Source organism: Coregonus clupeaformis, chromosome 8, assembly GCF_020615455.1.
Source record: "Coregonus clupeaformis isolate EN_2021a chromosome 8, ASM2061545v1, whole genome shotgun sequence".
Classification (NCBI taxonomy): domain Eukaryota; kingdom Metazoa; phylum Chordata; class Actinopteri; order Salmoniformes; family Salmonidae; genus Coregonus; species Coregonus clupeaformis.
Window position 1 is genome coordinate 41,291,807 of NC_059199.1, and position 72,089 is coordinate 41,363,895.

Below are 72,089 nucleotides of genomic sequence, written 5' to 3' on the forward strand. Positions count from 1 at the left end.
AACCCCTTTTTCTCCCGGCACTTAAATCTTCTGGCGTCTCTTCATTATGTTCTTCAGACATCTTCACATTTCCAAATGACTTGCCCATGACAACGTCACAACTACAATGTCTCATTCGAGTCACCACCAACTCCACAACCTCATTGTCTTGTCCATTTGCCAACCATTATGCCCACATCATAAAAAAATGTTGCATTTGAACATATCTTTCTCCAGTCTCACTCAATGGTCGACTCCTTTCCCACTCCTTCGAGATAATGACATGAGAAAATCCTTTGATATCTTCGATTGTTTGTTGTAGACCAGTTGCATGCAGAAGTGGTATTTTACAAAAACGTCTTCAACGCCTCTGATATTCATCTTCAGCCTGTTCATAGTTTGTTAATTTTATTTATTTAGGTTCACACCATGCTAGTCCAAATTATCCCTGCTATGCATCAAGACACCATCTGTATTTACCTCACTGGAAGACAAACATAACAGTTTAATTGATTACATTTCTACTCCAATAAATCCAAACAATCATTGACCATGTGACAAATTATTATGTTTCACAATTATTCCTAATACCAATTGCTCTAATATACTTCCCCATTTCTATTAGATAAACCCTTTAAATACATATAACTGAATGGAATGACAGTCGATTCCTGAAAATCTGGAAGATCTTGAAATTCTTGGAGGTCTATAGCTCTGTGCCTCCACTGAGGTAATCAGCCATAATCCACAGCTCATCAGTATCATTACTCTGACATCGTCTTCCATCACCTGATAATTGTCATCAACAGCATCCTCATCTCCCTCATCTCTAGATCGTCAGTTTCCTCGTAGCAATCTGTTGCAGTGGTTGACATGATACCTGTTCAATCTCCCCTCTATCCATACCTCCGTTGGTGTAGACTGTGTGACGATGCATGAACCTTCTTCCTTCACTAGTTCTATGATCATGCAGAGTCCAGATAATTTTTACTAGGATTAAATGTCAGGAATTGTGAAAAACTGAGTTGAAATGTATTTGGCTAAGGTGTATGTAAACTTCCGACTTCAACTGTAGATACAGGTACTGCCTAAATAAAGGAAACCCCAACATAAAGTGTCTTAATACGGCGTTGGTCCACCACGAACCAGAACAGCTTCAATGCACCTTGGCATAGATTCTACACGTGTCTGAAACTCTATCGGAGGGATGCAACACCATTCTTCCATGAGAAATTCCATAATTTGGTGTTTTGTTGGTGGTGGTGGAAAACGCTGTCTCAGGCGCCGCTCCAGAATTTTCCATAAGTGTTCAATTGGGTTGAGATCTGGTGGCTGAGACGGCCATGGCATATGGTTTACATCGTTTTCATGCTCAACAAACCATTCAATGACCACTTGTGCCCTATTGATGGGGGCATTGTCATCCTATGGGGGCATAGCCATGGTAGCCAAAATAATATCCAACATTTGTATACAGTATGATGGGATGTTAATTGCTTAATTAACTCAGGAACCACACCTGTGTGGAAACAACTGCTTTCAATATACTTTGTATCCCTCATTTACTCAAATGTTTATATTATTTTGGCAGTTACCTGTATATCTGTAAGAGATCAAGTCATAGCATATTGCTATTTGTGTTAGATTATCATGCTTTTTAAATATACAGTGGGGGAAAAAAGTATTTAGTCAGCCACCAATTGTGCAAGTTCTCCCACTTAAAAAGATGAGAGAGGCCTATAATTTTCATCATAGGTACACGTCAACTATGACAGACAAATTGAGGAAAAAAAATCCAGAAAATCACATTGTAGGATTTTTAATGAATTTATTTGCAAATTATGGTGGAAAATAAGTATTTGGTCACCTAGAAACAAGCAAGATTTCTGGCTCTCACAGACCTGTAACTTCTTCTTTAAGAGGCTCCTCTGTCCTCCACTCGTTACCTGTATTAATGGCACCTGTTTGAACTTGTTATCAGTATAAAATACACCTGTCCACAACCTCAAACAGTCACACTCCAAACTCCACTATGGCCAAGACCAAAGAGCTGTCAAAGGACACCAGAAACAAAATTGTAGACCTGCACCAGGCTGGGAAGACTGAATCTGCAATAGGTAAGCAGCTTGGTTTGAAGAAATCAACTGTGGGAGCAATTATTAGGAAATGGAAGACATACAAGACCACTGATAATCTCCCTCGATCTGGGGCTCCACGCAAGATCTCACCCCGTGGTGTCAAAATGATCACAAGAACGGTGAGCAAAAATCCCAGAACCACACGGGGGGACCTAGTGAATGACCTGCAGAGAGCTGGGACCAAAGTAACAAAGCCTACCATCAGTAACACACTACGCCGCCAGGGACTCAAGTCCTGCAGTGCAAGACGTGTCCCCCTGCTTAAGCCAGTACATGTCCAGGCCCGTCTGAAGTTTGCTAGAGTGCATTTGGATGATCCAGAAGAGGATTGGGAGAATGTCATATGGTCAGATGAAACCAAAATATAACTTTTTGGTAAAAACTCAACTCGTCGTGTTTGGAGGACAAAGAATGCTGAGTTGCATCCAAATAACACCATACCTACTGTGAAGCATGGGGGTGGAAACATCATGCTTTGGGGCTGTTTTTCTGCAAAGGGACCAGGACGACTGATCCGTGTAAAGGAAAGAATGAATGGGGCCATGTATCGTGAGATTTTGAGTGAAAACCTCCTTCCATCAGCAAGGGCATTGAAGATGAAACGTGGCTGGGTCTTTCAGCATGACAATGATCCCAAACACACCGCCCGGGCAACGAAGGAGTGGCTTCGTGAAGAAGCATTTCAAGGTCCTGGAGTGGCCTAGCCAGTCTCCAGATCTCAACCCCATAGAAAATCTTTGGAGGGAGTTGAAAGTCCGTGTTGCCCAGCGACAGCCCCAAAACATCACTGCTCTAGAGGAGATCTGCATGGAGGAATGGGCCAAAATACCAGCAACAGTGTGTGAAAACCTTGTGAAGACTTACAGAAAACGTTTGACCTGTGTCATTGCCAACAAAGGGTATATAACAAAGTATTGACAAAACTTTTATTGACCAAATACTTATTTTCCACCCAAATTTGCAAATAAATTCATTAAAAATCCTACAATGTAGGTGAGATCTCACGGGGTGAGATCTTGCGTGGAGCCCCAGATCGAGGGAGATTATCAGTGGTCTTGTATGTCTTCCATTTCCTAATAATTGCTCCCACAGTTGATTTCTTCAAACCAAGCTGCTTACCTATTGCAGATTCAGTCTTCCCAGCCTGGTGCAGGTCTACAATTTTGTTTCTGGTGTCCTTTGACAGCTCTTTGGTCTTGGCCATAGTGGAGTTTGGAGTGTGACTGTTTGAGGTTGTGGACAGGTGTCTTTTATACTGATAACAAGTTCAAACAGGTGCCATTAATACAGGTAACGAGTGGAGGACAGAGGAGCCTCTTAAAGAAGAAGTTACAGGTCTGTGAGAGCCAGAAATCTTGCTTGTTTCTAGGTGACCAAATACTTATTTTCCACCATAATTTGCAAATAAATTCATTAAAAATCCTACAATGTGATTTTCTGGATTTTTTTTCCTCAATTTGTCTGTCATAGTTGACGTGTACCTATGATGAAAATTATAGGCCTCTCTCATCTTTTTAAGTGGGAGAACTTGCACAATTGGTGGCTGACTAAATACTTTTTTTCCCCACTGTATATCAATATGTTGCATTTAGTCATTTCACAATTCTACATAGTTGCAATGCTGCCACAAAACTATGCATTCTGTGTTTTTAATCAAATATACTGTATATTTATGAACCATCCATTGTCTCTAAATGGCTTTAAATATGATCTCATTAAATATTAACTAAACATAGCCATCACCCAAAACAACAATGGACAAAAACTTTCCAGATGAATTTCTGTAAATTTAATGTAACAATGTATTGCTATTAGAGATGTGTTTCAAAACACAAGTCTGTTGTTGGACACAAGTTGGGACGTCTTTCAGAATGACCACAGAAAACAGTCCGAATGTAGTATTTGGGTTACAGCACAGGAGGGCTTTGGCGCTTTGTGACACTGGAGGAGAGGACTGTGGGATAGCAATGTTTTGTGCCACATCAACAGATTTTAAAAAACACAACACCTTACATACAGATCAGGGTAGATGGTGAGTGGTAAAAACAGGATGTAGTCTGTTCAATATAGAAAACAACACAAAGCAAAGATCACAGGAGACAAGAAATTTCACTAAGCTAAAAAGTATCATCATAGCAACGAAAGACAGTGAATCCTACGGTAATAAAATAAAAACTCAAAGAAAGAAACACAGTGAAACACAGACAATGTACTATTGAATATCAGGATCAAAGCACAATGTAAAGTGTAAAGTTATTTTCCTTTCATTCTCTTTGTAGGATGTGAGGGATAGATATTCAGACAAGATCATTTTTGCTGAGGTCACAATTCTAAAGAGGTAAATACAAGCAGATCAGGGGGTAGCCTACTACAGTACACTGTAGGATATTTGGAGGGGGGGTCTACGACAATCACACAAGGAAGGTCCACAGGATTCGGTCTGAGACACTAGTTGTCATGGCAATGACATGCACCGTAAACAGGTTTCCTTGGCAACACTGTTCAGAGTTCTGGAATATTCCATAGTGTCTCATCTTCATTCTTGACCTGTGTTGATATAGCAATAATAAATACTCTTTCTAGAGCAGTCCACGGAGAAGAAGAAAAAAAAACAGAATTCGTTCTCGGGGGAACAACTACAAAAAAACAAACAACAAATAAATAAAAAAATATGGCCAAAATGTTTATTTTTTCATGTTTTTGAATTCCAAGTTGGTATGAATAGAAATATATTTCGTAAAAAGTTACAAAATACTAAAATATATAAGAACTCTTTCCCTTTGAGTTTCTAGTAGAAAAGAGTTGCATTGTTTGCAGGAAGTAGGGAGAGAGGAGGCGGTTGGTTTAGTTGGTTGGCTTCCCCCACGTCAAAGTACCTCAGATGACAAACCCCCTTTCTCCTGTCCTTTCCCCCGCCTCGGTGGTGGAGCACACACACACACACAGTCAAGTTGATCCAGTCAGACAGTGTCCGGTTGGGGTTCAGTAGACCCAGTTGATGGGGACCCACTGTGGTTCGGAGCAGAGTTTGTCGACAGCAGCCTGTAGCATCTCGAAGGCGCGGTCCAGGTTGTCGTTGGTGATGGTGAGGTCGAAGTAGTGGTTGTAGGCCCTCTGGATACGAGCACTCTCATCAACAGTCTTCCTCAGATCCACATCCTGACAGGGACAGAGACAGAGGGTGAGTGTGTGCCTTTGTCTCTATGTGTGAACCTTACTGTGATGCAGTATGGGTAACAAGTACACTATGTGAGTGTTGTGTGTTCTAGCGAGAGAATGTTCCAGAAAAACCTGCATTACGACCTAAAATCACTTTACAATGGAAGGATACCAGAAAGCAACATGTGAAAATACTCTAGGAATAAGTGGCTCAGTGTCTATGCCCAGGAAAAGGTCCTGACCGTGAGTTGTTTGGTGGTGATTCCGGCGTCCACCGTAGCTTTGTGCATGGCCTTGAGCGTCTCAAACTCTGGTGCTGCGATGAACACCACATACGGCATGAACTCTGCTGTCTTTAGTACCTTCAGAGCCTACAGTCCAGACAGAGAGAGGGTCAGTGAACCAGCTAAAGGTGACAAAGACAGGCAGACAGACATCCACAGACAGACAGACAGACATCCACAGACAGACATCCACAGACTGACAGACAGACATCCACAGGCAGGCAGGCTGGCAGGCAGACATCCACACAGACAGACAGGCAGACATCCACAGACAGACAGGCAGACAGACACATATCATGTACAGTATCTCATACTAGGATTCTGTCTGTAGTTGAAAGGTGTTGTTTTACAGTAAAACTATGTTGCACTTTTTAAATGCACTACAAAGTTTGATTTGATTGTGACCTGTGGGTTGACGTCCAGGATGCAGGTGCGGCCCGTGTCCACCACCTCATGGATGGAGTCCATCTTGGTTCCGTAGAGGTTCCCGTCGTACTCCCCGTGCTCCAGGTAACGGCCCGCCTTCACGTCCGCCTCCATCTCCGTCCGCGTCACGAACTGGTATGAGTTACCGTCCAGCTCATCGTCACGGGGACGACGGGAGGTGACTGAGGGAGGAGCAGTGGGTGGAGGAGAGGAGCGACAAGAACAGAGAGAGAGTTAGAGAGAAGAGAAGAGAGAGGGAGGAGAGATAAGAGAAGAGAGAGGGAGGAGAGATAAGAGAAGAGAGAGAATGCACATGAATGAGAGAAGAGCAGAGTGGAGAATTGGGGGAAGCTCACAAGTCAGTCTGACTTAAAGCATTCAAATGAAACGTTCTATTGGGTTTCTGTCTGTTCTGACAGAGAGTACTGAGCGTACAGTGGTCCATTAGGTTCTGGAGGGGGTTCTAGCATAGAAATAGAATTAGAACAGTATGGGTTCCAGACTCACAGGGGATGGTGGTTCCGAAGCGTGTTGGGTTGAGGACCACCAGTCGGTTCTTGAGGCTACGGCGGCCCACTCCCTGGGCTCCAATCAGAACCAGGGTCTTCCTCTGGAACGGGGGCATCTTGGCCACCTCCTCATAGATCTGCAGCTCATACCTGTCAAACTCTGCCCTCAGCCAATCACAGAGAGGAACACAGAAGAGTTAGCAAATCAGACAGGAGAATGTAGAGTTGTCAGTCAATGAGGGAAGGGAATGTGGACATAAACCGCTGATCAGTAAATGGGGAACTACACAGTCAGGAAGTAAAAGAGTGAGCCCCAGCACAAACAACCAATGACAAGAATGAGCTATGACAGATTTAGCCAATGAGAGACAGGTATGAATGCTTACCTGCGTTCCTGGCTGTTAGGTACATCATTTTCTTCTTTTTCTTTCCAGTTATCGTACCGCACAGGATCCCTGTTGACACACACCAATACAAACATCAATGCACACATAAATACACATCAATACACACCTAAAAACATACATATACACATAAACACACATCAATACACACATCAATAAAGACATAAACACACATCAATACACACCTAAACACACATCAATACACACATTAACACACACATCAGTACACACATAAACACATAATACAAGTGCAAGCAAGTCTTCCCTATCTGACTTTGAATCTGAAGGCCACAAGGGGGCATGCTCAACCCATTCTAAGGTAACAATCTATTAAATCATTATCTCATGACCTCATTGGCTGGCCTCAGCCTGGCAGGCAAGGCTACCTAACAGTGTAAAGACAAACTAAACTATTTCAAGTAAGTACTCTCCACTGTCATGGATGCATTATGGAAAAGGTCCTCTCAAAGTTGCTCAGAGCATGAGCCAGTCAGCTCGGTTCAAATCAAATTGTATTTATCACATGCGGCGAATACAACAGGTGTAGACTTTATCGTGAAATGTTTATTTACGAGCCCTTTCCCAACAATGCAGAATTAAAAATTACAAAAAATGTGCAACACATTTTTAAATAGACAGTAACACAATACAATAACAATAAAGAGACTATATACAAGGAGTACGGGTACCTAGTACGAGGTGGTATAGTACATGTAGGTAGGGGTAAAAGTAAAAGTGACTGAGCAATCAGGATAGATAATAAACAGAGTAGCAGCAGTGTATGGTGAAGAGTGTGAAAGAGTGTGAAAGTGTGTCTATGTGTGTGTGTGTGTGGCGTCAATATGCATGTGTGTGTGTGTGTGAACGTATGTAGTGTGTGTGTGTGTGTGTGTGTGTGTGTGTGTGTGTGTGTATGTGTTGGAGTATCAGTGTAAGTATGTGTGAGTGTGTGGGTAGAGTCCAGTGAGTGTTAATAGAGAGTTGGTACAAGATAGTCAGTGCAAATAAAAAGGGGGTCAATGCAAATAGTCAGGGTGGCCATTTGATTAACTGTTCAGCAGTCTTATGGCTTGGGGGTAGAAGCTATTCAGGAGCCTTTTGGTCCCAGACTTGGTGCTCTGTTCAGGAGCCTTTTGGTCCCAGACTTGGTGCTCCGGTACAGCTTGCCAAGTGGTAGCAGACAGAACAGTCTATGACTTGGTTGGCTGAAGTCTTTTGTCAGTTTAGAAAATCTTGCAGAGAATGGAGTGAAGAGGCAAAGTAAAGCCTACCTGAGCCGTCAAAGTCTCGTGGGACGAAGGCTTTCCTCTTCTCCTCCAGAAACTGACTGGGGATCAGTCCAGTGGCTCCACCAACCACATGACATGCCTAGCACAGGACAGAGCACATCAGACGACAGAATCACTGTCTCACTCAACCAATAGAAATCCGTATACAACCAGTAGAAATCAGTATACAATCAGTAGAAACTAGTAAAACCAGGGAGCCGCTGGTTCGAAAACCCGAGCCGAAAAGTCTGTCCATGTGCTCTTGAGCAAGGCACTTAACCCTTATTTGCTCCAGGGATGCTGTACTATTACTATGACTGACCATGTAAAACAACACATTTCACTGCACCTGTCCAGTGTATGTGACAATAAAACATCTTATTTACTATTTATAGAAACCAATACAAAACCAACCAGTAGAGACCAGTACAAACCATTAGAGTACAGTGAACAACCAGTAGACAACATTAAAAACCAGTGCATAAAAACAGTTTCTTGATGTTGTTGAGGATGTAGTCTGTAGGTGGATGTGTAAAAGCTGTGGAGGAGAATGTCCTCTAGAAACACGTCATCATCATCATCATCATCATCATCACCTGCCACCAGTTGGGGTCCTCTCTGTTGACGATCTGAAGGAGGTCCCCCCTCTTGAAGCCAATCCCCGCCTCTCGACACGGGATCAGATGGTCATTGGCTGGATCGTAGTCAAAGTGTGGCTGTACGTACACCTGAGAAAAGAGAGGTTTGATGGTAATCAATGGTGCTTCTACAACCAAACTAAAACTATATCAAGTCAATCTGTCTCTCTCTATTTACAACAGCTAGGTAGATAATGTTGGTGTAATGATTTGCGTTTTGAAGAAGTGTTAGAGATTAGACTGAAGTTTTGGTTTAAAACAGCATTAAAGGGCAACTGAAAGCAAAAACCAACTTCTCAGGTTGAAAACGGCCAATGTGGCATAGATATTAGTCAGAAACATTTATTTCAGTGCCAAAATTTACAAAAAAATGTAAGATCATTGGGGTCAGTACATTCCAAAGTCAGTATATTCCAAAACTGAGTTTTGTGAGATCTGTGTAACTGAGGTAGTCAAGACTTAGCCCACTGGGCACAGACGTCAATTCAACGTCTATTCCATGTTTGTTCAACGTCATTTCATTGAAATGACGTGGAAACAACGTTGATTCAACCAGTGTGTACCCAGTGAGAGCCTACATGAGGGTTGGGTTTGGATTACAATCATGCCCACTTGCCCACTAACTTGGGATTGTAACGCCTAGGGACAATGGTCATGCACTGAGAAACAGCTGCGCTGATTGCGCTCTATCCAATCGGAGCACCTCAGACTCGGACTTGTTAACGTAAGACAACACGTCGCCAATGTTGTGTTGAAAGAACACTTGGACCCTAAGCCCTTTATGGCGTGGCCACTTGTTGATGTGTTTGATAGTGATCACTAGAGTCTGCCACTGTTTTGGACAAATTGAGACGATGCACACTTGCATCCCAACTGCCAATTGGGAAATTCTTGTGTCCTGCCACGACCTGTTTTGTAACATGATTCACTATGAAACAGAAAGACGCACACCCTGGTAATAAATAGTGAGAAAGTTGTAAAACAAAACGGCACCGAAGCACACGTCACCACTCGCCAGTGACTTGATAAGCTGATTTAGCTAACGTGGCCTGCTGGCTCAATGTGCCTGCTAGCTAACTTCATTGACAAACACATAGATGGAACTTAGCTAGCTAGTGATTTTGGGCATTGATAAACAGTGTGTAGCTTGTGCATGATTTACAATAGTTTGACAGTTTGCTGATGATGAAGTTGTATACACGTTTTCAGAAAACAGTCGTGAGTGTAGCCAGCAGAAGCTGACTCGATACTGTCTGCAGTGCATACAGACAATTTTCATGCACATGTTTTTACTTGAGAAATACTGCACCAAACTAGTTAGATGTAAAATTGCATGACTAAGGCCTCCTTGGCAAAAATGTTAACATTTATTAGATTTCTTGATTTATTTTAGATTAATTCTGACTATTTTAAGGAAGTGGTAGTGGCTTTGTAGTTGCTATGACTTAAGAGGGACAAACAACAATAACTGCCAGGATATGATATAAAGATCAAACCACACCCACATCAAACCACACCCACATCAAACCACACCAAACCACACCCACACATCAAACCACACCCACACATCAAACCACACCCACACATCAAACCACACCCACAAGACGCAAATCTGGTTTTTCTTAATGAGCCGCAGAAAAGTCCAGGTAAAAATCGGTGAGTTCTGCCCCCTTTAAGTGCATGTATACACTGCCTTCGGAAAGCATTCAGACCCCTTCCCTTTTTCAACATTTTGTTACGTTACTGCCTTATTCTAAAATGGATTAAATAAAAACAAATCCTCATCAATCTACACACAATAACCCATAATGACAAAGCGAAAACAGGTTTTTAGAATTTTTTGCAAATGTATTAAAAATTTATAAACAGAAATACCTTAAGTATTCAGACCCTTTGCTATGACACTCGAAATTGAGCCCAGGTGCATCCTGTTTCCATTGATCATCCTTGAGATGTTTCTACAACTTGATTGGAGTCCACCTGTGGTAAATTCAATTGATTGGATATGATTTGGAAAGTCCCACAGTTGCCAGTGCATGTCACAGCAAAAACCAAGCCATGAGGTCGAAGGAATTGTTCATAGAGCTCCGAGACAGGATTGTGTCGAGGACCAGATCTGGGGAAAGGTACCAAAAGACTTCTGCAGCATTGAAGGTCCCCAAGAACACAGTGGCCTCCATCATTCTTAAATGGAAGAAGTTTGGAACCACCAAGACTCTTCTTAGAGCTGGCCGCCCAGCCAAACTGAGCAATCGGGGGAGAAGGGCCTTGGTCAGGGAGGTGACCAAGAACCCGATGGTCACTCTGACAGAGCTCCAGAGTTCCACTGTGGAGATGGGAGAACCTTCCAGAAGGACAACAATCTCTGCAGCACTCCACCAATCAGGCCTTTATGGTAGAGTGGCCAGACGGAAGCCACTCCTCAGTAAAAGGCACATGACAGTCCGCTTAGAGTTTGCCAAAAGGCACCCAAAGGACTCTCAGACCACAAGAAACAAGATTCTTTGGTCTGATGAAACCAAGATAGAACTCTTTGGCCTGAATGCCAAGCGTCATGTCTGGAGGAAACCAGGCACCATCCCTACGGTGAAGCATGGTGGTGGCAGCATCATGCTGTGGGGATGTTTTCAGCGGCAGGGACTGGGAGACTAGTCAGGATCTTGGGAAAGATGAACGGAGCAAAGTACGGAGAGATCCTTGATGAAAACCTGCTCCAGAGCACTCAGGACCTCAGACTGGGGCGAAGGTTCACCTTTCAACAGGACAGCGACCCTAAGGACAAAGCCAAGACAACACAGGAGTGGCTTCGTGTAGCTCAGTTGGTAGAGCATGGCGCTTGCAGCACCAGGGTTGTGGGTTCGATTCCCACGGGGGGCCAGTATGAAAAAAAATGTATGCTCTCACTAACTGTAAAGTCACTCTGGATAAGAGCGTCTGCTAAATGACTAAAATGTAAATGTAAAATGCTTCGAGACAAGTCTCTGAATGTCCTTGAGTGGCCCAGCCAGAGCCCGGACTTGAACCTGATCGAACATCTCTGGAGAGACCTGAAAATAGCTGTGCAGTGACGCTCCCCATCCAACCTAACAGAGCTTGAGAGGATCTGCAGAGAAGAATGGGAGAATATCCCCAAATACAGGAGTGCCAAGCTTGTAGCGTCATACCCAAGAAGACTAGAGGCTGTAATCGCTGTCAAAGGTGCTTCAACTGAGTAAAGGGTCTGTATACTTATGTAAATGTCATATTTACGTTTTTTTTTAAAATATATATACAGTATATATAAAAATAAATCTAAAAACCTGTTTATGCTTTGTCATTATGGGGTATTGTATGCAGATTGATGAGGGGAAAAAACTATTGAATCCATCTTAGAATAAGGCTGTAACATAACAAAATGTGGAAAAGGTCAAGGGGTCTGAATTCTTTCCCAATGCACTGTATATTGTACACACATGCACTGGAATGTATTGGGGTGAAGGTCATGCTGTTCACACACACACACTATATGGGATATATCTAGTGCAGGACAGACCACAGATGTTCACACCAACAGTGGTATTTGCCAGGAGAGGTACATGGTCTGAGCACTGTCTCAGCTTACACTGCCAGACGGAAACACTGAAACAAGATCCGGACTGGATGTGTGTGTGACATTTGAAATGGTGCGTGAGGGTGTACAGTGTGGGTGTGTGTCTGTTCAGCATGAGCAGCATGTGTGTGTGCACTAGATGTAGAGCATGGGTCAGGGAAATCTTAGATGTGAGTGTGTGTACAGTGCATATGTGTATGTGAGCAAGCATGCCAGAGTGCAGTAACTGTGCGTTTGTGTATGTATGTGTGTGTCTGTGTATGTGTGCGTGTCTACGTGCCCGTGTCTGTGAGAGTGTGTGTGTGCGTGTCTGTGAGTCCCTGGCCCAGATGTCATGTAGAGAGTTATAAACAGGGCTCCCAGCCAGGGTTTAGATTCCAAAGCAGGGCATTCTGGGACTGCCCCAGGACTAACTTCACCACCAGCCAACATCTGCAGATGTTACACAACCAGCCAAGTAGGAGCAGTCTGGGGGGAGAGAGAGAGAGAGAGAGATTCTACAACCACCTAAAAGGAAGCGATTCCCAAACCTTCCATAACAAAGCCATCACCTACAGACAGATGAACTTGGAGAAGAGTCCCCTAAGCAAGCTGGTCCTGGGGCTCTGTTCACAAACACAAACAGACCCCACAGAGCCCCAGGACAGCAACACAATTAGACCCAACCAAATCATGAGAAAACAAAAAGATAATTACTTGACACATTGGAAAGAATTAACAAAAAAACAGAGCAAACTAGAATGCTATTTGGCCCTAAACAGACAGTACACAGTGGCAGAATACCTGACCACTGTGACTGACTCAAATTTAAGGAAAGCTTTGACTATGTACAGATTCAGTGAGCATAGCCTTGCTATTGAGAAAGGCCACAATAAGCAGACCTGGCTCTCAAGAGAAGACAGGTTACAGTGGGGGAAAAAAGTATTTAGTCAGCCACCAATTGTGCAAGTTCTCCCACTTAAAAAGATGAGAGAGGCCTGTAATTTTCATCATAGGTACACGTCAACTATGACAGACAAAATGAGGAAAAAAAATCCAGAAAATCACATTGTAGGATTTTTAATGAATTTATTTGCAAATTATGGTGGAAAATAAGTATTTGGTCACCTACAAACAAGCAAGATTTCTGGCTCTCACAGACCTGTAACTTCTTCTTTAAGAGGCTCCTCTGTCCTCCACTCGTTACCTGTATTAATGGCACCTGTTTGAACTTGTTATCAGTATAAAAGACACCTGTCCACAACCTCAAACAGTCACACTCCAAACTCCACTATGGCCAAGACCAAAGAGCTGTCAAAGGACACCAGAAACAAAATTGTAGACCTGCACCAGGCTGGGAAGACTGAATCTGCAATAGGTAAGCAGCTTGGTTTGAAGAAATCAACTGTGGGAGCAATTATTAGGAAATGGAAGACATACAAGACCACTGATAATCTCCCTCGATCTGGGGCTCCACGCAAGATCTCACCCTGTGGGGTCAAAATGATCACAAGAACGGTGAGCAAAAATCCCAGAACCACACGGGGGGACCTAGTGAATGACCTGCAGAGAGCTGGGACCAAAGTAACAAAGCCTACCATCAGTAACACACTACGCTGCCAGGGACTCAAATCCTGCAGTACCAGACGTGTCCCCCTGCTTAAGCCAGTACATGTCCAGGCCCGTCTGAAGTTTGCTAGAGTGCATTTGGATGATCCAGAAGAGGATTGGGAGAATGTCAGATGAAACCAAAATAGAACTTTTGGTAAAAACTCAACTCGTCGTGTTTGGAGGACAAAGAATGCTGAGTTGCATCCAAAGAACACCATACCTACTGTGAAGCATGGGGGTGGAAACATCATGCTTTGGGGCTGTTTTTCTGCAAAGGGACCAGGACTGACTGATCCGTGTAAAGGAAAGAATGAATGGGGCCATGTATCATGAGATTTTGAGTGAAAACCTCCTTCCATCAGCAAGGGCATTGAAGATGAAACGTGGCTGGCTCTTTCAGCATGACAATGATCCCAAACACACCGCCCGGGCAACGAAGGAGTGGCTTCGTAAGAAGCATTTCAAGGTCCTGGAGTGGCCTAGCCAGTCTCCAGATCTCAACCCCATAGAAAATCTTTGGCGGGAGTTGAAAGTCCGTATTGCCCAGCGACAGCCCCAAAACATCACTGCTCTAGAGGAGATCTGCATGGAGGAATGGGTCAAAATACCAGCAACAGTGTGTGAAAACCTTGTGAAGACTTACAGAAAACGTTTGACCTGTGTCATTGCCAACAAAGGGTATATAACAAAGTATTGAGAAACTTTTGTTATTGACCAAATACTTATTTTCCACCATAATTTGCAAATAAATTCATTAAAAATCCTACAATGTGATTTTCGGGATTTTTTTCCCTCATTTTCTCTGTCATAGTTGACGTGTACCTATGATGAAAATTACAGGCCTCTCTCATATTTTTAAGTGGGAGAATTTGCACAATTGGTGGCTGACTAAATACTTTTTTTCCCCACTGTATGTGCACACTGCCCACAAAATTAGGTGGAAACTGAGCTGCACTTACTAACCTCCTGCCAAATGTATGACCATATTAGAGACATATTTCCCTCAGATTACACAGACACACAAAGAATTCGAAAACAAACCCAATTTTGATAAACTCCCATATCTATTGGGTGAAATACCACAGTGTGCCATCGCAGCAACAAGATTTGTGACCTGTTGCCACAAGAAAAGGGCAACCAGTGAAAAACAAATACCATTGTAAATACAACCTATATTTATGTTGACTTATTTTCCATAATATTACATTTGAAATGTCTTTATTCTTTTGGAACTTTTGAGTGTAATGTTTACTGTTAATTTGTATTGTTTATTTCACTTTTGTTTATTATCTACTTCACTTGCTTTGGCAATGTTAACATATGTTTCCCATGCCAATAAAGCCCTTAAATTGAATTGAAATTGAATTGAAAGAGAGAGAGAGCATAAATGCTTGATGTGAGAGAGGGCACACGTTTGCATCCATGTGTTTGTTCCTTGTGTGTGTGTGTGTGTGTGTGTGTGTGTACCTGTGGTGGGGCAGGTGCATCTCTATAACTAGGCAGTATCTTCAGAGTGATTCCTCCACTGCAGTCCTTCAGCATCTCCTGCAGCTCAGTGGGGTTGTTCCCTACGTCCCGCCCATTCACTTCCTTTATGATGTCACCCACGTGCAGCAGACCCTGACTGTCAATCATCCCTCCGTGGAGGATCCTAGCGATGACCAGCTCCTCCTTCTCCACTCTGAACGTCACTCCCTGAGAGAAGGAAGGAACGGTAGGTCAATGAAATTATATTACAGAGATGCAGAAACACACACACACACACGCTCGCACACACACGCACAAACAACCTAATATGTGCACACTGTCTCCCTCCGTGCCCCTCGTCTCCCTCCGTCTCTCTCCATCCCCTTCCATCTCCCACCATCTCCCTTTCTCTCTCACCAGTGGTTCTCCAGCCTTCTTGCGGATGCCGATCATGCGTACAGCGTCAGCCTGCATCAGAGCACTGTTCACCAGCGCCTCATTGGACAGCTCTGCTGGGGGCACGGCCTCATAGCACTTAGAGGCTACCATGTCATGGGCCTCCAGGAGGGACTAAGAGGGGAAGAGAGAGAGAGGGATGGATAGATAGAGGGGGAGAGAGAGTGGGATGGAGGGGGAGAGAGAGAGAGAGAGAGAGAGGGAGCGAGAGAGAGCAATTAGGATTTGGCTAAAAATACTTGAATCAGTTATAGAACCCATTGCCCTTTATGGTTGTGAGGTCTGGGGTCCGCTCACCAACCAATAATTCACAAAATGGGACAAACACCAAATTGAGACTGCATGCAGAATTCTGCAAAAATATCCTCTGTGTACAACGAAAAACACAAAATAATGCATGCAGAGAAGAATTAGGCCAATACCCGCTAATTATCAAAATCCAGAAAAGAGCCGTTAAATTCTATAACCACTTAAAAGAAAGCGATTCCCAAGCCTTCCATAACAAAGCCATCACCTACAGAGAGATGAACTTGGAGAAGAGTCCCCTAAGTAAGCTGGTCCTGGGGCTCTGTTCACAAACACAAACAGACCCCACAGAGCCCCAGGACAACAACAACACAATTAGACCCAACCAAATCGTGCTTGTGGCAATATGGTCTCCCGAGTGGCGCAGTGGTCTAAGGCTGTGCCACTAGAGATCCTGGTTCGAATCCAGGCTCTGTCGTAGCTGGCCGTGACCGGGAGACCCATGGGGCGGCGCACAATTGGCCCAGCGTCGTCCAGGGTAGGGGAGGGAATGGCCAGCAGGGATGTAGCTCAGTTGGTAGAGCATGGCGTTTGCAACGCCAGGGTTGTGGGTTCGATTCCCACGGGGGGCCAGTATGAAAAATAAAAAAATAAAAACATGTATGCACTCACTAACTGTAAGTCGCTCTGGATAAGAGCGTCTGCTAAATGACTAAAATGTAAATGAGAAAACAAAAAGAGAATTACTTGACACATTGGAAAGAACAAACAATAAAACAGAGCAAATTAGAATGCTATTTGGCCCTAAACAGAGAGTACACAGTGGAAGAATACCTGACCACTGTGACTGACTCAAATTTAAGGAAAGCTTTGACTATGTACAGATTCAGTGAGCATAGCCTTGCTATTGAGAAAGGCCACAATAAGCAGACCTGGCTCTCAAGAGAAGACATAAAATGAGGTGGAAACTGAGCTGCACTTCCTAACCTCCTGCCAAATGTATGACCATATTAGGAGACACATATTTCCCTCAGATTACAGCGATCCACAAAGAATTCGAAAACAAACCCAATTTTGATAAATTCCCTTATCCACTGGGTGAAAAACCACAGTGTGCCATCACAGCTGCAAGATTTGTGACCTGTTGCCACAAGAAAAGGGCAACCAGTGAAGAACAAACACCATTGTAAATACAACCCATATTTATTTATTTTCCCATTTGTACTTTAACTATTTGCACATTGTTACAACACTGTATATATACATAATGACATTTGAAATGTCTTTATTCTTTTGGAGCTTCTGAGTGTAATGTTTACTGTTAATATTTATTGTTTATTTCACTTTTGTTTACTATCTACTTCACTTGCTTTGGCAATGTTAACATACGTTTCCCATGTCAATAAAGCCCTTAAATTGAATTGAATTGAGAGAGATGGGGAGAGAGAGAGAGAGAGAGAGAGAGAGAGAGAGAGAGAGAGATTGGGAGAGAGAGATGGGGAGAGAGAGAGAGAGAGAGAGAAAGAGAAAGGGAATGAGCAGGAGAAGGTTATAAATTGAGGTTATAAATTGTGTTCGTTGTCTTAAGCTGTGAATTGGAAGTTGTGTTTTACATCATGCACACCAGTCCTTTTCTGAAGTAAAAAAAAAAAAAAGATTAGGCTACACCAAAATAATGTCCCACATACAATTACAAGGATGGAAACATTTATCTTAAACCCCAAACCCTCCCTCACTCCTTCCCAGTTCTCTCTTCCCTCCTTGGAGAAGGTGGCAGTAGGTGGGTGTGCATGCGTGCGAGCGTGTGTGTATGTAAGGCCTGACACAGGGGAGAAAAACAGCCTAGTTTAAACAGATGAAAAAGCAGAAGAAAAAATGATGTAATTTGACACATTCTGCTAAATGAAGAGAGAGAGATGTATTGATGTGAAAGTCATGTTGTTAAGTGACGGCTGAGTAAGGGAGGACAGAACATCATAACTCCAAACATAGCCTACACCGTAAAACTGTCATACACAATCTCTCTCTCCCTCATATCAAGGTCTTATCGCTGAGCTGACAGCATGCATGCTTCTGATTGGAGCAGAGATATTCCCTTCTCAAAGATATAATCCTATTGGTTCACACTCTGAAAAGCCCTCTAAGTCCTCTGATAGGTCGATGGATAGAGGTCAGTATTCTAGGGGAGGGATTTGATCCTAAACCATCTCCCCTTTCATGACAGGAGTTGAGATGCATGTACATGTACCAATATAGAACCATCAACATTGAATAACACCATAACATTTTCTGCTCATCTTTTGCCCAATCCTAAATCCTAAATTGTTCCGATAGGAGAACCCTTTGAAGAACCCTTTATGGTTCCAGGTAGAACCCTATTGGGTTCTAGGTAAAACCCTTTCCCGAAAGGGTTCTACATGAATCCCAAAATAGTTATCCTACAGGGACAGTCGAATAACCTTTTTGGAACCCTTTTTTCTAAGAGTGTAGCCAATGCTTTCAGATTCACAAGAAGAACCAAGAAATAAAGGCTAGCATTAGCATCAACTATAACCTTTAACGTTAGTGACTGGGTTCCTCACCTGGAAGTGGGGCTCCTGGAGGATTCGGGAGAGTTCCGCTGCGCTGTCGTCGCGGACGCTGAGGGCGGTGATGTCACCCAGGATGTCTGTGACCAGCTCCACGTTGTTGTCCTGCACCGCCTCCAGCCTCACGTCCTCCAATCGCTCGTGGGCCTGCGGGGGGTCAGAGATTAAAGGTTATACAGGTCATATAGACATGGGAGGAAGTGGTTCACTGGTAGATAGATAGTGGTGTTCTAACCATTGTTGTGGTTGGTTGGGTCCCCTTGCCATTGAGTGAACTTGTGTTAGATTGCCTTGTGGTGCACGTGTCAGTAAGTTGTGTTGTTGAGTGAGGGTTCTGTGGTGGTATTCTGATGAGGAAGTCCCCCCCTCCACTTGGACAGCTGACTATTTTGGGGCAGGAGTTCACTCCAGTGGTCAGAGTATCTGTCACCAGGGGGGTCAGTCTGGTGACGGAGAGAGACCTCCAGGGGCACCCCACACAGGCAGCCCTGTGACCCCATCCCCCTCCCCAGGCTGTGACAGTCACCAACAGGCCCGTGGCTGCCTGGGATTGGGAGAGCAGCTGGAACTCATCTTCCTGACATCATCCTGTCTAGCAGTGAATAACCCACCTCACCAATGTGAATATGAATATGTCAGATCAGTGCACTGTATATGGGTTAGAGCACGTGTCAAACTCATTCCACGGAGGGCCGAGTGTCTGTGGGTTTTCGCTCCTCCCTTCTACTTGATTGATGAATTAAGGTCACTAATTAGTAAAGAAATCCCCTCACCTGGTTGTCTAGGTCTTAATTGAAAAAAAAAAAAAAAATCTGCAGACACTAGGCCTTCCGTGGAATGAGTTTGACACCCCTGGGTTAGAGTGTGTGTGTGTGTGTGTGTGTGTGTGTGTGTGTGTGTGTGCAGTGTATGTGTGACTTGTGTCATTGTGACCATCAGGGCAACCATCAGTGTTGTGTTACGTATTAGCATGGTGATAGATTAGTACCTTAGCGGGGAGCCAGCCTTTGGTCAGTGTGTGAGTCAGTCTCTGTGTGTTCTCCCCTATGTGTGTATGCTACCTTGACGAGTGACCGTACAATGGGACTCTCCATGATGCCCCTGAGGAAGATGAGGTCGATGTCTTTGGCCCCCGTGGAGGTGGGCAGCTCCCCCAGGTTGTCCAACACCTGCTGCATCGCTGTGGGGGGAGAGGAGAGGGAGAGAGAGAGGGAGGACATAGGGAAGGTGGGGGGAGAGAGGGAGGGAGGGAGGGAGGGAGGGAGGGAGGGAGGGAGGGAGGGAGGGAGGGAGGGAGGGAGGGAGAGAGTGAGGGATGGGGAGAGAGGGAGGGATGGGGGAGAGAGTGAGGGATGGGGGAGAGAGGGAGGGATGGGGGAGAGAGGGGAGAGAGAGAGGGAGATGTGTTAGTTATACAGAGAGAGGGGGAAGATAGTGAGTCACAAACATACTGTAGATGCAAGACACACGCAAAAAAAGAGTTAGTTGAAAAGAAGAAAGAGCCAGTGAAAGTGTAGGCCTTAGTGACCCCTGTACCCTCTCATACTGCTTTTGCACAGTCCAGCCAAAACAAACAACCACATTCAAATTTTACTTAGAATTCCCATGCCAATAAAATACAGTAGAAGTTTGTGCAACCTGCGGCCATGCCTGTAGTTCATTCACTCTCTCTCAATGTAGTTCAATAGACCAGTCCTTTTCACTGCAGTTGATAGGTCACAGCAATAAAAACTGTCCAATTCAAATCCAAACTGTAATCCCTTCAGACAAAGACTGCATCAAAAACTACACAAGCCTACAAATCACTTCCTCTGTTGTTTTTTTTGGTAGTTTGGTTTTCTCGCTGAAGCTTGTCCATCGGCCCCTGTAAATGTTCCTCAATGGAAAATAATGTTCTTCAATGGAAAAAAACGTCAATCCAGAAGTCCACTAGACAGACAATAGTGGTTTGATATGATTATATCTTCTTTCCAATTATCTCAATTAATTCAATTTCAGTCTGGTCCAGAGATGAAGACTCCTCTGACCCTGTGTGTCCTCTCTTGTCCTGACAAGGAGAGAGGTGTGGACTAGGCAGGTATCACGGAGCTAAGACCTTAAACCTAGGGTCTCAAAGCCCCTGTAAGCCCCTGTAATACACTTACAGCCCTGTGGAGGTGTGTGTGTACGTGTGTGCGTGTTTGTGTGCATGCATTTGTGTGTGTGTGTGCGCGCGTGCGTGTTTGTGTGTGCCTGAGATTAAATATGTAAAGCCATGAAGACAATGAAGTCCTCTGCAAGAATCTAGTTCTCTTCACAGTTTCTCCTCCACTCTCTCTCTCTTTCTGCTGGTCTCTCTCTGGTTTCCCACGCTACGGTCATGTAGTATAATATAATAATATAATATACAGTGCATTCGGAAAGTATGTAGACCCCTTCCCTTTTTCCACATTTTGTTACGTTGCAGCCTTATTCTAAAATGGATTGAATAAAAAAAATTCCTCAATCAACACACAATACCCCCAAAACATTTTTGCAAATGTATTTAAAATAAAAAACAGAAATACCTTATTTACATAAGTATTCAGACCCTTTGCTATGAGACTCAAAATTGAGCTCAAGTGCATCCTGTTTCCAATTATCCTCCTTGAGATGTTTCTACAACTTGATTGGAGTCCACCTGTGGTAAATTCAATTGATTGGACATGATTTGGAAAGGCACACACCTGTCTTTATAAGTTCCCACAGTTGACAGTGCATGTCAGAGCAAAAACCAAGCCATGAGGTCGAAGGTATTGTCCGTAGATTTTCAAGACAGGATTGTGTCGAGGCACAGATCTGGGGAAGGGTACCAAAATACTTCTGCAGCATTGAAGGTCCCCAAGAACACAGTGGCCTCCATCATTCTTAAATGGAAAAAGTTTGGAACCACCAAGACCCTTCCTAGAGCTGGCCGCCTGGCCAAACTGAGCAATTGGGGAAGAAGGGCCTTGGTCAGGGAGGTGACCAAGAACCCAATGGTCACTCTTATAGAGCTCCAGAGTTCCTATGTGGAGATGGGAGAACCTTCCAGAAGGACAACCATCTCTGCAGCACTCCACCAATCAGGCCTTTATGGTAGAGTGGCCAGACGGAAGCACATGACAGCCCGCTTGCAGTTTGCCAAAAGGCACCTAAAGGACTCTCAGACCATGAGAAACAATATTCTCTGGTCTGATGAAACCAAGATTGAACTCTTTGGACTGAATGCCAAGCGTCACATCTGGAGGAAACCTGGCACCATCCCTACGGTGAAGCATGGTGGTGGCAGCATCATGCTGTGGGGATGTTTTTCAGCGGCAGGGACTGGGAGACTAGTCAGGATCGAGGGAAAGATGAATGGAGCAAAATACAGAGAGATCCTTGATGAAAACCTGCCCCAGAGTGCTCAGGACCTCAGACTGGGGTGAAGGTTCACCTTCCAACAGGACAACGACCCTAAGCACACAGCCAAGACAACGCAGGAGTGGCTTTGGGACAAGTCTCTGAATGTCCTGTAGTGGCCCAGCCTGAACCCGATCTAACATCCCTGGAGAGACCTGAAAATAGCTGTGCAGCAACGCTCCCCATCCAGCCTGACAGAGCTTGAGAGGATCTGCAGAGAAGAATGGGAGAAACTCCCCAAATACAGGTGTTCCAAGCTTGTAGCGTCATATCCAAGAAGACTCGTAGCTGTAATCGCTGCCATAGGTGCTTCAACAAAGTACTGAGTAAAGGGTCTGAATACTTATGTAAATGTGATATTTCCGGGGGGTTTTTATTTCTATAAATTTGTAAAAATGTCTAAAAACTTGTTTTCGCATTGTCATTATGGGGTATTGTGTGTAGATTGATGAGGGGGGAAAACTATTTAATCCATTTTAGAATACGGCTGTAACGTAACAAAATGTGGAAAAAGTCAAGGGGTCTGAAAACTTTCTGAATGCACTGTATCTATCATAATATAGTAATATCCAGGCTTTATATAAATGGATCTCTGCCTAAATCTCATAGTAATTCATGAGGATGATAGAAATATCTCATACACACACACACACGCACACACACACACACACACACACACACATACCTTTTCGTTACATCATGCATATGAAAAAGAGTGTGCACTCATTCACACACACACACACACACACCTTGGTGAGAGAGGGTCATAAGCCTATGTGTTCAACGGGAGGTGTGTGCCACAGAAACAGCTGACTAAGAAAGTGCCAAGACTCACAGCTAAACTATATCTAGCTGGCAACAACATTTTCCCACAGTATCAATATCTGCAACTGAGAATCTCACCTCCGGATGTGTCGGCCCCCTCTGTGGGCTCAGCAGCCGCCCCCTCCCCGGCCGCCCCCTCTCCTGTCTCGCCTTGCTCTCCCGTCCCACCTGCATCCGGAGGGGACTCCACCTCTACCTCCACCCCGTTGGGACAGGCGTCCTCCATAGCCATGACCGCTCTTCGACCGCTCCTCGACCACAGCTATGCTAACCTAACCACAAGTGAACCACCACCACTAAGTGATAGTTGGTCTAAAGCTCCTCTGCCCTTAACATTCAGTCTACTACACAATGAACAACAGTCTCTAACCTCAAAGAGAGGAAGAGAGGGAGAGAAAGATGCAGAGGAGATGAAAGACAGAGAAAGAGAGAAAGACAGAGAAACAATAGAAGGGGGATTAAACTAAAAGCAATTAAACAGAGATATGAAATGAAAGACAGAGATAAGAGATGAAAGACAGAGATACTAGATGAAAGAGAGATAAGAGATGAAATAAATAGAAGTATATGAAATAATGAGGAGAGAGACACTAAGGACAGAGAGAGAGATGGAGACAGATAGCTGGTTCACACATACGTGGACACAGATTCAGTCGTTCTCAATCCCCTCCCTCAACACTCCCTTTAATACCTCACCCCCACCACACACACCCTCCTAGCCCCCCCTTACACCTAATCCCACAATCCTCTCCTGCTGTTGAGGGTTTGTTTGAGTTCACATGCAATCATGAAATCTTTTCCAGACTCTTTCGGTTGCCCTTCGAGACTCCTCTCCCTTTCTACAGGTGACTGATACTGACACAAACTGATCTTAGATCTGTGTCTAGGTGACATCTTCATTCCATCTACATTCTACACCATTAGATGGTCCTCCTGTAAGCCCCTCCCCTTCGCTCTCAATGCCCCTCCCCCTCTTAAACAGCTGTAGTTTAAGAGGATATGATCTGCAGTCCCTAATCCCTCCCTCCCTCTTCCCAGTAAGCCCCACCCCCTCCCTAGTCCCAGTCAGCCCCACCCCCCTCCCTCTTCCCAGTAAACCCCACCCCCATCCACAGCAAATCTGAGCGGGATTTTAATCCTACTGCAAAAACACAGGATTACAGAATCTACTCTGGATTCTCTCTCCCTCCCTCTCTCAGTTCTCAAAGTGCGGTACTCTCTATCACTGCGGTAGATCTCCAAAATACATAGTATCTGGTATATGCACTCATTTCTATTTATTTATTTTATTTATTAAGAATTAAGAACAAATTCTTATTTACAATGATGGCCTGCCAAGAGGCAGAAGGCCTCCTGTGGGGACGGGGGCTGGGATAAAAAATAAAATGTAGGATAAAACACACATCACGACAAGAGAGACACCACAACACTACATAAAGAGAGACCTAAGACAACAACACAACATGGCAGCAACACAACATGACAACATAGCATGGTAGCAACACAACATGACAACAACACGGTAGCAACACAACATGGCAGCAGCACAACATGACAGCAGCACAACATTGTAGAAAAATTCCACTGTTAGAAATTGAAAAATTTTCATGGTGTATGATGTAGCTGTATCTTTCCCCCCCAAAATAAAAAAATTAACACATCTGTAAACATACAGCCCCGAAGAAGAAGATCAGGTGAGCAGTCCAGCTGACGCAAAGCATTATGGGATGAATAAGTGTCGTGAAAAGCAGTTGACTGGAAAAAGTGGTGAATTAAACTGAAGGCTCCAGGGTTTGGATGTTTGGTGAGCATTTGCCATGGGTTAGCAATACGGAACAGAGATGTGTTAACATCAGAAAGTGTGCTCACAAATAGTGTTATATCAATATTATATTAGCAGTATACAGGTGTCTGCACTGCCATAGAGTGTTTTACTTATTTAACCTTTATTTAACTAGGCAAGTCAGTTAAGAACAAATTCTTATTTACAATGACGGCCTACACCGGTCAAACCCTCCCCTAACCCGGACGATGCTGGGCCAATTGTGCGCCACCCTAAGGGACTCCCGATCACGGCCGGTTGCGATACAGCCCAGGATCGAACCCGGGTCTGTAGTGACGCCTCTAACACTGCAATACAGTGCCTTAGACCGCTGCGCCACTCGGTCCCCCAAACACACACCCTCCTGTGTACCAGTGTAAATAGCAGATACAGCGGATCTCTTCCTCTGACTGTAATCATGGTTGTGACTGGGTTGTCAGGGTGGAACTGTAGAGACAATGATATAGTCAGATAGTGGTGGTAGCCAGGGGCAACACTGCATTCAGATAGTGGTAGTAGCCAGAGGAAATACAAGGCTACAGTCAGATAGTGGTAGTAGCCAGGGGCAACACAAGGCTACAGTCAGATAGTGGTCGTAGCCAGGGGCAACACAAGGCTACAGTCAGATAGTGGTAGTAGCCAGGGGAAACACAAGGCTAGTCAGATAGTGGTACTAGCCAGGGGCTACACAAGGCTAAATTCAGATAGTGGTAGTAGCCAGGGGCACCACAACGCTACAGTCAGATAGTGGTAGTAGCCAGGGGCAACACAAGGCTAGTCAGATAGTGGTAGTAGCCAGGGGCAACACAAGGCTAAATTCAGATAGTGGTAGTAGCCAGGGGCTACACAAGGATACAGTCAGATAGTGGTCGTAGCTAGGGGCAACACAAGGCTAGTCAGATAGTGGTAGTAGCCAGGGGCAACACAAGGCTAAATTCAGATAGTGGTAGTAGCCAGGGGCTACACAAGGATACAGTCAGATAGTGGTCGTAGCTAGGGGCAACACAAGGCTAGTCAGATAGTGGTACTAGCCAGGGGCTACACAAGGCTAAATTCAGATAGTGGTAGTAGCCAGGGGCTACACAAGGATACAGTCAGATAGTGGTCGTAGCTAGGGGCAACACAAGGCTAGTCAGATAGTGGTAGTAGCCAGGGGCAACACAAGGCTAGTCAGATAGTGGTAGTAGCCAGGGGCAACACAAGGCTAGTCAGATAGTGGTAGTAGCCAGGGGCAACACCACTCTGCTCTGATAACATCAGTCTAGACCAGGGAGAGAGAGTAGCTCCAAGGACCAGCCTTAAGACTGGCTTAACACTCCTGGCACATTCAGTACATTACATCCACACAAACGCTTGTTTATATACAAACAGACATCCTCTATAGTTATCTCTCTCACACACACAAACACACAGATGCTTTTAAACATGGAAAATGCATTCAAATAAACATGCATTTAAAACACACCCACACAATCCCATAACCTAAACACGGACACATATAATACACTCTCACAGAAAGTAAAGGATCTATAATGACACCTGTAGGATAAAGGACAAGTGGTGATCTTACCGGTGCCTGACGGTTAACCCCAACCCTCCCTGTCCTTCTACAGTCTACTCATCCCTCAACTCTGGAAACCTATAGGAGAGAGAGTGAAGGGAAAGAGAGAGAGAGGGAGAAGAGGGAAAGAGAGTAAGGGGGAAAGAGAGAGCGAGAGGAAAGAGAGAGAGAGCAAGAGAGAGGAAAGAGAAAGAGAGAGAGAAAGAGATAGAGAGAGAGTGAAAGAAAGAAACAAGAACACGCTCATTAGACAATGCTTATGACCAGGGTTGGACTGGGAGGTACACCGTATTTTACGATATACTTGTATTGATGCAAGGACCGGTTTGGGTTCATACTTAACCTTCTATAACGGTATTTGAATGTTTAGTTTGTTAAATGTGATATGCCGTGTGTAACGTCCATTTTTATAGGTTTCCTTCGCTACTTCAGTCAGCTCTCTCTCTCCATGCCGTTTTCCACACAGACCTAGCCCCGCCCCTGTCACCCAAGGAGCGCATTTGTTGTTCCTCGAGCACGAAACACTTGCGTTCTGTCTCTGCATGGTCAATGCAGCACATGCAACAGTGTTGATGACAACGATGCTGTTTTCACTTTGCTTGTTAATATAAATCGGCTAGCGTTCTATAATTACAGTATTAGTTTGTGTTTCTTACGTCTGCAAACAGCTAGTTTATCTTTTCTTAGTAAGTTGGGCCTAAATTTTGCTAGCCACTAATCGCTCATGCTAATCGCTAGCTAATAAATGTACTAGCAAACATAACTAGCTATACAGCCTGATAATACCAGTGATTGTGTAGAGTAGACCTACCGTACCAGTCAAAAGTTTGGACACACCTACTCATTCAAGGGTTTTTCTTTATTTGAAGTACACTGCTCAAAAAAATTAAGGGAACACTTAAACAACACAATGTAACTCCAAGTCAATCACACTTCTGTGAAATCAAACTGTCCACTAGTGTGGTTTTCCACTTTAATTTTGAGGGTGACTCCAAATCCAGACCTCCATGGGGTGATACATTTGATTTCCATTGATCATTTTTGTGTGATTTTGTTGTCAGCACATTCAACTATGTAAAGAAAAAAGTATTTAATAAGATTATTTCATTCATTCAGATCTAGGATGTGTTGTTTAAGTGTTCCCTTTATTTTTTTTGAGCAGTGTATTTTCTACATTGTAGAATAATAGTGAAGACATTAAAACTATGAAATAACACATATGGAATCATGTTGTAACCAAAAAAGTGTTAAACAAATCAAAATATATTTTAGATGTAAATGACATCGCAGAAGTCAAGGATCGGTAGGATAGTCAGTTTTACGAGGGCATGTTTAGCAGCATGAGTGAAGGAGGCTTTGTTGCGAAATAGGAAGCCGATTCTAGATTTAACTTTGGATTGGAGATGCTTAATGCGAGTCTGGAAGGAGAGTTTACAGTCTAACCAGACACCTAGGTATTTGTAGTTGTCCACATATTCTAAATCAGACCCGCCGAGAGTAGTGATTCTAGTCGGGCGGGCGGGTGCAAGCAGATTGAAGAGCATGCATTTAGTTTTACTAGCATTTAAGAGCAGTTTGAGGCCACGGAAGGAGTGTTGTATGGCATTGAAGCTCGTTTGGAGGTTTGTTAACACTGTGTCCAATGAAGGGCCAGATGTGTACAAAATGGTGTCGTCTGCGTAGAGGTGGATCTGAGAGTCACCAGCAGCAAGAGCGACATCATTTTTTTTGGGGGGGGGGGGGTAGATCAGCTTAATATTGCAGATAGATTGTAACTTCCATCAATGTAATTGTCTGCATCACTTCCAATCCCCCATGTTTTATATATATATATATATATATACTCCCCTTTATTACATTGCCCCCGCCATCCTTTCCCTACTTGGGGTAAATTAGTGAACAACAATGCTTAGGCCTCTACTTCAGGCTTATACTTACTATCTACATTTTATGGACACAGTCAATTTTACAATAATTATATTTTGTTTGTTTGTTTTTTCTCCTGAACTTCTTCTACTCACAACCTCTCCGATCATTTTCATGATGTCCATCCGGTTTGCTTCTATATGCCATATCTTTATAACTGTGCTCTTTCCCAAAAGCTCCCAACATACAACCAATATACTTATTATGGACACAGTATGCTTACATTATTAGTTATCTTGTTATTATTTGTTGTTAGTTGTTATTAGTCCCATCCTTCAACTCCATTCAACACCTCCCAATAAAAAAAAATATCATTGATATTGATATACACAGAGAATAGAGTCAGCCCGAGAATTGAACCCTGTGGCACCCCCATAGAGACTGCCAGAGGTCCAGACAACAGGCCCTCCGATTTGACACATTGAAATCTATCTGAGAAGTAGTTGGTGAACCAGGTTGAGGCAGTCATTTGAGAAAGGCTATTTAGTCTGCCAATAATTCTTCAAAGTAGCCACCCTATGCCTTGATGACAGCTTTGCGCACTCTTGGCATTCTGTCAACCAGCTTCATGATGTCTTCACTATTGTTCTACAATGTAGAAAAAAGTCGAAATAAAGAAAAACCCTGGAATGAGTAGGTGTGTCCAAACTTTTGACTGGTACTGTACATCTGCATGTTTTTTGTGCAACAGTATCTTCTAAATCAAAGAGGAATACGTGAAGCAAGAATATGTTAGATACATGAAGAAGCTAAGAGAAAACATTCAATGTAGCCAAAGATTTCCTCTAGGAAACACTGACACAATAACTCCTCCCTGGGATTTTTATTTGTTGTCATGTCAAACACTGTATTCAAAGTGCCCACTATTATATTCTAACTATTGAATTTGAATAATCGTTCTATTTCCATGATTCCAACAGTTCACCCAAGTGTTTTGCTCTAAATCACAAGCCAAATCGCAATTGCAACAGTTGGTAAAAAATAAGGCCTAGATTGTTTGCCCATATTGTGCAGCCCTACGTGGCAGTTTGGAAATGATCTCAAATGAGTGCAGGAAATTCAGAAATGAATGACAATTATTTTTGGTTGAAGTTTAATTGAACAGTATAAAACAATCCGAATGGAGAAAGACCAATTGAAATCACTTAGAATGTATGTGTTGCCACCCTAGGGTTACGCACTACTCATAAAGCAAATTTTGACCTTTTATTATTCAAAAACATAAAATATCCCCCAGCCCTAGAACAGGGGTTTACACAATCTGTATCTGACACCCACTCTCGCTCCCTCTCTCTCTATTCTCTCTCTGATGAGTCATCTCATTCTTGTCCAGAGGAGACCAGACTAGGACAGGGATCCCAGGCACTGATGGGGGCAATTGTTCCTCCAACATGACTCTGATGGCCATTGTGTCCACAGCCACTTAAGGACATTGCTTACATCATCAGCCTGAATGTCATTCAGTCAAAATGTAAATGTCCTCTATTATATGAGAATGACAGGCAGGGTTATGCGTTCAGTCTAACCTTGAGTAATTTCTCTCTATTTCTCTTCTTCCATTCCTGCTCTCCTGCATCCTCCCTTCCCTCTAACCTCCTCCCTCCATCCCAGGTCCATTGAGAGAGTGGTAAACAGTAGCTTATTAATAAACACTACAGGTCAGCAGCATTAAGCCCGATCCCTCCATCCCACGCAGGCAGCTCTGAATAACTCTGATGAGATGAAATGGGTTAGCAGAGGAAGCCATCAAACAATGAAAATAATCACCCACTGCTTAGGTCTTAGCCATGGCAGCAGGTCTTGAGATTAGGGTTGCAAAATTCCGATAACTTTCCAACAATTCCCAGGTTTTCCATAGAAATCTGGGTTGGAGGATTCCGGATTTTCTGCTTATTTCATCCCGATTCCAGGAATCTTCCAACCGGGACTTTGGGAAAGTTACTGGAATTTTCCAACCCTATCTGAGATGACCAAGGAGGTCAAACCCTACTGATGACTTTTGACCTTCAGCTCCAATCTGGACCACTGTGTCACAATATGGTCACACAAGTACGGCCACCATAGAATTACAGACAGTAAAGTTTGCGCCCCAAATGGCACGCTATTCCCTATATAGTCTACTACTTTCGTACAAAAAGTAGTGCACTATATAGGAAAAAAGTAGCGCACTATATAGGGAAAAGGTGCCATTTGGGACACATATTAACAGCCTCGTTATCTGACTGGCAATGCAAGCAGATCACAGGATATTACAATCCTACTTCCTGTGCAACGGTTTTAACGACCAGCACTTTTATTTCACCACCCTCCATCATATCAGCCTTCTCTCCATTGAATCCGCTCAATCGTGGCCCATCCGTCACGTTAGTGCTAATTGGCCCATTACAGCAGAGAGAAAGCGCAAGAGCGCAAGAGCGAGGCTTACTGGCCGGTTTCATTACGCAATGCAGATTACAATAAGGCCCTGCACGCTGATTGGGAGTGAAAGATATCCCCTGGAAGAATGTTAATGGCAGCAAAGGCACTTGGGCAATTCTTCCTCCTCATCGAATCATCCGCACCACTGGGCCCCTCCAGGGTCTGTCTCTCTACGGCCAAGGTAAAGGAGGACAGGAAAGCAGGGAGAGAGAAAACACTTAAAGAAGTGGACAAGAGAGGAGGGGGAGAGGAAGGAGAGAGAGGAGGGAGAGAGAGGAAGGAGAGAGACGAAGGAGAGAGACGAAGGAGAGAGAGGGAAGGAGAGAGAGGAAGGAGAGAGGGGAAGGAGAGAGAGGAGGGAGAGAGAGGAAGGAGAGAGACGAAGGAGAGAGACGAAGGAGAGAGAGGGAAGGAGAGAGAGGAAGGAGAGAGGGGAAGGAGAGAGAGGAAGGAGAGAGTGTGAAGTGGAAGGGAAAGAGAGAGAATATGAAGAGGGAGAGTACACTCTTAAAGAAGAAGAGAGACAAATGTTGGTCTTAAAAGAGGAGAGGAATGGGCCCAGAGTAAGCTCTTAGAGGAGGAGACGAGATGAGGAGAGAGCACACTAAGGTCTAACGAGAGGAGAGGAAAGGAGCGAACTCTAGTTTTTGAGAGGATAGGGCTGAGACAGCAGACACTCAGGAGAGAAAGAAGCTGTTCAGTACTTGAAGGAGCTTGATGGAGACGAGAGAGTGGGTGCACTCCTGAGAAGTAGAGAATAAGAGAGAGGGCTTCTGGGACTTAAAATACAAGAGGATGAGATGAAAGGGAGAGTGTACACATAGCCTACATACTGTAAGTCCAAAAGGAGAGAAGAGCAAGGAGAGAGTCAGCTGCATACACAAACATACAAAATCATTCCTTTTGAGCACAGAAAGCAGCATCAGGGAGTGGTCACCAGCACACAAAGATGGCTGGTCAGGGACGGGTGTGAACCAACAATGAACCAGAGCCCTCCCCTTGCCCCTGCTTGCCATGCAGCCAGATGACAGACAGCTCGTGATGGAGGGATTATGAAGGATCAGAGTGTCTGTTTTTGTGTAAAACGCCACAGCAGATCATCTCTGTGTTATGCATGCAGGAGTGTGTGTCCACACGGCATTAAAAGCACAGAGAATCGTTAAAAAATAGCACATTTTGTGACCTCTGGTGACCCCTATGAGAGGACAAATACTAGACATTATAGATCTAAATCCTATAAATGTTACAAATGGATCTCCATTGAAGTTTCTTGATTCTCAGTTTCTGTGAATGCTCTATTAATTTAAGTCTATGCTACATCCTCAAAGGTCATCAAATGAAACACACATCCGCACACACACACAATCAACATCTTAAGGCAACATCCATTCATGTACACTCAAACAAACAACTGAGGGTAAGCCTTTTCTCTCTGTCTATCTCCCCATCACAAGGAAGCAGAGAGGACCCAGTAATAGCCGTCACTCTGGGTTTCTCTCAGTCAATTGAGAATCACAAAGGAGGCCAGTAACCCGGATTGCCTTGGAGCCACAATGTACTCCCGAGCAGGGCTGGCTGCTAGGACTCCTGGGGTAGCGCGGAGCAATTAGTGAGCTTTGCTGCAACATCGCTACTATAGCCTGTACACTCAGAGGCTGTGTTATTCAATTCTAGCAGAGCTTGCTCGGGATTGTGGGGTATGCCATGTGTGTCGGATGGTGTGTGTGTGTGTTGTGGGGAGAGGAGGATATGGGTGAGGGGCTGCTACTTTAGCCAATCTCTATTGACTTCTCTACAACCATCCCAACCCTAAACCCACCACCCCTTTCGTCAAGCCCCCCCACACACACACACACACACACACCGAGCACCTGCTACCACAAGCCTCAGGTCAGACTGTGTGCCTCTAGATAAGAGGATTACACTGCCAGAAACAAGATGGCCATCTTAACATATTAATAAAAATACATATAAAATCATATTTATTTTAACAACAACAATAATCACATTTATCCCATCATCATTACTTTAATTTCTGTCATTTAGCAGACGCTCTTATCCAGAGCGACTTTTAAATCATACTTAACTACTATGTCAAATATAATTTAACCAAAATCAATGCACTGTCATTTGATGCTGATCGTTTGTTTTGGACACATAATTACATCCTGACCACAGCTTATCACAACCCCCAGCACACACACACACACACAGCTCATCACATCCCCCAGCCCTTAACGAGCAGCATCTCATGACATACAGTAACTCATCGTGTCACATGACCCTCTGTCTTCCTCCAGTCTCTCTCTAAGGACTCCTACCAACTGCTGTCTTAACAGTTACCAGAGAAGGGGAAAGGAGAAATGAATGAAAGAGAAAAAAGCCAAGACAAATCTAATTGTATTTGTCACATGCGCCGAATACAACAGGTGTATACAACCTTACAGTGAAATGCTTACTTACAAGCCCTTAACCAACAATGCAGTTTTATGAAAAATAAGTGTTATGTAAAAAATATAAATAATTAAAGAGCAGCAAGATATGCAGAAAGAGAGCGAGACGAAAAGGGGGGATGGGTGGAGAGGTGAAAGAGTAGGAAAGAGCAGGTCAGGGGGAGTGTGTGTATATATATATATATATATATATATCCTCTCAGGCCTGATTTAAATGAAGAAAACCAGGTTGTAATGTCTGCTATATTCTAACAGAGATTGGACATGTCATAACATCCACTTATTCAGAAGATACAATTACCAAGTCCAGCTCCAGACTGTACCTCTATGGGTGTGAGACAAACACGAGTGTGTGCATCCCAAATGCCACCCTATTCCTCCATAGCGTTCTGGTCAAACGTTGTGCAGTATATAGGAAATAGGGTGCCATTTGGGACGTGGCCCTGTGACAGCCATGAGTGTGAGGCATAGGTCATGTTGGTCTCTCTGGCTCTGCTTGGGTGATTCATTCTGGGAAAGGCAGGAGACTGCTGCTTCCACCCTTTAATCTATGCAGCAGTGCAGTAAGCAAATAACAAACTCAAAAAAATCAAGAACGTACACCGGCCAGTACAAAGCCAAATATTCTGCCTACGCACATGGAATAAGGGTTGTCACATTAAAGATGGACTGATTCCAACCGTCATTCCTTCCTTGACTAGCTTTCCACCAAACCAGTTGTTATAGGCTATATCACCCAAGGAAGGAAAGAAAGATGCATTCATTTGAACAGTGCCATAAGCCTACATTAAAGGTGGTACACTTAGGATTCATTTGTATTTTTGCATTGTAATTTCAGAAAATGTCCATAATACACGGAGTGTACAAAACATTAAGAACACCAGCTCTTTCCATGACAGACTGACCAGGTGAATCCAGGTGAAAGCTATGATCCCTTATTGATTTCACTTGTCAAATTTTATTTGTCACACCTTACAGTGAAATGCTTACTTACAAGCCCTTAACCAACAATGCAGTTTTAAGAAAGAATACCTAAGAAAAATAAGAAATAAAAGTAACAAATAATTAAAGAGCAGCAGTAAAATAACAATAGCAGCAACATTATGTACAAAATAAGTTACAAACAATGCGAAAAAACTAACAAAATAGCACAGTTGGTTAAGAGCCCATAAAACGGCGATTGTTTTCCACTAGATAACACAGCCACAAAGTAATAACATTTTGATAACAGATGCCGCTCCAGCAGAAGAAATCAATAGGCGAATATCACAGCCAATCACAACACTGGCGGGTAAGTAATACTGTGAAACACTATCATTCCACTATTAGCGCCAGTTATATTATGGACATGTTCTGAAATTACAATGCAAAAAATATTTACAGGCAAAAGGTTCATTCACATAAACCTTTTATAATGACTGAGATTATCACATTCAGATGGTCAGGATTAAGAGGTCATCTAAATAGTGACATTAGATTGGATTCTACACTCCTCAGACAAATCTGAAGGCAAAATCAATAGCATGCGTCTGCTGCCCTCTGCCTTCGGACCAGACGCTGCCACAGCTATACCGACCCGATCTACGTCCATTCACCAGCTCAGCACAAATAAACAAAGTCCGGTTGTTGTTCAACAAACAAACAATGGTGGTTTCACTCATTCCCTGGCACGGGGAGTGTAGCCTATCAAATTGTGGCGGGGCCGTGGAACATTGTACGCCACGCTCCTTTTCTCAATACAGCCCCTTTTCTCTGCTGGTGCGGTGCAGGCTTTTGTGATAGTGGGGATTCCTGCTGCCTGCCACTTCCTCGCGCGCGCGCACATCTTATCAGCGGCGCGAGTAACACCCTTACTGCGCATAGAATTAGACCGATATCCAGGAAATAATGAATGGGCCAACGAGTGGTCCACACACGTGCCAAATTATCGGTCCGGTTTTGCTGTCAATTGTTAGCAAATTACAGTGAACTCATCACACACATGCGGCCATTTTTGTTACCCATCCAATGCATTGTAGTCTGCACTTTTGGAGAGTATTATCATCATAGTTTAGGCCTATAGCCTTTCCCATAGTCAAGATAGAGAAAATGCATCCGATTCGTGAATACGCACTCAACGTATGAACAAGGCAATCACATTGGACAAGCGGTAAGCCATTCCAAATAAAGGTCCCACAGTCACACACACATCACGGGCAGCACACAGGGCTTGACTTCTTCCTTACGTGCTAAGTCCATCTTTGAAACCAAAAAGTCCCCTTTTCCTTTGACATATAGTTTCTCTCCAGAATTAACTTGAATCGCCCATTCTGACTTACCGGTAATCGTGTGCGTAAATTAGCGGTGTCTGTCCCAGTTAGAAATTCAAACCCCCCTCAGCTGTCGTGGTCCCACTGCTAACTATCCGTGTATACATGATGCCAATCAAACCAATAGACCGCGCCCCTACTGATGACGTGTTTCAGAAATTGACGAATCATAGCCGAGATCCATCGGGAGGTCCATCCCCAACATCCAACGATGGACACAGTGTAACAATTCATAATGCGAATGATAATGGAATTGAATGTTGCATTGTGATTTTTTTAATTCTCCAACTCTTTATTCATGGGAATATAGAGCCGTTGATGGTATTGATATAATAGCCTTGCCTAAGTTTTATTGTACATGTGTGAAAAAGGCTATGTAAGGGGCTACAATGTTATGGGGTAGGCTACTGTGGACCATTACAGTAGAATTTGGCGTGCTTAGTTAATGGAATTAAATTGGGTGGGAATTATAAATTTGGGTGGGATTAACTGGGAATTTGAGGACAGGATTAGGAATTTGCTTTCTATGCACCATTTGAGACTAGCTGTACTAATAGCCTGCAGTGTTGAATGGTTGTGGTCCTCTGTAGCTCAGCTGGTAGAGCACGGCGCTTGTAACGCCAAGGTAGTGGGTTCGATCCCCGGGACCACCCATACACAAAAAAAAAATGTATGCACGCATGACTGTAAGTCGCTTTGGATAAAAGCGTCTGCTAAATGGCATATTATTATTGAATGAACATGGTGTGCCAAATATGACAGGCTATAGAATAACATAAGGACCTATTTCCTATTAGATGGTAATCTGCACTTAAACTGAGATTTCAAAACAGGTAGGCTAGTATTAGGTCAGTATTCACCATAATAAAAGCATATTAATCAGAAATGTTCAGTCATCAAAATTCACAACCTTTGGAATGACGTTTTCTCTGCTCTCTCCTCTATCTCCCTTACCTTGTCCTATTTTATGTCTAGACCCCTCCAATAGCAGTATACTCATTCTACTCATTCACATTCTACACTTGTTGGTATGACAATTATTCGATGTATGAAAAATGTATGCACTCACTAACTGTAAGTCGCTCTGGATAAGAGCGTCTGCTAAAATGACTAAAATGTAGAAAAATAAATGTAAAACGTTGACTTGATGTTGGGTAATATGACAAAGTGTTACCAAGGTTATTCCATTCCAATGGACAGTTCATTACCAATGTCCCACATTATAGTATAATATTTTGTATACCTTTATGCATTAACACCTATGTAAAAGAAGCTTTACGCTTTCTACAGGGAGACTAGCTGCCCAGTAGCTCCTCTGACTTCAGGCCAGGTAACGCCATATCGTGTTCAATGCACTAAAACATATCAACCACAAGAGTGCGCCCTTAGCCACCAAATTGCCATTGCCCTGAAAAGAGTTGAGTACAATCTGGCTTCTAATACCTCTCCGGGGATTGCAAAAATGTGTTTGTTGTGAGTGAGTGTCTGCATGTACATGTATTTAAAGACGTACAATCTCTTCAGTAGAATGTACAAAGCCAGAAGGAACCTTCATTTATTATCTTGGCTTAAGACTCATTTCAAATAAGTTTACAACTACAGCAAATAAGTAGATCCGTTATATAATGAATATTTAATAGCACGGTTTTTACCATACAATCAATAATTCTCTCCACTGATTTAGAATAACAATGCACAGATAATGGCTTTCATAAGACCCTGAACAGTTATCTGGCACAGGAGTAGCCTCTGGATGGAGGATGGGGAGAGAGGGGGATGCATACATCATGAAATCCATGGGGCATGGTGGCTAGTTGGGTTTGTTAGGATGGGGCGTCGGCCATGGTGAGGCGGCCATGTTGTTGAGGTCAATTGCTCGTCGCCACGGCGATGAGCCGGGGTGCTGGGCGGGGACAGAGACAAGGTTACCACAACGATGGTTCATCATATCTGGGAAGAGACAACATATATAAAGTATCAAATAACAATTATGTACAAACTATCACCATACTTTCTTCTATTGAGACCAGGGGAACAGGGTCCATATTCATAAAGCCTCTCAGAGTAGGAGTGCTGATCTAGGATAAGTTTCACCTTTTAGATCATAATGAATAAGATTACATAGACAGAGGGAACCTGCACTTCTACTCTGAGACACTTTATCAATATGTGTCCTGGTCCAGTCACACACAAACACATACACACGCACATACACACGCACATACACACGCACATACACACACACATACACATCACACACACACACACACACACACACACACACACACACACACACACACACACACACACACACACACACACACACACACACACACACACACACACACACACACACACACACACACACACACACACACACACACACACACACACACACACACACACACACACACACACACACACACACACACACACACACACACACACACACACACAGTGAAGGTACCTGGACTGTGGGAGCGTGTCTGTGCTCTCCTTCAGCAGCAATTCTGAGATCAGTGTATCCAGTGTGTCAGGGCTGGACCTCTTCCCATACCTGGGAGAGACACAGAGAGAGAGAGAGAGGGGTTAGTTAATAGAGTGTGAGTGAACGCAGGGTGAATGGCTTAATCTGTAAAGAGGTGTGTGGGATGTTGCTAATCAAGAATCAGGGGAGTGCTGCTGTTGAAATAAAGATGTTCTTTCATACAGACAATACACAGAGCAATTAGTGACAAGTTTATGTGACTCATCTTTGTTATTTTAGTCACCTGAATGATTGGATTAGTTTGGTATTTGGACTAGAGTCAGTAATAACACAAATATTAGGCTACAAACCAAAGTGTAATTTTAGCTACTAGTAGCTGAGTTCATAGTGTCCCACTCCATATAGTAGGTAGTTAGTTAATTAGTTAGTTAGTTAGTTAGGCTAGTATTTGAAAGGTTTAGCCTATGGTATAGCAATCTATAGTCTGATATTATTCATTCGATTAGCCTACTTTCACAATTTTTATTGTTGTTTCTTTTAAGTGCTCATTTGCACAGCATTTTGGGCTGTCCCCTATTTATTTGTATGAAAGGTGCTAACATATACGTTTATTATTAGCCTACTACAGTATCATATCATGATGTCATTATGAATCAATACCCTGTGGCTCACTCATCAAATATTTCAATTGGATAATCACAAATCCAAACTTCAGCCCTTTAATTAAAGCAGCAATTTCTCACACCCGGATCTTAGCACTCACCTCTGCCTTGTGATGAGGTTGATGTAATGTCTGAGAGCGGAGTAATACTTGGCCAGTTCCTCCGTGGGCGCATCTTCGCCGGGGTTTTCTGGTTTGACCGGGTAGCCTTCCGCAAGCGTCCCGATGCAGATGAAGGTCCAGACGAGGAGCGTCACTGCGCCCAGCCAGGTACCCAAGTTAGGATGCATCTTTAACGTTTAGGAATCAAGAGAGAAAAATATCAGGGTCTGAATTGCTTAGGCTACGCAGTCTTATCAAAGTTTACCTGGGAAAAACTTTTAGAAGTTGCATATGTTCAAGACAATAATTAGGTCTGTTCCGTACTACAACCCCACCACCACCGGTTGTCTACATTAACTGGAGGATGCCTCATATTTATCTATTTTTGTTGTTTAAAATTGAATCGATATCTATTTATTAACTTCCTCAGATTAATGGTTTAAAAATGTCAGTTTCAGTAAAGGCAATTACATTAGTTGATAGGCTACAAGCTGTATAGAAAAACCCTATAAAATCGGTAGTTACATTAGACAAAAAGGTTAAGAAATCAATAGCTAATCTTGTTTAAATTATGTCTATAGATTTAATAGAGGTAGGCTATTTACATTGACTTGAGGGTTTAAATGATGGTTTGGATAGAAGTTGTCCTCAGGCGTCTTTCTGCTCCTGTATGTTCTGCATAGGGCACCCACTCTGGGGCGCGATATTTATAATGCCGCGCGCAAGACTGGGTGGGGAGGGGGCATCACAAGATGCGCTCCATTGAGCGCAATAGTCTCCAAATCACTATTCTGGAAATGTGCGCGGACAGACGCGTCACCATAAGCTGTCATCGACAATTATAAACTATATTAATTAATGCGTTAAAAAAAGGATTGCTTTTTTGAAAATGTCAATAGTGGTGGAAATTAATTTAGTTTTTTCCCCCGCTCAAACGAATAAACTCTGGAGTGGAATAAACTGGGCTGAAAAGACATGGCGCAGATCCAAGACCCATTTATGACGTTGTAAAAACCTCAATTACATTACAGTCATTTAGCAGACGCTCTTATCCAGAGCGACTTACAGTTAGCGAGTGCAACATTACTTTTTTCATACTGGCTCCCTGTGGGAATCGAACCCACAACTCTGGCATTGCAAACGCCATGCTCTACCAACTGAGCTACATCCCTGCCGGCCATTCCCTCCCCAACCCTGGACGACGCTGGGCCAATTGTGCGCCGCCCCATGGGTCTCCCGGTCGCGGCCGGCTACGACAGAGCCTGGATTCGAACCAGGATCTCTAGTGGCACAGCTAGCACTGCGATGCAGTGCCTTAGACCACTGCGCCACTCGGGAGACCATATTGCCACAAGCACGCACGCACGCACACACCCACACACACACACTTAAACACACGCACACACACACACTGCACACACACCCACACCCACACACGGGGGTAAGAAAGTTTAACCTCATTTACTGCATTTCTATACAATTTTAAAACTCGAAAATACTATTTGGAGCTTCATTCACCTCAGTCCATCTACAAACACATACCCTATTAGCTCTACAATCACATTAACTCAGCACCAGGATTAAAAACTATAATTTAATACCTGTTAGCAGAAAACATATTTTATTAACAAAAAGTAAACAAATGAGTTTGCCTGACAGATTTTTTGTTGTTGTTGCAGTTTTAAAACTAATTACCTGCAATTCTACACGTTTTGCAATGACTTATGCCATGTTAATATGATAGCTGAGTGAGAGTGACTAACAAAATCAATGGGGCCCCCTGGAGGTCAGGGCCCCTGGAGGTCAGGGCCCCTGGAGGTCAGGGCATCTCTTTATTTTCCTCCTCACTCTTATGTTTTACTGTCAATCAAAATACATATTTTTTCAGTCACCCACACCCCCCAAAAAGAAATGTAATAGGAATTGATTAGATCTCATTAGCTTCCTTTGTTTCTCTCCTAGATGTTTTCTGAATGTGTTTTCATGCTACTCTAACACCATCCTTAGGCCCCTCAACTGAAATGTAGGGAAAATATAAAGTATCTCCAATGAACAGAAAGATCAATTATTGTATACAAATAACACAAATAATAAAGATAAATTGAATCTGGTCATGCTTCTTGCTCCACTTATCCTTGATAGCCTGAGCATCATCCCTATCCTACACCCTCCAACGCCTCACACGTCATGACAGCACAAAACACATCCTCCTGATTCTAACTTTAGGATGGGCAGCAATTCAGAGCACCGAATCCCAAACCATTTGATAGAAAAGCTACCATTGAGTCTGAGACAGATTTTAAAGGAATTCTGAGTGGATATTGAATGACGCTCTCAAATCATAGATAAACTTCTATTGAATGCTATTTAAAGTGTTATTATAGTAAGAGGTTTGTGCAGATAGCGCGTCAGCTGGGTGGATGCTTGGATGACGTGCCAAGCTATCACATCACTCTTGAGTTAAGGTCTTTTGTTGTAACTGTGAGCGTTCTAAAGAGCGTTCTCTTTTCTCTCTGTCTGATGTGGAGGAATATGAAGGGTAAAGAAGCTGCTACTCAGTCAAGATCACATGGTGTGTGTGTGTGCGTTTGCGTGTGTGTGACCTGTATAACTGCTGTGACAGTACATCCCATAGCTGTATGTATTGGTCCAGGGTTGGTTTTTATTTATTTATTTATTTATTTCACCTTTATTTAACCAGGTAAGCCAGTTGAGAACAAGTTCTCATTTACAACTGCGACCTGGCCAAGATAAAGCAAAGCAGTGCGATAAAAACAACAACACAGAGTTACATATGGGGTAAAACAAAACATAAAGTCACAAATACCACAGAAAATATTTATACAGTGTGTGCAAATGTCGCAAGTTATGGAGGTAAGGCAATAAATAGGCTATAGTGCAAAATAATTACAATTGGTATTAACACTGAAATGATAGATGTGCAAGAGATGATGTGCAAATAGAGATACTGCGGTGCAAATGTGCAAAATAAATAACAATATGGGGATGAGGTAGTTGAGAGGGCTAATTTCAGAAGGGCTGTGTACAGGTGCAGTGATCGGTAAGGTGCTCTGACAACTGATGCTTAAAGTTAGTGAGGGAGATAAGAGTCTCCAGCTTCAGAGATTTTTGCAGTTCGTTCCAGTCATTGGCAGCAGAGAACTGGAAGGAATGGCGGCCAAAGGAGGTGTTGGCTTTGGGGATGACCAGTGAGATATACCTGCTGGAGCGCAGACTACAGGTGGGTGTCGCTATGGTGACCAGTGAGCTAAGATAAGACGGGGATTTGCCTAGCAGTGATTTATAGATGACCTGGAGCCAGTGGGTTTGGCGACGAATATGTAGTGAGGGCCAGCCAACAAGAGCGTACAGGTCACAATGGTGGGTAGTATATGGGGCTTTGGTGACAAAACGGATGGCACTGTGATAGACTACATCCAATTTGCTGAGTAGGGTGTTGGAGGCTATTTTGTAAATGACATCGCCGAAGTCAAGGATCGGTAGGATAGTCAGTTTTACGAGGGCATGTTTGGCAGCATGAGTGAAGGAGGCTTTGTTGCGAAATAGGAAGCCGATTCTAGATTTAACTTTGGATTGGAGATGCTTAATGTGAGTCTAGAAGGAGAGTTTACAGTCTAACCAGGCACCTAGGTATTTGTAGTTGTCCACATACTCTAGGTCAGACCCATCGAGAGTAGTGATTCTAGTCAGGTGGGCGGGTGCCAGCAGCGTTCGATTGAAGAGCATGCATTTTGTTTTACTAGTGTTTAAGAGCAGTTGGAGGCTACGGAAGGAGTGTTGTATGGCATTGAAGCTCGTTTGGAGGTTTGTTAACACAGTGTCCAATGAAGGGCCAGATGTGTACAAAATGGTGTCGTCTGCGTAGAGGTGGATCTGAGAGTCACCAGCAGCAAGAGCGACATCATTGATATACACAGAGAAAAGAATCGGCCCAAAAATTGAACCCTGTGGCACCCCCATAGAGACTGCCATAGGTCCAGACAACAGGCCCTCCGATTTGACACATTGAACTCTATCTGAGAAGTAGTTGGTGAACCAGGCGAGGCAGTCATTTAAGAAACCAAGGCTATTTAGTCTGCCAATAAGAATGCGATGGTTGACAGAGTCGAAAGCCTTGGCCAGGTCGATGAAGACGGCTGCACAGTACTGTCTATTATCGATCACGGTTATAATATCGTTTAGGACCTTGAGCGTGGCTGAGGTGCACCCATGACCAGCTCGGAAACCGGATTGCATAGCGGAGAAGGTACGGTGGGATTCGAAATGGTCGGTGATCTGTCTGTTAACTTGGCTTTCAAAAACGTTCGAAAGGCAGGGCAGGATGGATATAGGTCTGTAACAGTTTGGATCTAGAGTGTCATCCCCTTTGAAGAGGGGGATGACCGCGGCAGCTTTCCAATCTCTGGGGATCTCAGACGTTACGAAAGAGAGGTTGAACAGGCTAGTAATAGGGGTTGCGACAATTTCGGCGGCTATTTTTAGAAAGAAAGGGTCTAGATTGTCTAGCCCAGATGATGTGTAGGGGTCCAGATTTTGCAGCTCTTGCAGAACATCAGCTGTCTGAATTTGTGTGAAGGAGAAGCAGGGGGGGGCATGGGCAAGTTGCAGCGGAGGGTGCAGAGCTGGTGGCCGGGGTAGTGGTAGCCAGGTGGAAAGCATGGCCAGCCGTAGCAAAATGCTTGTTGAAATTCTCGATTATTGTAGATTTATCGGTGGTGATAGTGTTTCCTAGCCTCAGTGCAGTGGGCAGCTGGGAGGAGGTGCTCTTATTCTCCATGGACTTTACAGTGTCCCAAAACTTTTTGGAGTTAGTGCTACAAGATGCACATTTCTGTTTGAAAAAGCTAGCCTTTGCTTTCCTAACTGCTTGTATATATTGGTTCCTAACTTCCCTGAAAAGTTGCATATCGCGGGGGCTATTCGATGCTAATGCAGTATGCCACATGATGTTTTTGTGCTGGTCAAGGGCAGTCAAGTCTGAGGAGAACCAGGGTTGAGAGTGAAACATTATTAAATGTCAGACATATTATTACAAACATTATATGTCTCTCATATCAGATTTACAGACGCTATGTTTCTCAGACACAGCAGGGGTCATAGGCTACGCTACACAATGATGAGGGGAATTCTCGAAGAATCTCACGACCAGGAAGATGTGATGCTTGTGTTGATTTCTGTTGAAGAAGCCCCCTTGGTGCTGGAACAAGACATCTGTCCCAATGAATAAATATACCACATGATTCGTCCACTAGTGTTTTACTTTCCTCCTCCTTATTCAAAGTAGGTGGCAAAGTCAGAACAATACATTTCACCCCATTTCCCCCATGTTTTGTCTTATACCCTGATGGGTCATTGGCCAAAGTTGTAAACAACATGTTCCAAAATAAATTAGGCTGAGCCAGGCCAGTGGGCATTACACTACATGGTTATAGGCTGAGCCAGGCCAGTGGGCATTACACTACATGGTTATAGGCTGAGCCAGGCCAGTGGGCATTACACTACATGGTTATAGGCTGAGCCAGGCCAGTGGGCATTAGGCCATATATGAGAGACTGACAGAAGAAAGTGGGAGAGAGAGAGGAGGAGAGAGAGAGGAGAGAGAGTGGGTGGGAGGTGACAGAGTGGGTGGGAGCAGAGATAGGAGGAGAAAGAGAGGAGGAGAGAGAGTGGGTGGGAGGAGACAGAGTGGGTGGGAGCAGAGAGAGGAGGAGAGAGAGAGGAGGAGAGAGAGTGGGTGGGAGGAGACAGAGTGGGTGGGAGCAAAGAGAGGAGGAGAGAGAGTGGGTGGGAGGAGAGAGACAGACAGACAGACAGACCCACATACATAAAGACAGACACACAGACATACAGACATGAAGACAGATAGACAATTCAACCCAACAATTGTCAGAGAAAATAAAGAGTGTATCCTTGGGGAAAAGGTTAACTTATGTCACTTTTTTTTTTATGTCCCTGAATGCAAGAGATAACTTTATGTTTTTGTAGTGCACACATTTTATAGTTTCTTATGTTTACTTGCTTCTTCTTCTTCTTCTTCTTCTTCTTTCCTTAATGTATTCTCTATCACTTCAAGATGTATTGTAGATGTCAGAATAATACTTTACAGATAAAACAGTGTTTCTTTGTTGATCATTTGCTGTTTGCATTCACCTGAGTGGAGTCGTATTGAGGCCAGCAGAAAATTTAGTGTCGGTCCCTTACTATCTCTTCTCTCTTTGTGTCTCATGCTCTGGCTGATTACACTGCCTGCTTACACTGCCTGCTTACACTGTCTGCTTACACTGCCTGCTTACACTGCCTGCTTACACTGCCTGCTTACAATGTCTGCTTACACTGCCTGCTTACACTGTCTGCTTACACTGTCTGCTTACACTGCCTGCTTACACTGTCTGCTTACACTGCCTGCTTACACTGCCTGCTTACACTGCCTGCTTACACTGCCTGCTTACACTGCCTGCTTACACTGTCTGCTTACACTGTCTGCTTACACTGTCTGCTTACACTGTCTGCTTACACTGTCTGCTTACACTGCCTGCTTACACTGCCTGCTTACACTGCCTGCTTACACTGCCTGCTTATACTCCATGTGTGTGATAGGGAGGAAGAGAAAACAGTATCCTCTTACTCCTACTATTACCACCCCCTATATGTCAATGATTACTACCAGGAAAAACCCAATGATAATGTAACATACTTACTGCACCCAATGTTACAACTTCAGATAGACATTTCATTTAGATTTTAGTCATTTAGCAGACGCTCTTATCCAGAGCGACTTACAGGAGCAATTAGGGTTAAGTGCCTTGCTCCTGATTTTTCACCTAGTTGGTTGGGGATTCAAACCAGGCGACCTTTCGGTTACTGTCCAAACACTTTAACTGCTAGGCTACCTGTAACCCCTATTAAAGATACTATCCTTATTTTCCCTTGAATTAATTCAAAAGGTAAATAGCTTTTGAGGCCAATTATTTAGGGAAAATAATGTTTTTGAGATTACAATGCTCTAGCTATTTGAAGTTGAGGCAATAATCTTGCAGGAAATTAATGTATTTTGTAATTCTCTTCCAATTGTGCTGTTTTTACAGTGATAATTATGAGAAACGTTTGTTCTGCTCTCAAAAATACTACGGTCAGATATAGAAGCAGAGTGCAAGCACACACACACACAAACACACACACACACAACACACAGACACAACACACACACACACACACACACGCACACACAAGCGCGCATGCACGCACGCGCGCTAAAGAGCGCGTGCGTGCATGCGCACTTGTGTGTGTGCGTGTGTTGTGTGTGTGTGTGTGTGTGGTGTGTGTGTGTTGTGTCTGTGTGTTGTGTGTGTGTGTGTTTGTGTGTGTGTGTGTGTTTGTGTGTGTGTGTGCTTGCACTCTGCTTCTATATCTGACCTTAGTATTTTTGAGAGCAGAACAATTTCATTAGATGTGGATGAGGACCTTACAAATAAAAGGTACCATTATGACAACCTTTAAAACAGACAAGAACATTTTGACTGACAGATCAAAACAAAGATGGAGGATGCTGACTATGATGTGATACCTGTGACCACATAGGTCAGGGGTCACACATTAGCTGTCAGTACCACTGATACTGAGAGATCTAATGAAAGTTGTCACTTCAACCATTGAACATCATTCAACCATTGAGGACCAATAAAACGTTAACCTTTTACTGCAGTGGGCTAAATCAGGGTAACACAGTGTTTTTTGGTAGTCTTAAACAAATCTACTTTGAAACAAAAGTATACACCTCACACACATGGTTATGGGCTTTAAAAAAAGAAGACATCTATACCATGTCAGGTATAGAGTTGAAATGTATTCAATATTGAGTTTGCTTCCCAATATTACACTTTATGTACATCACAGAAGACTGAAATACAACAAAACCGTTTGACATAGAAACACCAGATTTTTGGCGGCTTTTTTGAAATCTTGTTTATTAATTATGAAATTACCCCATGAGGCCACTAGGTCTTTTGACTTCAGGAAAGGGCTGCGATGTAACTGAGCCCTATACCTGCCAGTGAGACACACAGGGAATACTGATGTCATGAGGGGTTCGGAGGTTGATGTATAGGGGGATGGTGTGTGTGCGTGCCAGAGTGCGTGCATACCTACACGTATCTATGTTGTATGTGTGTGAATATTCCCACCTGTATGTCTCTTTGGAAATTAATGTGTAGACACATAGGTCTAGACTCTAGACAGTACATGCCAACCACTTGGTCCAATAATGAGAGTCACATTATGCCTAAACAGCGTTTATTTGAAGGTTAATGCATCTTTTTACAGAGTTATTCAGGGTGAATCAAAGAATTAAAAAGCACTTTGTTATATAATAATAATAATAATATGCCATTTAGCAGACGCTTTTATCCAAAGCGACTTACAGTCATGCGTGCATACATTTTTGTGTATGGGTGGTCACAGGGATCGAACCCACTACCTTGGCGTTACAAGTGCCGTGCTCTACCAGCTGAGCTACAGAGGACCACTTATGCGTCAGTCCCAAGGGGCTTGAAGGAAGTGATTGGTTAGTGGAGGTTTAACTACTACACAGAAGTTCCAGTGGTGTCCAAACACTCCGTTGTGTGAGAATGGAAGGCTAGTGTTCGAGTCCAAACATTTTCCATTTCATTGCCTTGCTCAAGGGCATATCAACAGATTCTTCACCCAGTCAGCTTGGGAATTCGAAACAGCGAGCATTCAGTTACTGGCCCAACGCTCTTAACCACTAGACTACCTGCCGCCCCGTTCTTCACTGTCTCCACACATATACTTTTATAGGTACTCCACTCCATCAACTTTACTTGTTTCTTTCTGTCTACCAGCCACTCATGTCTATCCTTTCTACACCCTCCTCTCCCGTATCCCTCAATCCCTGCCTGCTGTCCCAGCTACACCTCTGTAGAAGCGGGCAACAAAGATCGGGTCCTTCTCTTCTAGAATGTGCAGGAAACTGTTCCTCTCCTTCTCACTCCATGACTCAAACCATTGGGTCCAGAGGCGCAGTTGGCACTCAAAGATAATTGGTGGGCTATCCTTAACCTGTAATTTTTTAAAACATTTTTTTACATTTTAGTCATTTAGCAGACGCTCTTATCCAGAGCGACTTCCAATTAGTGAGTGCATACATTTTTCATACTGGCCCCCCGTGGGAATGTATTGAGAGTGGCAGGGGCTCTCTGCCTGCTGCTGAGTTCAGAGAGGTACAAGATAGGTTCTCCAAGCTGGGAGGCACTGAACCCTGTGGTACTGACAGAAAGTCTGCCTGGCAGGGTGAAGACGAGCTGGACCGTGTGCAGAGTCAACCCTGTCCAGCAGTGTTAGCTGTGTCCAGTGTGAAGCTACTGATGTTGGGATAGTGTGTGTTGCTGGACAGGGCTGCTGGTTTGAGCCTTGACTGACATGGAAGAACCAAGGCATCTTGCACTGTGTTTTACAAGTCACATTGATCTTATTTTCAGCATGTTGCAACATAAGGCGTGAGGTTGAATTGAATTTCTGCACCTCTGCCCTTAAACAAAAGTCACACAGACAGACAGACGCACACACACACACACACACACACACACTGAGGCTGACTGTCACGACTTCCGCCGAGGCTGCCCCCCCTCCTGGTTCGGGCAGGCTTCGGCGTTCGTCGTCACCGGAGTACTAGCTACTGCCGATCCCATTCTCATCACTCCACTTGTCATGTCTTGTCAATCACAATCCTGGTGCTCATTCCCCTAATTAGTATGTGTATAAGTGTTCCCTCTGTTCCCCTTGTCTTTGTGAGTGATTGTTTGTTGTGAGAGCGTGTAGCTCGGTTGAGCTACTATTCACTGTGTTTATGCCAAGGTGGATGTTTTCCCTTGTAATAGTTTCGTTTGACGCTTGGGGCGTTTGATTTATGTAAACGGAATAAACTCTGGACTTCGGTATTTTACCTCCTGCGCCTGACTCCTTCATTCACACCTCGTCACAGAATCACTCACCTGGTACTCACGCATCACCCCAGGTAACGAACACCCAAACGTGTTCAGAGCCCTTTGCGGCGCACTGTACTTTATCTATCTCCTTTCCCGATCACTTGGTAGGTTCCCAGTGTAAGGCTGGTAGGTTCCCAGTGTAAGGCTGGTAGGTTCCCAGTGTAAGGCTGGTAGGTTCCCAGTGTAAGGCGCTAGTCGATTCAGGCGCAGCTGGGAATTCTATGGACAGGGCATTTGCACGCCGTCAAGGCATTTCATTGGTTCCCCTAACCATTCCACTCCCCATCAGAGCACTTGATAGTCGACCATTATGGTTCGGGTTGGTTAAGGAAGTTACAGTACCAGTCACCATGATTACGCAGGAGACGCATGTTGAGCAGATCACCTTTATGATTATTGAGTCTCCTGCTTCCCCTATAGTCTTGGGTATCCCGTGGTTATCCCTTCACAACCCCAATTTCTCATGGCCGCAGAGGGTTCTTACGGGGTGGTCGCGTGAGTGTCCGGGTAGGTGTCTAGGTGTTTCCGTTGGTGCGACCACGGTGGAAAGTCCAGACGGTACCCCCACCGTGCGCATTCCCCCCGAATACCATGATATGGCGCTCGCGTTTCCAAAGACGCAAGCGACTAAATTACCACCTCATTGGGAGGGGGATTGCGCGATAAACCTTCGGGTAGACGCTGTACCTCCCAGGAGTCATGTGTATCCCCTGTCGCAGGCTGAAACGGAGGCTATGGAAACATACGTCACGAGTCCCTGCGCCAGGGGTATATACGTCCCTCCACTTCACCTGCCTCCTCGAGTTTCTTCTTTGTGAAGAAAAAAGATGGCGGTTTGCGCCCGTGCATTGATTATCGACCACTGAATAATGTGACGGTACGATTTAGTTATCCTCTTCCCCTCATTCCTTCAGTGATTGAGTCAATGCACGGGGCCCACTTTTTCACCAAATTAGACCTCAGGAGTGCCTACAACCTGGTGCGTATTCGGGATGGGGATGAGTGGAAAACAGCATTCAGCACAACCTCGGGACATTATGAATACCTGGTGATGCCCTACGGTTTGATGAATGCTCCATCCGTTTCCAGTCCTTTGTGAATGAGGTGTTTCGGGACATGCTTGGTCGCAGTGTGGTGGTCTACATCGATTACATTCTGGTGTATTCCGCTACGCGCGCTGAGCATGTGTCCCTGGTTCGCAAGGTACTGGTCCAACTGCTGGAAAATGATCTTTATGCCAAGGCAGAGAAGTGTGAGTTTTTCCAGCAGTCAATCTCCTTCCTCGGATATCGCATTACCACCACAGGTGTGGAGATGGAGGGAGACCGCATTGCAGCCGTGCGTAATTGGCCGACTCCAACCATGGTAAAGGAGGTGCAGCGCTTCCTTGGCTTTGCCAACTAATATCGAAGGTTTATTCAGGGCTTTGGCAAGGTCGCAGCTCCCATTACCTCCTTATTGAAGGATGGGCCGTCCCAGCTCCGCTGGTCTGCTGAGGCTGATTTGGCCTTCAGTAGATTGCGGGGTCTGTTCACCCCAATCCATCACTACCGTTCGTAGTGGAGGTGGATGCGTCCGAGGTAGGGATAGGAGCTGTCTTATCCCAACACTCGGGCACGCCACCAGGAGTCTGAGGTACGGGAGGTTCCTCCACCTCCTCTGGACATTGAGGGGGCCCCAGCATACTCGGTCCGTTCCATCCTGGATTCGAGGCGTCGGGTGGGGGACCTTCAGTATCTCGTGGAGTGGGAGGGGTACGGTCCGGAGGAATGGTGCTGGGTCCCAAGGCGGGACATTCTCAATCCCTCCCTGTTGAGGGATTTCCACCGTCGCCATCCGACTCGCCCTGCTCCGCGTCCTCCTGGCCGTCCCCGAGGCCGGGGTCGGCGCACTGCTGGAGCTGCGCTTCAGGGGGGGTACTGTCACGACTTCCGCCGAGGCTGCCCCCCCTCCTTGTTTGGGCAGGCTTCGGCGTTCGTCGTCACCGGAGTACTAGCTACTGTCGATCCCATTCTCATCACTCCACTTGTTATGTCTTGTCAATCACACACACCTGGTACTCATTCCCCTAATTAGTATGTGTATAAGTGTTCCCTCTGTTCCCCTTGTCTTTGTGAGTGATTGTTTGTTGTGAGAACGTGTAGCTCGGTTGTTCTACTATTCACTGTGTTTATGCCAAGGTGGATGTTTTCCCTTGTAATAGTTTCGTTTGACGCTTTGGGCGTTTGATTTATGTAAACGGAATAAACTCTGGACTTCGGTATTTTACCTCCTGCGCCTGACTCCTTCATTCACACCTCGTCACACTGACATTGAGGTCTAATCGTTAGTTCTTTCCTAACACTAACATTATTATACTTGACTGCACAAACATACAGAACCTTATTCTGTGACTCACACCTTTATCACTCTCTCAACTCTCTTCTTCTTTCTGTTTGACATCTTCCTGTCCTCATTTTCACCTCTCTCCTTTGTGTGTTACTGTGTCTTTTTAATTATTCATGTCCCTATCTCTTCCTGTTGTAGTTACTCTCCTTTCTTTTTTTTGAACGTTTTTATTTTTGAAGGTTTTAAGGAGAGAGAGGGCTTAGGATGCGTCTCAAATGGCACCCTATTCCCTACATAGTGCACTACTTTTGACCAAAGCCCTATATGTCCCTGGTCAAAAATGTTGCACTTTATAGGGAATAGGGTGTCATTTGGGATGCAGACTTACTGTGTGATCATGAGGAGGTAGAGAATGGACAGAGATAGCAGTGGATCAACTGGCTTCTAATCTACAAACTCAGTCTGGCACTAAGGAAACGCCACAGTGCGCTCTCTCTCTCTCTCTCTCTCTCTCTCTCTCTCCTCTCTCTCTCTCTCTCTCTCTCTCCCTCTCTCTCTCTCTCTCTCTCTCTCTCTCTCTCTCTCTCTCTCTCTCTCTCTCTCTCTCTCTCTCTCTCTCTCTCTCTCTCTCTCTCTCTCTCTCTCTCTCTCTCTCTCTCTCTCTCTCTCTCTCTCTCTCTCTCTCTCTCTCTCTCTCTCTCTCTCTCTCTCTCTCTCTCTCTCTCTCTCTCTCTCTCTCTCTCTCTCTCTCTCTCTCTCTCTCTCTCTCTCTCTCTCTCTCTCTCTCTCTCTCTCTCTCTCTCTCTCTCTCTCTCTCTCTCTCTCTCTCTCTCTCTCTCTCTCTCTCTCTCTCTCTCTCTCTCTCTCTCTCTCTCTCTCTCTCTCTCTCTCTCTCTCTCTCTCTCTCTCTCTCTCTCTCTCTCATCTCTCTATCTCATTTCTCTATCTCAAGTCAGAGAGCATCCCATCCCTTGCTTTTGTGTCTACACATTTGAGTATCTCCTCCAATCAGAGGTTGCATAATCAGACTTCCTTCCTGCTATTTTAATGTTTCTACCTGGTCCTTGTTTTCCACCTGTTGAGACGCTACCTTGATTGTCTGAGTAGAACTGAAGGGTGTGTGTTGGTTTTTGCCTTCAATCATACACAGTTTCTGCATATTCAACAAGCTCTCACAGTCTCTCTGCAGAATTAGACGTTCATCCCCGTTCTCCAAACGTCACATAAGTTTGTTTTGTTGCTCCTGCTGCTCTGTATCAGTTAAGGGTGAAGTTTAGGCACTCATTCCGAATTATTAAGGTAAGGGTTAGGGTGTGGGGTAGGGTTAAAACCAGTGTCCATGACTGGGATCGAACACGCAACCTTCTGATCCAGAGTCATGGGATTACGCCTATCCACCACCCGGTCAAAACCCAAGCCACGGTTGCCCCTAGTGGCCAGTTTTGAAGCCATTTCCCGACATCCTCAGGACATGGATAGGTATCCAATTTCGATGTAAATCTTGAAATACCTGGCTGTGCATATTAGGAGTGTGTGTGGGTGGGTGTGAGTGTTGGGGTAGCTGTGTGTGTGTGTGTGTGTGTGCAGTTCGATGAAGCGCAGGGGAAGAAATCATCTTTGGAAGTGAGGCACTGTTATTGATTTTACACAGCTGCACAATGTAACCTTCTCTTTGACTCCAGTACGCTTTGTGAATAAACAAAACACTCCTTTAGTCCTCATCATTCCTTCACTCTTTTCCCCTTTCCTGCAATCGCTTTTTTAAACATTTACATTTGAGTCATTTAGCAGACGCTCTTATCCAGAGCGACTTACAGGAGCAATTAGGGTTACAGTGCCTTCAGAAAGTATTCATACCCCTGGACTTATTCCACATTTTGTTGTGTTATAGCCTGAATTCAAAATTGATTAAATATGTGTTTTTTCTCACCCATCTACACTTAATATCCCGTAATGACAAAGTGAAAACATGTTTTTAGAAATCTTTGCTAATTTATTGTAAATGAAATACAGAAATATCTAATTTACATAAGTATTCACACCCCTGCGTCAATAATTACAGCTGTGAGTCTTTCTGGGTAAGTCTATAAAAGCTTTCCACACCTGGATTGTGCAACATTTGCCCATTATTCTTTTAAAAATTCTTCAAGCGCTGTCAAATTGGTTGTTCATCAACGCTCTTAACCGCTAGGCTACCTGCCCCCACTATCCTCCACCCCCTATCTCTTCCCTCTCTCCATCCATCCTCATATCCTTCAAATATCCTGAAAACGGAGGTGGCGATCGAAACACTAAAGACAAACAGCCCCCATGAAATTACAGCATTTTCGATTGCGTCAATAATTACAGCTGTGAGTCTTTCTGGGTAAGTCTATAAAAGCTTTCCACACCTGGATTGTGCAACATTTGCCCATTATTCTTTTTAAAATTCTTCAAGCGCTGTCAAATTGGTTGTTCATCAACGCTCTTAACCGCTAGGCTACCTGCCCCCACTATCCTCCACCCCCTATCTCTTCTCTCTCCATCCATCCTCATATCCTTCAAAGATCCTGAAAACGGAGGTGGCGATCGAAACACTAAAGACAAACAGCCCCCATGAAATTACAGCATTTTCGATTTTCAAGTTTCTCCATTAGAAAATCAAAGCTTTGAAGTTATTGGATTATTGTCCAGGGGTTTTGATGTGTTGTCCTGTGTTGTGACAAATCGTTCTGTCTGAGACAAAAATACAAACCAATGTTGCTTAGACAGAGAAAGCATTGTAAAACATAAAATCATCCTGTCCCTACAATGTTGAGATAGCCTTGTTGGTTTGTTTCCTCAGTAAAGGAAATAGGTTAGGAGGACAGAAAATGGACCAGGTCCCTCTTCAAATGATGGGCTATGGGCTGAATTGTTCAAAGAAATGCCTTGATTAGTTGTGTGTCGCCTCACCTCATTGAGGTTCTTTGATTCTGTAAGAGTGGAACATTGGAGTTGATGATCATTGGTTAGTGAGATGGTGGATGCTTCACGTATTATGACCTTCTTTAAGCTGACTCTGTCTAGTCTCAACTGTCCTTATAGTTGATGTTACACTCTCCGAACCATCCAAACAGCACGTCACAATTCTTTCCCTCTCCTTTCTCTCCTCCATATTACAATGGCTCCAATTAAAGCTGCATGTTACGGCGTGTTATGTTCTATGGAGTGTTTACCATCTGAGTAATTGCCCTCTTAATCTCTTATCGTTGCTGTCTGTTTCCAGGTGAAGGCCCTGTCAATCAAAATGGTTGTGGTTCCCATGGCAATAGGGGAGTAGAGGTAGTCATCCTCCTCTTCAGTTGATGACCGAAGTCAATACCCACCAATTAGCTTTCAGCCACGAGCAGGGTTGCTATGGTGAGGCAATTACACTAAACAGGGTAGGCCTAGCCATGCCAGACTCATTTTCTAGGTCCTCCCCTGTTCCAAAATAACTTGGTTATCTCTCTTTTTCTCTCTCTTGCTCTTTCCCTTCAGTTTGTGATGTGGACAGGCACATTATGTTGAAGTTAGATCAAGTGGTCTTATTCTGTGATTCTTATTCGTAAGAAGAGAAACATCTCTCTCTTTGTGTGTGTGTGTGTGGCGGATATTCTTGTCATCACACACATTAAATCAAAGTGTCAGCTTTCAGACAGGATCGCTTCCACCGGCTTCCTCTTCGGTCCCACACCAGGAGGACACAGGTGCAACCATACCATCCCACCAACACCCCCACCCCGCTACCCTCCACTAACACCTGTTTAACACACACACACACATGAGAGACACGACTAAACAGGTGACAGCCAGGATGACGACACATGGACACGTGTGATGTGACCATGTTCAGTGATGCAGCCGCACCAATCAGAGACTGATCCAGTGTGACTTGGCCCCACGCCCGACAAGTAGAGAACATTTGAGTGGGCGTGTGTGTTGTTGTGATCCTCGTTAATCTGAATCTTTACTAAAACCTTAAAGGTTGCCTGTAAAGGAACATTGATTGTTTTTCCATTTAAACTTTGGATTAAACCTATTTTCATTAACACTGATCTGCCGTGAAGAATTACATTAATTAATCCTAACATATATCTGCATATTGAAATTAACTGTATTGTCACGGTAGCTCTTCTGAAATACAGTATATTTTTCATTTTATTCTGTTTATCACATTTGTGTGTCATTGAATGTTTGAAATATTTCCAGAGCTGTGTTTATTCGTCATAATATGGTGTGTGTGCTGTTTGATCTGATTAGAGAAACAGTATGAGATATTTAGTATGTACAGTATGCATATGGTCTACCTACTATATATACAGTGGCAAACTGTAGGAATTTTACATAGACATTTTATGTAGAAACTTTTCTATATACTGTTGATTCCAAAGGACTGAAAAAAATCAATATCCCAAGATTTGCGTCCCAAATGGCACCCTATTCCCTATATGGTGCACTACTTTTAACCAGAGTCCATAGGGCCCTATGGAACCCCGTAGGCTCTGTTCAAAAGTAGTGCACTATATAGGGAATAGGGTGCCATTTGGGACGCAGACAAGCTGTTAATAACTCATTGACTGATACTTTGACCGACCCTGTGCTAAACGTCCACACAAACTAGTGCACTGATTGGCTCGATCAGTTAATGGATGGATGAGGAAATCTGTTGATTTCTTGACCACATTAGTCAATTTTTTGTGAGTACCAGGATACACTCTTATATAGACACATCCTTAGTCGTCTGCTGTGCTAGTGTGTGTGTGTGTTTATCCTACGCTTTTTGTTTATTAAATTACCAGTAAGTCACTGATTGGCAACTTGGCTTCCCAGGTCTAACGCAGTAGCTGATCACAGTAAGTACAGTACCTGTATAGCATACGGTATCTATCAGAGTAGACAATACCGCCCCTATGGACTGGAATAGGGCATCCTGATAATCCTGATCAATAAAATGAATGCATTCTCCATATCCTGGTTTTGAACAGGGAGGACGGCTCATAATAATGTCTGGAACGGCACGAATGGAATGGCATCAAACCATGTGTTTGATGTATTTGATACCATTCCATATATCTCTCATTTATCAATTCAATAGGTCACAAAACAAGTTTCATCTTTAACCAACCGCCGCTTTACAACTAGAATACTCGTGTCCAAATATCTCTTTGTCTGTGTGTTTCTCTGTCTTCCTGCAGCCCCCAACAGAAATATGACCCATTAGCAAAAACGTGTTGTAGTTTAGTACCGTAAACCAGAACGTGTCCTAATCTCGTGCCATAAACTCCCCCTTTCTGTAGTGTAGTGTCGCAAAATTAAACGCATGCGCATGCATTCTAAAATACTTTTTCACCGTGGAAGGGAGATTCTTGGATCTCTCCCCAACCCCAAATAGACGGTTAACAGTCCTGCTGTACCCCCGTTACCCCCTCATAGTCAACCAACATTTAACAGCGCTCACAAAACATAGAACCGAAATTCTACAGACAAACATAATTTAAGAGGCTTTCTCCCATCGCAGTGGGACCTCTACGGTCACATGTTAGCATGCAGCATATTAGCATTTAGCATTAGCATTTAGCCTTAGCCTGTATGCACCATGTAGCATAAAAACAATGTACCCGACATTGCGTCTTTAATTACTTTTTCCTTTGTCCTAACTTTAGGCTGCCGTGAGTTCTGGATATTTTTATGAGCGGTCCCCCCCACGCAGATATCCCGTCGGACAGAAGATGGGCAAGCAACCCCCACTAAATCTACAACAAAGCTCCAGTCCAAGACTGACCTGACAAAACATAGCGTGTTACCAGGATTTTATGGCCCACCATAGGGGTCGCCTCGTTTGTTCCCGAGGGCTTATCAAATCCTGCAATGTCCTAACTTGTATACATATCTTCCTTACTTTATTCTGCCAATATCTGCCGTTAATATCTGCCTTCAATTGCTGTACAATTTTAGAATAATTATTACCAGACTCCTAGTCAACAGCAATAACGCCACACGAGGCACGGTCGTATGGTACATCTCTCCAGTGTACAATCACATAGCATCCAAACTAACAAGCTCCAAAGCGGTAAGAAAAACTCACCCTTGTCTGGCCATGGCTTCAAAGCGAGTTAGCCTGGCGGCTGAATGAAACAAAGGAGATTTGCAGACCAGCCCCACGTTGGGTGCCATTTGTCGTATCGGGTGAATGGTGGCAATTATTGCTGATGAACAAAGGAGTCCGCTCATACTGAACTTTGATCATAAGGTTTATTCAGATCACAAGCTTTAGCATAAGTGACAGGTGACATGCCCACCCGGAGAGCGACGCCTCAGAATGGCCGCTCTGCCTTCTCCTTCGTTTAGCCCCTACTTATAAACAATGCAAAAAGATGGGCTCCCTCTTCTGGCCAATCACCAGTCTCCCCTGTCTACAACACACTTCCTGTCTGTTGTATGTGGCGTTACACTAAAACATTCCCTCTTGATACTAAAATCAACATTCTTTCAGTTCCACTTAAAAACATTTAACAAAAGCATAATCCCAATACACGACAGTTTCTTACTGGATAGGGAGGTGGTTGGTTTGGCAGCGTACCATCCACCAAACCAACCACCTCCCTATCCAGTAACAAACCTACCAAACACCCTTTCAAATCATGAAAGGCTGTTTGGCAGCCTTCTGTTTGGCAGCCTTCTGTTTGGCAGCTATTTTCTCAGTCTTCATCTGATACAGACAGTGGAGCCCCACCTTTTTAGCTAACAAAAATGTTATTTTGACATTAATACGTGTCACATATCAGTTTGCAAACAATGTAAAAAAAACTACATATAAATCATTGAGTTAATAAAGTCGCATACAAACTTTTTTGCTTTCTTGAGTAAGGCAGCTCCAAAATGCAGGTGTTTCAGCCTATCTCAGTGCTTTCTGTGGTGGTGGTGGGGCAGCCAGCGGAAAATACAGAGCGTAGGGGTTGGTAATGTTCTCTAGTTGCGCCGGAAGCCACTCCTCAGTAAAAGGCACATGACACCCCGCTTGGAGTTTGCCAAAAGGCACCTGAAGATTCTCTGGTCTGATGAAACCAAGATTCAACTCTTTGGCCTGAATGCCAAGCGTCACGTCTTGAGGAAACCTGGCACCATCCCTACGGTGAAGCATGGTGGTGGTAGCATCATGCTGTGGGGATGTTTTTCAGGGCAGGGACTGGGAGTCAGGATTGAGGCAAAGATGAATGGAGCAAAATACAGAGAGATCCTTGATGAAAACCTGCCCCAGAGTGCTCAGGACCTCAGACTGGGGTGAAGGTTCACCTTCCTACAGGACAACGACCCTAAGCACACAGCCAAGACAACGCAGGAGTGGCTTCGGAGTGAACCCAATCTAACATCTCTGGAGAGACATGAAAATAGCTGTGCAGCAACGCATCTCATCCAACCTGACAGAGCTTGAGAGGATCTGCAGAGAAGTAGCTTCATTCCCAAGAAGACTCTATGCTGTAATTGCTGCCAAAGTTGATTCAACAAAGTACTAAGTAAAGGGTCTATAAGGCAACCTATAAGTGTGATATTTCAGTTTTTTTATTTTTTATAAATTAGCAACATTTTCTAAACCTGTTTTTGCTTTATCATTTTGGGGTATTGTGTGTAGATTGATGAGGGGAAAAAATAAAAATAAAAATAGAATAAGGCTGTAACGTAACAAACTGTGGAAAAAGTCAAGGGGTCTGAATACTTTCCGAAGGCACCGTATGTTGTGTAGTAAGCTGTTAGTAGCCCATGTGCCTCACCCTAATATTTTGGTCCCTTTTTCCCCTCTTAATTCAAATCAAATCAAATGTAATTGTCACATACACGTGTTTAGCAGATGTTATAGCGGGTGTTGTGAAATGCTTGTGCTTCTAGCTCTGACAGTGCAGTAATATCTAACAAGTAATATCTAACAAAACTAGTAAGGAATGGAATTTTTTTAAATATACATATATGGACAAGCAATGACAGAGCGGCATGGACTAGGATACAGTAGAATATTATAGAATAGAATGCAGTATATACAGTGAGGGAAAAAAGTATTTGATCCCCTGCTGATTTTGTACATTTGCCCACTGACAAAGACATGATCAGTCTATCATTTTAATGGTAGGTTTATTTGAACAGTGAGAGACAGAATAACAACAACAAAATCCAGAAAAAAACGCATGTCAAAAATGTTATGAATTGATTTGCATTTTAATGAGGGAAATAAGTATTTGACCCCTCTGCAAAACATTACTTAGTACTTGGTGGCAAAACCCTTGTTGGCAATCACAGAGGTCAGACATTTCTTGTAGTTGGCCAACAGGTTTGCACACATCTCAGGAGGGATTTTGTCCCACTCCTCTTTGCAGATCTTCTCCAAATCATTAAGGTTTCGAGGCTGACGTTTGGCAACTCGAACCTTCAGCTCCCTCCACAGATTTTCTATGGGATTAAGGTCTGGAGACTGGCTAGGCCACTCCAGGACCTTAATGTGCTTCTTCTTGAGCCACTCCTTTGTTGCCTTGGCCGTGTGTTTTGGGTCATTGTCATGCTGGAATACCCATCCACGACCCATTTTCAATGCCCTGGCTGAGGGAAGGAGTTCTCACCCAAGATTTGAGGGTACATGGCCCCGTCCATCGTCCCTTTGATGCAGTGAAGTTGTCCTGTCCCCTTAGCAGGAAAACACTCCCAAAACATAATGTTTCCACCTCCATGTTTGACGGTGGGGATAGTGTTCTTGGGGTCATAGGCAGCATTCCTCCTCCTCCAAAAACGACGAGTTGAGTTGATGCCAAAGAGCTCGATTTTGGTCTCATCTGACCACACACTTTCACCCAGTTCTGCTCTGAATCATTCAGATGTTCATTGGCAAACTTCAGACGGGCATGTATATGTGCTTTCTTGAGCAGGGGGACCTTGCAAGCACTGCAGGATTTCAGTCCTTCACGGAGTAGTGTGTTACCAATTGTTTTCTTGGTGACTATGAACCTGAGCAAAAATCCCAGAACCACACGGGGGGACCTAGTGAATGACCTGCAGAGAGCTGGGACCAAAGTAACAAAGCCTACCATCAGTAACACACTACGCCGCCAGGGACTCAAATCCTGCAGTGCCAGACGTGTCCCCCTGCTTAAGACAGTACATGTCCAGGCCCGTCTGAAGTTTGCTAGAGTGCATTTGGATGATCCAGAAGAGGATTGGGAGAATGTCAGATGAAACCAAAATATAACTTTTTGGTAAAAACTCAACTCGTCGTGTTTGGAGGACAAAGAATGCTGAGTTGCATCCAAAGAACACCATACCTACTGTGAAGCATGGGGGTGGAAACATCATGCTTTGGGGATGTTTTTCTGCAAAGGGACCAGGACGACTGATCTGTGTAAAGGAAAGAATGAATGGGGCCATGTATCGTGAGATTTTGAGTGAAAACCTCCTTCCATCAGCAAGGGCATTGAAGATGAAACGTGGCTGGGTCTTTCAGCATGACAATGATCCCAAACACACCGCCCGGGCAACGAAGGAGTGGCTTCAGAAGCATTTCAAGGTCCTGGAGTGGCCTAGCCAGTCTCCAGATCTCAACCCCATAGAAAATCTTTGGAGGGAGTTGAAAGTCCGTGTTGCCCAGCGACAGCCCCAAAACATCATTGCTCTAGAGGATATCTGCATGGAGGAATGGGCCAAAATACCAGCAACAGTGTGTGAAAACCTTGTGAAGACTTACAGAAAACGTTTGACCTGTGTCATTGCCAACAAAGGGTATATAACAAAGTATTGAGAAACTTTTGTTATTGACCAAATACTTATTTTCCACCATAATTTGCAAATAAATTCATTAAAAATCCTACAATGTGATTTTCTGGATTTTCTTTTCTCATTTTGTCTGTCATAGTTGACGTGTACCTATGATGAAAATTACAGGCCTCTCTCAACTTTTTAAGTGGGAGAACATGCACAATTGGTGGCTGACTAAATACTTTTTCCCCCCACTGTAGATACTTTTGTACCTGTTTCCTCCAGCATCTTCATAAGGTCCTTTGCTGTTGTTCTGGGATTGATTTGCACTTTTCGCACCAAAGTACGTTCATCTTTAGGAGACAGAACGCGTCTCCTTCCTGAGCGGTATGACGGCTGCGTGGTCCCATGGTGTTTATACTTGCGTACTATTGTTTGTACAGATGAACGTGGTACTTTCAGGCGTTTGGAAATTGCTCCCAAGGATGAACCAGACTTGTGGAGGTCTACAAATCTTTTTCTGAGGTCTTGGCTGATTTCTTTTGATTTTCCCATGATGTCCAGCAAAAAGGCTATGAGTTTGAAGGTAGGCCTTGAAATACATCCACAGGTACACCTCCAATTGACTCAAATGATGTCAATTAGCCTATCAGAAGCTTCTAAAGCCATGACATCATTTTCTATAATTTTCCAAGCTGTTTAAAGGCACAGTCAACTTAGTGTATGTAAACGTCTGACCCACTGGAATTGTGATACAGTAAATTATAAGTGAAATAATCTGTCTGTAAACAATTGTTGGAAAAATTACTTGTGTCATGCACAAAGTAGATGTCCTAACCGACTTGCCAAAACTATAGTTTGTTAACAATTAATTTATGGAGTGGTTGAAAAATGAGTTTCAATGACTCCAACCTAAGTGTATGTAAACTTCCGACTTCAACTGTACATGCTAAAATCGCCACTATATGAATATGACATTCACATTTTCAGTCATTCATTTACATGTCATGTGCTTATTTGAGTGCCACATTCACAAAGAAGTATTCAATACTATTTGTCTGGGTAACAAGACCTGAGTAATTCAGCATCACAAGATATCTGTTGTTCAACAAAAAGTGGCATCTGTAGTTAATAGACTGTCAATGAATTGTTCCATTATTTGCTGTTTTGCACTGCTCTCTCTAAATTCAACTACATGTGTCGCTCTGCTTCCTTGATCTCTACTCTATTCTACACTTCACTTCTTTTCCATCTTTACAGCGGTGTTCTACTGTTCTCTGCTGCTCTCCAGTGTTTCATTTGAGAATTGTACTCCTCTCCCCCTCCTGGTAGCGTCTCTCGAAGTACGCCATGTGACCCTCCTCTCTGGTCCTCATGTCAGACAGAGCCCTGATCACATAGCTCTCCTCTACACATCAGAGGGAAACATGCACCATTAAATGAACGGAATACATCTATTATGAGACTCATTTAATCTCTGTTTAGGATCTCTATAGGAAATATATGACCTATAGCAGGGTTTCCCAACCCTCTTCTCTGGCCCCCTCAGACATAAAAAAAGCCTTTGACTAATTGAATCAGGTGTGCCAGTTTAGGGTTAAAACAAAAATGTGAAACGTCTGGGGGGGCCCGAGGAGAGGGTTGGGAAACCCTGATCTATAGCATAAATTGCATCCTCCATTACACTCAGATTATACATTTCATAGTCTCGACTGGCCATCCTTCCAAATCTCGTACGTGAGAAGCCTGTGCTTCTGAGGCTAGACATTTCAAAGGAAACAGTCGCAATGATGTCCCCCAAAGTCTCCTATATCTAGGTTGGGTTCTGACCTGTAGGTCCATAGGCTTTCTCAAACACATGCTCCTGGAACGCTCAGGGATGTTGAGACAAGAGGACAGAAAGAAGAGGGACACACACACACATGTAGTTAGTCAAGGGTAACAATTAGATATCTCATATACTGTATCTAAGGCTGAGATTAAACTCCTAGATAGACTAAATGTCTATGTTCTAATTCATTTTGTGGCTGTCTCTTGTCAGTGAGTCTGTGATGCTGCCTGGAGGTCTCACCTGCCCCGCTGTCATCCAGTGTCAGGTACCCGTCAGTCAGGGAGCTGAACCCCGTTAAAGCCCCATGGATGTGTACGCAACGTCACTGCCAACCCCGGGCCTCCCGCTCTGCCCTAGTCTTCACTAGCGTCTGGTGGGCGGGGCTAGGATGGCCACACCCACATGTGTAAGGGCTCCGGAACCCAGAGCAGAAAGTGCCTGAGGACAGGAGAGGTCAGAGTGGAAAGGACAAAGAGATGAGGTAGGGCAATGTAGCCTCACCCTTGCCCTATACAACACTCAGCAACTACTTTTAACACAACAAATTGGAAGGCTGGGTGAATAGAAGGAGTATTATAACAATGACTCAGTGCTTCAGCGAGGGGACATCAGAGACTCACATTTCCCACACAGGTGTTCTGTGGTCTCACTGTGGTCGTGGGCTGAGTGTTTGCAGCTGCAGCGTACAGGCTGCGACCCATTCAGTTTAGCGTACTGGTAGGCGGAACACAGACACCCTCGAAAACCGGCATGGTAGCACTATCGGTCGCTCCAAAAGGAACCTCCTCAAAGTCTGTCTGATGCGGTTTGTACCTGGAGGGGTTCAACCCAAGTGCAGCGATTAAGAGGGATAGCTGGAATGATGCTTGAACCACTGACCAAGCAATTCCTGAGCAACCATACTTCCTCCTCAGCCATAAAGATTCAGACCTCTTTGTAGAGACCATAGCGCTATTACATTTTGGAGGCTACACAATTCTTAATGAACTAATCACAGTGTTGTATTAGAGATGGATGATGTTGCTAAAGTGTACCTGTGTGTGCAGAAGCAAGGTGTCTCTAGGCCGATGAGTTTACAGTCTATTCCCCCTGGCCTTCCAAAGCTCACACACAGCCTGTTCTGTAGTCTCTTGAGCAACACTGTTCTCTTATACTCTTCATATTCCTCTGGGGAGAATATAGTCTGCCGCCATCGTCTTCTCCCACGATCCTAAAACACAACAACAGGTGCCACAGCATTAGTAGTTCTATCACAGAGTACCCAGATTCTGCAAAGTGTGCCTTTCCTCCTCAAATAGAATACTGATACAAAAGTAGCATCCAATATTGTGGACTATTAGACATTCACACCACAGTAGACTGCTGAGGGGAGAACGGCTCATAATAATGGCTGGAACGTAGAGAATGGAATGGCCATTTATGAGCCGCTCCAGCCATTACCACGAGCCAGTTCTCCCCAATTAAGGTGCAACCAACCTCCTGTGATTCACACTCCAAAGCTTATGATCTCAACTTCATCATTATTCACCTATGTGCAATTAGATTGATCTGCTGAGAAAGGGAAGGAAAGAAGGAATGGAGGGAGGAAAGAAGGAAGGAAGGAAGGAAGGAAGGAAGGAAGGAAGGAAGGAAGGAAGGAAGGAAGGAAGGAAGGAAGGAAGGAAGGAAGGAAGGAAGGAAGGAAGGAAGGAAGGAAGGAAGGAAGGAAGGAAGGAAGGAAGGAAGGAAAATACACTGACTCCAAACAAATGGCCTTGGTGAAATTTTACATACAAGGGATGTGTGCACTTTCTAAGTTGTCTGAACTGAAGGCAAACATAACAAAGCAAATAGGCCTACAAAGTTAGTCAGGTGACACAGAGGAAAATTCCAGCAGTGATCCAGGATGAATATAATCCTAGAAGAAATGTTATTTGGCAAGACAAACCTCCTGTACTCCAGATAGTCGTCCACTGCCTTTGATGGAGTCTTGTCAAGACAAATCCTCTCCATCACTCAAGTTTTTAGATACTGTTTTAGCTAGATTTTGTTGTAAAATCCCTCAGCTCCTCGATTGAAGTCTTGTGCTCGTATACGGTTCAGCACCAGGCATCCACGTTGTTAAGCAATGGGAACGGTCTCCTGCCAATGGTCTCTGCACCTTTTCTTTCTGCTTCCCTTGATTTGGGATGGTGGGCCCAGGTACCTTGGCTTAACTATACCTCATCTACCAGTCGGTCGAATAAGCCATCTAATCATTCCTTACCAAAACACTTACACTGATTTGAATTTGAACGTATCTTATGTTCTTTTTTTTTATTTAGCGCCGTGATGACTGATGGTAAGGATGAATGAGCACACTGGACTCATGGACCACACGCTTGCATGCATGTTAATGAGCAATACATTTCCCACAAATCCCTATAGGTAGGATTTAGTTTCTCCCTGTCGCTGGCCCACACTCCAGTACAGTAGGTGGCGGTAATGCACCATAACGTTGGATGCCAACCGCCAATAAACCGCACTGAAGAAGAAGAAGACCAATCCCTAAAACGTGAATCGTGATGACACAGTACACACACGACCACTAGACTGATCGGTAGTTGTCACGTGAAATGGGGTGAACTCGCGAACACATTTTTGCCTAGACATGCAAACAGTTATACAATGTAATTTTAACTTCAGAACTGGCTATTTGTTTAAGTTACATTATGAAGTAACATAATCTTGACAGTGGCATTTCGGTCTCTGCCCTGTGCACTCATCTGTTGTCCGTTTTGGATTAACGGGATTGCAGACTGACGTTCCAAACAGCACAGGGATTCAAACGAACAAATCCTGGTAATATAACGTTTGTTTTTATAAGGGTTTGATAAAAGTCATTGAAATACTGTTTGAGGTGTGAGACAACTTTGTGGATGTCTGATTTGACACTGGGGCAGTTATCCCGTTCGATTAACTATAATGTCAAGACTAGCTAGCGCGAGCCATATTTACGTCATGCACGCGATCAACAAGGTAGGCTAGCAGATAGCTAACTAACTCAGTCTGAGCACTGCAAGCTAGCTATCTATAGTCAGCTAGGTTTCCAGAAATCTATCTACCGGTTAAGCTAACTATGTAGCTATTTCTACTACTATCAAGCTGAAATGTATGTCTTTGTCAAACGGTTCTAAAGTATGAGTTGTTAGCTAACATGCTAGTTAGGTAGCTATGTCTATTGGCCAACTTTCTCTTACTTTGTTTTTCCACCAACTGTCCTGTCATACACTGACGTTAGTTAGCTAACTTTTCCTTCCACAAACCTGAGCCAAGCCTTGCTGCGTTGCCTAGTAGTTGATTGAGGTGATAACTACCCCATATGGCAGTTGTGTAGGTCAATGTTTAACTAATGGATTTGTTGCCTCAACTTGTGCTGTGCACAACACAGGGCTGGTATATTTTGAAATAAGCTTGGAGCGTGATTTTGCCTAGACGGGGGTCTGGGGAGGAAAATGTTACTGTTTTAAAGTCAATTTCCTGCAATTTTACGTATTTTGACATGGTTTAGGACTATGACCCAAAAAAAACAGGTCAGGTGTATTTGGTGTATTCAGAATGCTTTGAACACAATATTTTGTAAAAAAAAATTAAAATATGGTTTGACACTTTATTCAGATAGTAATGAAATTAGATTGGGGACGAGAGAAACAGTGGGAAGGTCAGAAGGGATTGATCCCTATTCTCAGGTGGAGAGTTGTATGCGACAAGTGCCTGGCAGTGTCACCACGTGTCAAACTCATTTCACTGAGGGCCGAATGTCTGCAGGTTTTCGCTCCTCCCTTGTACTTGATTGATTGAATTAAGGGGTGTTTCTCAATATGCATACTACCATGCTCCACACTCTCATGCTCCAAGTGCATTCTCAGAGGACGTAGAGGACGTTCTGTTGAGTATGTTGTTGTGAGTACATAAAACAGCACTACCATGCTGCTCTTTTTACAGTTTTATAAACTCAGTGGGGAATGTTCTCTCTCCATTCAGCTCCACTCTGATCCTGAGGGGCGTTTCTTTAAAACACTCATCCAATCCCCTTGATCCCTTACATAACTAGGCCAATCATATGCTTCATGTGCCATGGTTCACAGTGCTGTGGCAAGACAGAACAATGATAAGAGGTTCCTCGTGAGGTTAAATTGCAGTCGCAGATGCTCCGATTTCAAAAATGATTTGGAGAACGGTTTAAATGTTATCGCACTATACAATGGACACATTACATTTTAGTCATTTAGCAGATGCTCTTATCCAGAGCGACTTACAGTTAGTGAGTGCATACATTTTTCATACTGGGCCCCCGTGGGAATCGAACCCACAACCCTGGTGTTGCAAGTGCCATGCTCTACCAACTGAGCTACAGGAGGGCTAGAAAATAAAAGCAGTACTTTTCAATGCGTGAGAGATGAGGTGTGGCGTGTGAGCGTGGGAAGAGGATCAAATGCGTGTCTCACGGCCAATGAGTGAGAGTTGGCAGCTCTGATAACAATGCTTGACAGACAGATGAAATTGTATTTGTCACATGCTTTGTAGACTAACAGTGAAATGCTTACTTACTGGTCCTTTTACAGCAATGCAGGGTTAAAGACCACGGTAAATTTGTTTTCAGTTTGGATATTGGTTTGATATCTACAGTTTGCTCATCAATACCTCTTCGGCGGAAGGTCCTAGGATGATTAGGGTGATGAATCTAGAATTAGATGACGATAGAGAGCAAGGTACGGCCTTTTATTTTTATCCGTTCTGTTTTCAAAAAGAGACTATATGCTGGTTTCAATGGTTGAATATTACGCACTGGTGGCTAAGGGACCATCTTAAAAGTGCCATCAGGGCCTCCCGAGTGGCGCAGCGATCTAAGGCGTCGCTACAGACCCAGGTTCGATCCCAGGCTGTGTCACAGCAGGCCATGACCGGGAGACCCATGAGGCGGCGCACATTTGGCCCAGCATCGTCCGGGTTAGGGGAGGGTTTGGCCGGCCGGGATTTCCTTGTCCCATCGCGCTCTAGTGACTCCTTGTGGCGGGCCGGGCACCTGCAAGCTGACTTCGGTCGCCAGCTGGACGGTGTTTCCTCTGACACATTGGTGCGGCTGGGTTCCGGGTTAAGCAAGCAGTGTGTCAAGAAGCAGTGCGGCTTGCCAGGGTCGTGTTTCGGAGGACGCATGGCTCTCGACCCTCCCCTCTCCGTAGGGGAGTTTAAGCTATGGGACAGGACTGTAACTACCAATTGGAAATCACAAAATTGGAGAGAAAATGGGGTAAAAGTACTTATACTAAAAAGTGCAATAGCCAAACCTGGTGTTTACAGAAACTAAATTTTAATCTCAATTAAATGATCTAGAGATCTTAAACAAACTGTTTTTACCTTTTTTAAGAGAGGTCAAGGAACCCACCGCACTTGTCTGTAGCTCAGTGAACTATTGAAAATTAGACCTATTACAGGAAGATTCCTGTAAATTCAGTGAAATTAAAAATTCTAATTCTAATGGGTGTACTATGGAGGAGGGACGTCAGTGACCAACAAAGTTATTTTAGATGTATGTCATTTGGATTGGAAGCTATTGAAAATTAGATCTCTACGTGAATTAATAACCACAGCTGTATTCTGTGAAATATTTTTTCCAAAAATCGAAGGTGAAGAATTCTAAAAAAAATTAATTAAATGGGTCTCCCGGTCATGGCCGGCTGTGACACAGCCTGGGATCGAACCCGGGTCTGTAGCGACGTCTTAGACCACTGCGCCACTCGGGAGGCCCTGATGGCACTTAAGACCTTTGATAAAAGGTCAAGAAACCTAACGCACTTGTTTGTACATCTGTAACTCATATGGACAGTGAGCTGTTGAAAATATCAGGAAATATTCATGTAAAATCAGGGAAGTGGTGAACTGGAATTTTAATGAATGTAGTAACATGGATGAGGGGGGTCAGAGACTAAACATGATGTGGTTTTACATCTCCATTTCACCTGGATAGGAAGATTATTGAAAAGTATCCTTGTAAATGGGTCAAATATAGCACCCTTAGTAGTTAGAGGTAACTATTCAAAATGTTGGACCCTTTGGCGACTGGAGGCCCTATGCAGTATGTAATCTTCATAAAGGGCTAACCCTCCTGAAATAGGAATGCAAAAATATATTTCCGTGCTTACATGCAATCACCGATATTGCACTTTTACAAGGGTTCCTAAACCCCCTGAGCGCCAGCATATCTCCTTTTCGGCTCTGTTAGGGGAAGAGTTCGACCATCTGTAAAAACAAAGGATGTACCTTGCTCTCTACCATCATCTGATTCTAGATAAATCACGATCATCATTGTTACGTTCTCCCCTCGGGTGTAGTTCGTCTGAGGAGGAGACGTAAATGCCCGTGCCTGCGCACACAAGGTAAACTAGATGGATGGGGAAGAAATGTGGGGTGTAATGAACTAAAATAACCAGACAACAACCAGAACTCAATGTTAGCCCTCGGGGACGTTTAGTAACGTAATTAAACAGAATTATACAACACCCATAAAGAAACAGTAAATAAAACAAAAACCAATCAAACAAACCAAGGAAGGTAAGAGAAGGGAAGGTTTGGGAACAGGGTCCAAGTAATGAAAATAAACAAAAGGTCCCTTCTCTTCTACACACCTAATCCTTCCTATCACACTCTAATCCTTAACCAGCTTTACTACCTGTTACCACATACAGGGGTGACACCAGCCCAGCTAACCTAGTGTGTAAAACAGTGGGTTATCTACGTGTGAATGTACACCCATGGGCAGAACTACCTTTCCCTTCTCCAGGACCCAGGTAGGGTGGAATACAGCAGGAGGACTGGCTGGAACACAAACAAAGATAAATTAAAATAACCAAAACCTCAGCCAAACAAAAAGTACCCCCTCTTCCTCTCGAGCTCACACGGCAAACAGTTTATACTCTAGTCAATCAGCCACAGCTGCCAGGACTCCGGACCGAAGCCACGCCCACCATCGTCAGCCGCAACTCAGCACACCTGTAATGACCAGAACCCACAAACAGAACAACCACTCTGAACCACACACACCACAAAGGAAGATTGGGAGAAATAAAAACATGTCACATGTAACAATCATCCTAGGACCTTCCGTTGGAGAGCTATTGACGAGCGAACTCCGAATATCGAAAGTAAAAACAAATGTACTGCTGTGAGTTAAAGATTAGATTTGTAAAAAATAAATAGAAATAGTGACACTGTAAATAACGAATAAAAATAACATGGTTGTGTATATAGGGAGTAGAAAATAACATGGCTGTATATAGGGAGTAGAAAATAACATGGCTGTATATAGGGAGTAGAAAATAACATGGCTATATACAGGGAGTAGGAAATAACATTTACATTACATTTATGTCATTTAGCAGACGCTCTTATCCAGAGCGACTTACAAATTGGTGCATTCACCTTATAGCCAGTGGGATAACCACTTTACTATTATTATTATTATTAAATTTTTTGGGTGGGGTAAGGGGGGGGGGGTAGAAGGATTACTTTATCCTATCCCAGGTGTTCCTTAAAGAGGTGGGGTTTCAAATAACATGGCTATATATAGGGAATAGAAAATAACATGGCTATATATAGGGACTAGAAAATAACATGGCTATATATAGGGAGTAGAAAATAACATGGCTCTATACAGGGAGTAGAAAATAACATGGCTATATACAGGAAGTATAAAATAACATGGCTATATATAGGGAGTAGAAAATAACATGGCTATATATAGGGAGTAGAAAATAACATGGCTCTATACAGGGAGTAGAAAATAACATGGCTATATACAGGGAGTAGAAAATAACATGGCTCTATACAGGGAGTAGAAAATAACATGGCTATATACAGGAAGTAGAAAATAACATGGCTATATATAGGGAGTAGAAAATAACATGGCTATATATAGGGAGTAGAAAATAACATGGCTACATACAGGGAGTAGAAAATAACATGGCTATATATAGGGAGTAGAAAATAACATGGCTATATATAGGGAGTAGAAAATAACATGGCTATATATAGGGAGTAGAAAATAACATGGCTATATATAGGGAGTAGAAAATAACATGGCTATATATAGGGAGTAGAAAATAACATGGCTATATATAGGGAGTAGAAAATAACATGGCTATATATAGGGAGTAGAAAATAACATGGCTATATATAGGGAGTAGAAAATAACATGGCTCTATACAGGGAGTAGAAAATAACATGGCTATATATAGGGAGTAGAAAATAACATGGCTATATATAGGGAGTAGAAAATAACATGGCTATATATAGGGAGTAGAAAATAACATGGCTATATATAGGGAGTAGAAAATAACATGGCTATATATAGGGAGTAGAAAATAACATGGCTATATATAGGGAGTAGAAAATAACATGGCTATATATAGGGAGTAGAAAATAACATGGCTATATACAGGGAGTAGAAAATAACATGGCTATATATAGGGAGTACAGAGTCAATGTGCAGGGGTACGAACAAGATAATTGTGACTAGCAGCAGCATATGTGGTTAGGTGAAGTGGACAGCATATCTTATCGCATCCTTCCCCTGCACATGCCCTCTTTTTGTATGAACACTAACATAAGTGGAACAGACAGTAACTATCTGAAGTTGATAGTGTGCTTTTGTAAAGAACAATGATGTCTATAGTCATCTCAGACCTGTGAATGTAGGATACCCTAGGGGTTTGTTTCTGAATTAATTACAATTATTATGCCTAGATATCAACATGAAGTTCCCCTCTTTATCCAGGAAACCACATATTCCCATGAAAGCATTAAGAGATGGATAAGGACCTTTGCACTTATCTATTGTCGTCAGTAACGTCATGCAATAAAATATCCATGTCACAAAATGCTAGTTAGTCTCCTAGCATTTTGTGTCTCTAGAGCTAGGCCTATGACATGGCTATTCCAATGCATGTGTGTGTGTGCAACAGCACACTGAACCTGGGCTTCTCTTGTTGTTATTTTCATAATGTATTCCCCTCCGTTCAGTGTCTCTCCTCCCTTATCTACGCCCTCAAAAGGATGTGCCACTCCCACACTCATGAGACTGCAGATAAATAATTAAAGCAGTGACAGAACTGTTGAGAAAAGCAAGATGTGATTATTTTATTTCAGTTTTTACCTGCATGTATTACACAGTCTTGATTGGAAAATGAAAGTAACCTATATATCACTGTCTGTATTAGAATCCAAGGCTGTGTCATTACTGGCCGTGACCAGGAGTCCCATAGGGCGGTGCACAATTGGCCCAGCGTCGTCCGGGTTAGGGGATGGTTTGGCCGGGGGGATTTACTTGGCTCATCGCGCTCTAGCGACTCGTTGTGGCGGGCCGGGCGCCTGCAGGCTGACTTCGATCGTCAGTTGAACGGTGTTTCCTCCGACACATTGGGGAGTTGCAGTGATGAGACAAGATCGTAA

At 43.7% G+C, this 72,089-nt stretch overlaps 3 protein-coding genes and 2 pseudogenes across 9 annotated transcripts in view; 1 reads left to right on the forward strand and 4 right to left on the reverse strand.

The window, feature by feature from the left end:
- Positions 1-3,891: 3,891 nt before the first annotated feature.
- Positions 3,892-35,553, reverse strand: LOC121572051 (protein PALS2-like). Of its 6 annotated transcripts, none has more exons than XM_045222008.1 (14): positions 35,467-35,553; positions 26,361-26,429; positions 23,047-23,240; positions 19,821-19,921; positions 18,736-18,888; positions 15,869-16,021; positions 15,452-15,679; positions 8,764-8,895; positions 8,171-8,267; positions 6,882-6,950; positions 6,494-6,655; positions 5,966-6,168; positions 5,519-5,647; positions 3,892-5,276 (listed from the first exon to the last, which is right to left on the reverse strand). In XM_045222008.1, exons 3-14 carry the CDS (start codon positions 23,198-23,200, stop codon positions 5,100-5,102), a joined length of 1,758 nt encoding a protein of 585 aa, XP_045077943.1. In that variant the 5' UTR covers positions 23,201-23,240; positions 26,361-26,429; positions 35,467-35,553; the 3' UTR covers positions 3,892-5,099. The 6 variants fall into 6 exon arrangements, with proteins under 6 accessions (XP_045077943.1, XP_045077942.1, XP_045077945.1 ...); XM_045222007.1 differs by having other exon boundaries at positions 19,803-19,921; XM_045222010.1 differs by lacking the exon at positions 23,047-23,240 and having other exon boundaries at positions 19,803-19,921.
- Positions 35,554-37,067: 1,514 nt separating this feature from the next.
- LOC121572951 (pro-neuropeptide Y) lies at positions 37,068-39,380 on the reverse strand. The gene is made up of 4 exons (XM_041884990.2): positions 39,314-39,380; positions 38,709-38,896; positions 37,925-38,014; positions 37,068-37,407 (listed from the first exon to the last, which is right to left on the reverse strand). Exons 2-4 carry the CDS (start codon positions 38,894-38,896, stop codon positions 37,383-37,385), a joined length of 303 nt encoding a protein of 100 aa, XP_041740924.1. The 5' UTR covers positions 39,314-39,380; the 3' UTR covers positions 37,068-37,382.
- Positions 39,381-47,630: 8,250 nt separating this feature from the next.
- On the reverse strand, positions 47,631-52,510 carry LOC121572568 (annotated as a pseudogene).
- A 9,578-nt stretch (positions 52,511-62,088) lies between these two features.
- Positions 62,089-64,616, reverse strand: LOC121572569 (annotated as a pseudogene).
- A 572-nt stretch (positions 64,617-65,188) lies between these two features.
- LOC121572052 (coiled-coil domain-containing protein 126) overlaps positions 65,189-72,089 on the forward strand; it is an 11,285-nt gene continuing 4,384 nt past the window's right edge. For both annotated transcript variants that reach the window (XM_041883917.2, XM_041883918.2), the window contains exon 1: positions 65,189-65,444. The gene's annotated coding sequence lies outside the window, so the exon portion shown is untranslated. The remainder of the gene's footprint in view (positions 65,445-72,089) is intronic.

Excerpts from the sequence above, each read along its gene's own strand:
- LOC121572051 (XM_045222007.1), bottom strand. The coding sequence starts at position 23,200 with ATGGCTATGGAGGACGCCTGTCCCAACGGGGTGGAGGTAGAGGTGGAG. Across the intron at positions 18,889-19,802 it reads TTGTACGGTCACTCGTCAAG|GCCCACGAGCGATTGGAGGA; the intron begins GTAGCATACACA and ends GACCCCCCGCAG. Across the intron at positions 8,896-15,451 it reads ATGCACCTGCCCCACCACAG|GTGTACGTACAGCCACACTT; the intron begins GTACACACACAC and ends CTCTTTTCTCAG.
- LOC121572951 (XM_041884990.2), bottom strand. The coding sequence starts at position 38,896 with ATGCATCCTAACTTGGGTACCTGGCTGGGCGCAGTGACGCTCCTCGTC. Across the intron at positions 38,015-38,708 it reads AACCTCATCACAAGGCAGAG|GTATGGGAAGAGGTCCAGCC; the intron begins GTGAGTGCTAAG and ends TGTCTCTCCCAG. Across the intron at positions 37,408-37,924 it reads GACACGCTCCCACAGTCCAG|ATATGATGAACCATCGTTGT; the intron begins GTACCTTCACTG and ends GTCTCTTCCCAG.